This window comes from Protopterus annectens, chromosome 1.part0 (assembly GCF_019279795.1).
Source record: "Protopterus annectens isolate FY-2018-M chromosome 1.part0, PAN1.0, whole genome shotgun sequence".
Taxonomy (NCBI): Eukaryota; Metazoa; Chordata; order Ceratodontiformes; family Protopteridae; genus Protopterus; species Protopterus annectens.
Genome location: NC_056725.1, coordinates 1,101,761,592 through 1,101,833,680, shown reverse-complemented (window position 1 = coordinate 1,101,833,680; position 72,089 = coordinate 1,101,761,592).

Here is a 72,089-nt window from a genome sequence, read left to right as displayed (position 1 = left end):
CACATACGCGTGTGTGATTGTCAGGGTTTTCATGTGCTGGTCCGGGTTTACGCTCAGCCGACTGGTGACTAGCACTGCCCTGGTGCTGTTCAAAGATCAGACCTAGCACATGGACAGAGTTAGTCCAAAGTTTCACATTCTACCTGTGTTTACAGACGCAGGTGTTTGGGCACCTCTGACCACATTATTGGGTCTGCGCTACATAATTTAGGGCAGGGAGTGGTTCCACTACATAATGCAGGTTGGGGGGGGGGTGGTTTCCCTTCCCATTTGACTATTTCATTCATTTATACATACAATGAATATTATTCTGGACATCTGTTATGAAATCACTACAGGTATGCAATAGTCTAGTCAACAGCTGGGACGGCTGGTTGGTGTACTTCTGTGTACGGACCTCTCTGATACTCGGGGACTCATGTCTACAGGGACAAGGCTATGACAACTCAGGGACAATCACGGACACTTCTACCATATTAGTACTATTAACTTGGAGCATGTTGACAGATTCGTAATACTACTAATTGTCTGCAGTTAAATGTGTCTAGTACTCTTCATTGTTGTGAGTAGTCATTCTCATTCAACACCTTTCCCCCAAAGGGCACTGGCTTTGTGAGTTTTTAAGGGTCTGGCCAGTTATTGTGTGAATGCTCTGACCATTGGTATCATAACATATGGGACATAATTATATCCTATAATCCCAGGACATTTTCCATTTGAAATGTCTTTTGTCAGGACACAACTGTCCAACAATGGACTATCCCTCGCAAAGCGAGACAGATGACAACCCTACTGTGGACACCAGATTGTTTGGGCCAACACATAGCCATGGTCACTGCAGGTTTAGAACAGTCATTTGTTTCCTAGCTGTGCCTTGTTTGCTGTGGCATAGACTGGATTCGGGCCTGCTGGATCTAGCTTTGTTTGTGTAACTTGAGCACTAATCCGGACATTCTCTAAAGTATTCAATTGTATTTATTACTGCTTGCTTGTAACTTGATTAAAGTGTAGCTATCATTCTACGTCTTTTGGATTAAGCACTTGGGCTTCAGACCAGTTGTTTTACATTAGGAAGGTTTGTGGCAAGCACTGTGGTGGCAGGACAGGTAGCTTTCATCCTTCTAAGTTGGAAACTGCTGATTGAGAGCCCAGTGTCCAAGGGTATTAGTTCTGGTTTAGGCACTTGGGCTTCAGGCCAGTTATTTTACATTAAGAAGGTTCGTGGTCTGCACTCTTGTGGGAGAAGAGGCTGGACTCTGCCCTTCTGAGCTGGGAATTTCTGGTTAAAGGTTTATAGTGCCTGAATATTTGAACTGTATCTTACTGAAATTGGTACACCTTGTTTGCTCTAGCATAGACTAGATCCAGGCCTGCTGAATCTATGTTTATATGCTTGTTGTTTGTTTGCTTGTTATTTCCCTGGAAGCTAATTCCACCTAATCTGGCTTCTCAGCACTTCTGTGGATCACTAGTGATATCTGCATTGCTTTCTGTACTAGTTCCTTGTTTCACTTGAAAGAAAGTTACTGTTTGTCGTTTTTGCATTTAGTTACTTGTAACACATTGCACTCAAGTTACCTGGCACTTGCTCACTAAAGCAATTATATAAGTCAGCACTAAAAAATAAAAGCACTACACCCTCACTCCCCACTGGCCCTTGTTTTCAATTATTAAGGAATTCCCAATATTATTCTAGCATGTCCAAAGGTCAGTTGTCAATCTCCTCTCCGGTCCAGCTGGTGAATCTGGGAATCTTGAGGCAATGTTATAACTGCCTCATGTACACAGACAACCCTCTCCTCCTCCCACATAACACAAATACTTGAGAGATGCAGCTATTTAGCCAAACTGGAGGCTGAGCTCTCTCAACTCAGGACTGGCAAGACCAGACAGGAGGAGAAGGCAACTACACACACCACAAAACCAGCCTCACATAATGCTACCACACCACTGAATCAAACACATAAACACACAAAGACATACTCGGAGGCTCTGAGTAAAAATTTACCTAAACAGCAGAGGCCTCCAAAGCAGACACCCAAACAACTGCTACCTCAAGACACCCCACAAGCAACACATGAACAACAAAAGCAGTGTGCAAAGCAGTCACAGCCCTCAAGGCCAAATACAACACCAAACATACTTGTCATAGGTGACTCCATAGTCAGACACACTGACGTCCCACTCACCAGGCTGAACAAGGAGAGGGTCACAGTAAGCTGCCTATCGGGTGCTAGAATCCGCCACATAACACAAGCACTCTGGTCACTCCACGGCAAGTACAAATATGACACAGTCATTGTCCATGCTGGTGTGAACAACCTGAGACGTACCTCCCTGGACTACATGAAAAGAGACATAGAGGAGCTCTCTGATTATGTAGCCCAGGCAGGTATGACCCTGACCCTGAGCAGTATCCTTCCTTCACCAAGAATGATGCCACAATATAGAGACAAGATGATCAGCTTTAACAATTGGCTTAATGTCTGGTGTCATTCAAAGGGGATCCAGTGTCTGTCTGCCTGGGATGACATGCTTGACAAGCCACACTGCTTTGCAAGGGATGACTTGCACCTGTCACCCCTGGGATTCCGGATATTGGCTAAGGCTCTTGCCACCCCCATAGTGCCTTTTTAGGCAAGGCTCAAATTCTAAACCTACCACCCTAGAAAACAAAAATGGGAAGAAACTGAGGGTAATGCTGCTCAATGCCAGAAGTCTAAATCTCAAAATGCACGCACTCGAGGCCCTTCTCAGTATGGAGAACATCGATGTCTGTGCTGTAACTGAAACCTGGTTCAAGGCTCCTGAGAGCACCCCGGCACTATTAGGTTTTACCTCATATCATGCGTTCCGGCCCCAAAACCCGGACCACACCACAAAAGGAGGGTGTATCCATATTCATAAAGGATACCCACACCTCCAGGTTGCTGGCAACGCATTAAGCTTCGGAAACCATCCAGGTGCAACTAACCATAGGCAAAACTGCTCTACAAATTGTAGCAGGCTACAGGCCACCCTCTCAAACTCAGGAACCCCACACAGCCTTCCTGAAGACACTGGAGGGTATAAATGTATCTCCAAACACCATCATATTGGGTGACTTCAACTACCCGAATATAGACTGGGAACATTACTCAAGCCCTAACTTTCTAGCCCAATGGTTCCTGGAGTTCATAAATTCAAATGCCATGGAACAGCTAGTCACTGTTCCCATGAGAGGAGAAAATATACTAGATCTCATTATCACAAACATGGGGACAAAATGCTCCACACGAAGTATATCCCTCATTGGTGAGATCTGATCATAAACTAATCTCACTGGAAATCCACATCCGCCCCACCCCAAACAAAAGACCACAGTGAAGAACTTCTCTAAAGCAAACTTCACACTACTCAAGACTGGTGTGGTATCCTTCAAGGCCCCTGAGCCAGTGGAAACCACAACCCAAGCTGCGAAAGCCCTTACAAATGCCTTCTATGAACACCTCCAGGACTGCATGGATCAGGCAATCCCAAATAAAACCAAGACTCTTTCCACAAAGGGCAAACGTCCAGTCTGGTGGACCCCAGCCATTAACCAACTTTACAGTAAGAGGAGAAAGCTATTACATGATAGAACAAAATCCATAAAAGGGAAGTCACCCTGATCATTATTAGTAAAAAAATACGAGCACTCATAAAATCAACAAAGGCCAATTTTGAGAGAAAAATTGCCATGGATTCAAAGGACAATCATAAGGCCTTTTTCAGCTATGTTAGGAACCTGGGTGGAAACTCCCAGATATGCTCAGAATTAGTCCAAAATGATACAAAAATCACTGAACCCACAGACATTGCCAACATACTGGCAGACAGGTTCAGTGCAAACTTCATCCCCCTCTCCCCCCCTGAAGGAGAGATAACTATCCCAGCAGAGTGTAGCCTCCCAGACATCTCAAATGCGCAGGTGAAAGCTGCTCTCTCTAAAGCTAAAAACACAGCATCAATGGGACCGGATGGTGTCCCCGGATGTGTGCTACATGAGCTAAATGAGGAATTAAACCTGCACATAAGGCAGCTGTTTAATCTCAGCCTTACCACAGGATACGTGCCCAAGGAGTGGCGTACGGCAACTGTGGTCCCACTCCACAAAGGCGGTGCCTCTACGGACCCTGGTAATTACCGCCCCATAAGCTTAACAAGTCTAGTCTGAAAAGCTATGGAGAGGATCATAATGGAGCTCATAAACAAAGATATAGGGGACTTGCAGACATTGGACCCGACCCAGTTTGGCTTCGTCAAGGGCAGATCATGCCTTTTGAACTTGGTCGACTTCTTTGAAACCGTCACCAAGGCCATTGATGAGGGAAAGGCAGTCCATACAGCCTACCTTGACCTTGCAAAGGCCTTGACACAATACCCCACTCGGGTATTGTAGAAAAACTTACCAGCTTAAATGTAAACCCATATGTCACAAGATGGGTTGCAAACTGGCTTAAGGACAGAACCCACAGGGTTAGAGTTGCTGGCGCTATGTCAGACTCCAAGCCGGTCACAAGTGGTGTCCCACAGGGCTCGGTCCTTGGCCCCTATTGTTCGGCATCTACTTCTCAGAAGTACAGGCCAACATGGGAGGACTTTGGCTGACAAAGTTTGCAGACGACTGCAAACTGGGCGCCATAGTGGAAAGTGCATCGGACACGGATATCCTTCAGAAGGGACTCACGGAAACAGATAGCTGGTGCCAGAGCCATGGCCTGAAGTTAAACGCCAAAAAATGTATAGTCATACCCTTCGGGAAAAACAAGGTAACCCCAAGATACCATATAGGTGGCAATCCACTAAGCACAGAAGAGGTTATCAGGGACCTGGGGACACAGGTTGACAGTGGCCTTTTTTTGACACTCACATTGCTAAAGTGGTTAGAAAGACCTTCTACATTGCCCACCTGATCAAGAAGGGATTCACATCCAGATCTAGTGAGGTCATTGTTCCCCTGTACTCTTCACTTATCAGACCAATGATTGAGTACAATGCCCCATTCGGGATGTATCTCACCCAACATCTGCAGTAATTGGAGAGACCCCAAAAGTTCCTCACCAAAAGGATAAAGGGACTCCAAAATCTGTCATATGCTGCCAGATTGAAGAAACTCCAGCTCTATTCAGTTGCATACCGTCTGCTCAGAGGTGACATGTTCCTGACATACAAGGCCATGTCCAACCCGGAATTAATGGACATGCTCCACCTCAAAAAATCCAAATCCACCAAAACCACTAGAGCAAGTGACTTAAACCTTAGCACGGATATAAATAGGACGTGCTGGAGGGATAGATTTATCACTCAGAGACTCCCTATGCTGTGGAATAAAATCCCGGTCCATGTGAGACAGAGCACCTCACTGGCTCTGTTCAAGAGAAATCTTGACCTGTGGATGGGAGATCGTAGGTTTATCCCGGGAATCATCTCTGTGTCACTGCTGGACAGAGACACAACAAACTAATGGGCACAGTATTTTTTCATATAAGGGGTGGCGTAAGCCACAAAAATTTGGGCTAGGCTTATAAATGCCTTAGGGCAGATAGCCTAGTATAAACCTATGAACCTATGTAAGCTTTATACCTTTGGCACTTTTGTTGTTTGCCTGTTTCTTGTATGACTTACATTTATTCTATCCTGATGTGACCGCTTTAGGCAACTGTTACATGCAGTATGGTGCATAGTTATTCCCTACGGTCACAAGACATTTGGCATTGTACCATTGTTGGTCAGATCACACCTACATACACATTAATTGTCCCTCACACAGTGGATCAGGGGTATCCTGTTTACGTCAGTGCCTTCATCACCCTTATACCATGTGCCACTATGCGAATGTGTGCAATATATTCTCCCGCTTATTCGTGTCAGGACACGTGCGTCACGGGCAGGTGTTTGATCCTGGGTGCTAGGTTATGCATGACCACTTAGGGCTGGACAGTGTCATGCACTTCTAATGCACATTCCAACTTGTGTTCAGATATCTATTGGACTGGACTTCGTGTCTTCCATTCTAATGTTTACACAGGTTATGTATCGCATGAGGGATATCCAAAAATTGGACTGATCCACAACAAGAGAAATAACAAATATCTTTTTGGCGATATGAAAATGTGCTGGGGGTTTTACATGCAAGGGATACATAGTGTGCAATCCTGCAACTGCCTATGGTGACACTACTTACTACATATGCGTAGATGTCACTATGTGTAGCTGTGGCTGCACCAAAGCAGTAGGCCAAGTATGGCTGGATTTGGTGGACTTTCATGTACGGGACCGGGTTATGTGATGTGGAAGGGATACTGGGTAGTCCATTATGCATCCAGGTGTGTTGCATTTGTTATGGCCAGTTCCATCAGGACCAATCTGTGGGTATGTGCCAGTGACATGTCTATCGATTTGTATCGCACATTTCAATATTCATATATTTGTGGGATTGTGTTCTACAGTATGGCCTGTCTGCTTGTATTGCAGCTGTTTATACATGTGTTTGTGTTTCTTTCAGCTTCACCCGCTGCTCCCTCATACACCTCCGGTTCACCTATTCTGCATACGACACAGTATCACCTTGGAGGATTGTACCATTACCCTTCCCCCCCACACACACACAGATTCCTCACACCCCATACATCACTGCTTTGGTTGTTGGCCCATGACACAGCCAGAGTAACACATTTAATACCCTACATATGTAAGGTACCTGTATGGTTGTGTGGACTACCCTGCCATGTTTGCTTTCCACATGCTATACTTCACGCACATAGGTACACGCCCATACTTAACTTTCATTACATGGTTGGTATACCCGGGTACTGCCCGTTCAACTGTGACACATCCTGACAAGTTCGGCTTGTACCACTGATTTCCAGATTTTGGCAGCCTGTTCTACTCATTGGTAGGATGCCACCTTTTCCTATGTCCAGGATGGGCTATATTCCATACACATATCCGACTGTACTGGACAACACATCCCCACAGTCAACAGTACGGATAATGCTGTTCCTTTCAGCCTACATGTTTCTTTATTGTTGTAGCTGTTTATATGCCCCTTCTGTTTTGTTTACATGCTTATTCTATTTCCTATCACATTTGGTATGTGAAATACGGACATACCTTTTGTATGTGACTATTACCTGCCTTGTGGGATATGATTCGGACATATGGTCGCTAGATATCTACATTTATCGTGTATTTTGTTATGGACACATCTGCCCAGCTGTGTACCCTCCCTCACATTATGGGTCAGCTGTTGACTCTCACCATTGGGCTGGATGCACCTACTGGCGGCTCGCTAACATATGATGCATTACACTTCCACTTGGTATAGCTATCTACACTACGTTGGACTACGGCGACACACGGTCTTCCATGTCATTTGTTCGTGGGATAGGAACCCGTTATTCCCTACCACGCATTTGTGTTTGCTTCTTCACTTTATGTTTGCAGGAACTTTCTTGCATGCTTTGCATATGTTTCAGTATCCACGGACACTGACAGATGTGATTACTATCTTACAACTTGTTATATGCAAGCATTTTAGGTTGCACATTGACAGATGCCATTTCCATGCCTCCGTGCGGCACTTCGACACGCTCTATGCACTCACGCCCCTTTCCTGTGCACGTGGCTGTGGTGGCAGCACGCCTTCATTAATATACATTTGGCGCTACTTCACACTGCACTGTCGGCGCAAGCCTACTGCCATCCTTTCGCTGAGCTTCATGAGTCCCGGGGTATATCTTTCCTAAACTCTTGGATATCAGAGGTTCTAAATCTTAAAGAAGGTTTTTCCTTTGGAATAGTAAGGGCCCATCGTGCTCTGGGAATAGAACTTCAGCAACAACTTCATCAACATCCATCATACCACCAAGATCAATTATAGTAAAATTCTTATCTTTTATGGACAAAGAACTGGTGTTAAAAACAGCTTGGAGGAAAAGTCCTATAAAATATAACCAGAACACAATAAAATTTGACTAAAGTGCTGGAACAGAGAAAAAAGATATGGCCTTTAATAAAAACTCTAAAACAGAATAATATTAAAGCTCAAATAGCCTTTCCTGCAAAAATTAAAATAATGCACTTAAGTGAGATGAGAACCTTCAACACTCTGGAAGAAGCCGTGCATTTCATTCAAAACAATAACATTATAACCATTTCTGAAGATATGGAATGGGCATCCCCATCCCTGAAGAGAACCACTGACAAAAATGACTGGACTGATGTAAAAAAAAAAAAAGAAACAGAAAACTGAATCCAAAGTACCAACTTCTATGAAATCTCTCAAAGTGTCATCTGCAACCTAACTATTAAAAGCATCTAAATGGTCTCACTATGTATTAATACCTTTAATCTCATGTATTTATTCACAACACACACACATATATATATATATATATATATATATATATATATATATATATATATATAAATAAGAAAAGGTATGTTTCCTATAACTATTTATACATGTCTTATCATCCTATTAAGTTTAACTTCTTCTCTGTTTTAATAAATAAATGTTAAAACATTCCTACTACTTAATATAGCTATTTATTTAATCTAGTGATATCAAAGTTAAATTGTCATGTTTTATAACTATGTTTTTCAGCCTACTAGTGTCATGTCTATTATTGTTATTTTCAGTCTGAGTCTCATACAGTAGCACTTATAGGCTTTTTAGACTATATTAATGAAATGTTCTTCGTACCTATGAAATGTTCCCATTTTAAATGGAGAAATGCTATTGAAATCCATCAGTTAAAATTAAAGTAACAAGAAGGTATTTCCTCATTGCTGATGTGAATGAGGATGTTAAGAAAGAGACTCATTTCGAGTTGCATTTATTACATGTAGTAAATTGTCTATAATATAAATCTGGAGTTTACCTTACTTATCATTTAGTAATGGTAGAGTAAATATATATGCTTCATCTGATTGGCTTTGATTGTTCCAAACTGGTGTGTGGTTGTCAGACTAGGTGCATATAAAACAGTTTTTTTTTTCTATTTTTGTTTTTACATTTTAAATATGCTACCTAAATTTCATTCCATGTTAAAATGTTAGATCGATTAGTAACTAACATACTGTGATCGGGAACAATATAGAATTATTTGAATTAAGCGAAAATGAATGTCCTGCCTTTGGATGATGCATTAGAATAATGTATGGAAGAGGTGATCTAATGAACTGCAAATACACACAGACTACACATTAATTTATATTCATTACAGTATTAAAACATCAACTTCCTTCCCTGGCATAAATGACAATTATTGCATACCTATTTATTTTGACTTTTGTTATACTGCCCACAGCCTATTGCATAATATATACATTGCAGTCATTGATAACTAGTTGTGGTCTTTGTAATGGCCTTAAACAATGTGTATGCTTCTGGAGAGTATTGCCGTAATCATCACTGTTGGTATTATGGTGAAAAACATTTTTCTTTTTTTTTTGCTTCTTGCCTCAGATGCACTGACAAAGAAAGGTTGTACACCAGAGTTATGCCCTATTTGAAATCTTGTCTGGTCTGTCATTGTGTGCTTGCTGCAAGGACTGGGACTATTGTTGCAGCTAGAGGAAAAAATTGTTACTGAAAGTAGGGTTTGGGTTTCTTAAATGGCTGCATTACTGAAATAGTTGTTACTTGGAATGGCTTGATGATTGTTCCTATTTCGGGAAGTTGGCTGACAGTGGAGTGATTTTCTGGGCAGGGTTTGTTGAAGTATCTGGCAATCTCTACTTGTCGGGGATAATTGGTGGGATTTCTCTGTGGAATAGAGGCTGGGAACTGTTGTAATTCTGGTGATGTACTGCTTTGCCTTCTGAATTGATAATGAATGGTGCGGTTTTTGTTGGTTGTAGTTGCAGATTATGTGGAACTGATGTACAGTTGTGTTGGGTCAGATTGGAGAAGCACTGTCGGTTGAGTGAATTGGTGGAGTATGAGGTCAGATAGTACGCAGAGAGTGGGGTTAAAGGTGCAATGGACATGATGTGAGCTGACCCTGGTGTCTTTGGGTCAGGGGTGGTATGCTCCTTTCGAGGGAGAGTGTCAGTGTCTTGAGTCATTTTTTTTTTTTTTTCTTTCTCTCTCTCTTCCGTTTTCATGGCAGTTGTTTGAGCAGGAAATAAGTGCTTGTGAAGTTTTATAAAAGTCTATTTAGACTGCAGTTTGCATGAGCTAGGGAAAAAGTTTTCTCCTATCTTTATAATTGCAGAGTAGTTTAATGTTGTCATAATAACGAGTAGATAAAGTTTTGATTGGCTGTTGGTATACTCGTACCTTACAGAAGCATGTTCACAACACACTTTAGGAAACAAGCTAGATTTCCCTTATCTAGTTATACCCCATACAAGAGAATATAAAATTAAAACTGATTGTTGTATGAACCATATTTTAACAAAATCATTATTAAAGTAAACCAAGCAACTAAAATGATATAAGTACCTGATCAGCACATTCATAGAAACTACTATACTTTACACCACTTAGATAATTTAAACATGCATTTTTTGACTGCCTTTCTAAAGCATTTCTATAACTATTAGCTGAAATATAATAAGATTAAGCCTATATTTAGATTATAAGGTAATTATACAGTCTCTTTTAAAATCTGATGAACAGTTCTTGAAAGCATATTATAAGATGTGATATTCTTTTTTAATTTATGTTATTGCTTGCAAGCCTTGTGATTAAGGATTAAAGTGTCTGTGTGTTTAAACAAGTGAACTCATATCCAATATGGAAAGTTATGTTGATACAATGAGCTGAATAAGTTAATAATTAGTATAATTCAACTGCATTTGTTTTCTATGTTTAGATGGTAATGATATAGTAGTTAATTCATATTAAACAATGCCTTCTACAACCAAACATTTTTAAATCACAATAATAGTTGTTTATTAGACTTCTTGATTATTTACAGTATATATGGAGCTGAAAGGAATGGGAAAAGGAAGTTAGAGTGATAGTTCACCAGATGAATTGTTCATTATTTTTACTGAGCCTGACGTATACTTATTGAGTACCTTAGTGATAACATGCTTCACTGAGATAATTGATTATGTACTAATCAATAATACTTTATTTTTTAAGGAGGGGATGATTTTAGGTAAAGTCAATGACACCTTTAAATATTTCCTCAAAATAATTTCATATGGACCTTTCTATATTATCGTTAAACATTAATGGTCTAAATAGTCCAAATAAAAGATCTAACTTACTAAGATATCTAAACTTAATAGATCACAAATACATTTTTTACAGGAAACACATTTCAAGAGCAATGATAATTTCACATGGAACCCAAGTGAGTTCAAGACCTTAGCATGTTCCAATTTTAAAACAAAGAAGGGGGGTAATAATTATATGGAGAAACAATTTATTAAATCCTGAAATAATACATAAATATATAGACAATGAGGGCCTAATAGCTATAGTCATTCTGAAGTTAAGTAACAGGTTGTGGACACTAGTAAACCTATATTGGTTTCTGGGTATTGGGATGGGGACAGTCAAAAAGCATTTAGATCAAATTACAAGCATATTTAAAGGCAATTTAATAATAGGGGGGACTTTAATTGTATTACAGATATGTCTGAAACTACTAATAAAATATCTCCACGTCTAGCAGCTACTGCAAAATTACTAAAACAAATAGACCGAATCCTTAAAATTAAAAGATACCTTTAATGTTATAGATAGTAATTCCTTGGTATTCTCCCATCAAGATTATAGATATAGTACCCAAACCAGAATTGATAAGATATATATTTCCCAGGATCTTCAAACAAAAATTACTTCCTTAACAATAATTCCTTGCCCCCTCTCAGATCATAATTTTCTAGTTCTAAAAGTGCAAATAAATTTTAAATCACTTGCTTTTCTTACTAGAATTCCTTCATATATTACAAAAATTAAAGAATTTAAGCAATGGTTAGTGAATGAACTCAATTTCTTTGTAGATGTAAACTACAACTCGGAAGCAAATATAGTAATGGTATGGGATTCATTAAAATCTTATATCTATGGAAAAAACGATTGCTTGGTATAAAAATAAAATCAAGGAATGGGAATCAGAACTTCAAGAACTACAAAGGAAGCTCACATTATTTAAATCTAAAAAAATCTCCTAATTTATTGGAGAATAAGAAGACAATAGAAAACTTAGATAAAAGATATATTGAAATCTTAAATCACAAAACTAATTTAGCCTTTGAGAGGTTAAAAATAAATTCTTATGCCACCTCTCCAAAACACTTACCTAACTTATCTGTTAAAGTTAAAATGCAATCTAAAGCTAATACTATTGTTAATATACTACATGAAGAAAAAGGTAAGAAAGTCTCGGAAATAGGAGATATATTAGATGCTTTCAAGTGTCATTTCAAAAATTATTTTAAAAATAACAAGAATTTGCCAGAACATCTCCTTTTAGAAAATGTGTTTTCAAATATTAACTCAATCCCTGAAAGTTTACAAAATGAATTACAAAAATCCATTACAAACAAAGAAGTCATAGATACAATCAAAGAAAGTAAAACTAGTAAATCTCCCAGAATGGATGGCTTAATCACATAAATTTACAAACTATTCCCCAAAAATATAACCTCATTACTACATAAAACATTTACTGAAATTCAAACTCATGCATTAATCCCTCCTTCCTGGAGATACTCCTTAATCATACCCATTTTAAAAGAAAAAAAGGATGATAGTCAATGCAGCTCATATAGGCCAATTTCATTATTAAATAATGATTATAAAATATTTATGTCTATATTGGTTAAAAAAATAAAAAATCATATGAATGAAATTATCAACTATGACCAAACTGGGTTTATTTAAAATAGGCATCCACATGATAACATTAAAAGAATATTGACATTAATTGATTATTTAAACAAAGAAAATATAGAAACCTTAATAATTGGACTAGATACTGAAAGCTTTCGATTCCTTGAACTGAGATTATTTAATCAAAATCTTAAAAGCTTATAAATTTCCCATCTCCTTCATTACATTTATTAAAAGGTTTATGAAAACAATTTAACTTATGTTAAATAAGGACCCTTTACCTCAGAAGCTATACAAGTTATGAGAGGTACTAAACAAGGATGCCCTATGTCACCCATTTTATTTGCATTGGCTATAAAACTATTGGCAATCTTAATACAAAACAATCCAAAGATAAAAGGAATAAATATATTTGGTCAATATAACTCCAAGATCATGCTCTTTGCTGACGACATACTTCTTACACTATTGAATTCAAAAGAAACATTAGTTGAATTAGATAATCTGATAAAGAAATTTCATAAGATCTCAGGACTCCGATTTAATAAACAAAAGTCTAAATACTTATTATTAAATAAAAAAAAGGATTTTCAAATAGATAAGAATCATATCATAGGAGAACATGTCTCAACAATAAAATACTTAGGGATAGACTTCTGTGAAAATATTCAAGATATATTGAATATTAATTATAGAAGGATCATAGCTGCAATAGACTCTCTAGTGGGTAAATATAATATGTTATTTATAGTTTTGGAAGATAGATTACAGTTAATTAAAATGATTCTTCTTCCTAAAATTGTGCATGTTGTACAAGCCACTTTGTTAATTCCTGAGAAAACTCCCCTTAAGAAAATAACATCAATTTTGCTAAGATTTCTGTGGTTTCCTAAAAGAAACAAAATTGCATATACCCATCATAACAGACAATGGGACCAGGGAGGAATACATTTCCCAGATACTGAATCTTATATAAGAGCAACTTTACTTAAAACTGTGCTTGAATGGATCAATCCAAATTATATGTCTAATTGGAAAGTGTTACATTCAACTATAATAATAAATTAAAATAATTTACTTAAAAATTCTACTTTTCTAGACAAGGACAATATATTATGGTACTCACTGGCCTTAAATTATCAATACAATATAACTAAACTAACTAGGACAAATTTAATAAATCATTTATTTGACTATTTTAGGAAATGTATAAACATGAATATGGATTTAAAGTTTTGGTTTGCGACATTAATTCCCTTCAGCATTACTAAAAACTTTCCAGATATAATTCATAGAGATATTTTCCTCTCCTGGGAACTGAAAAATCTAATCTGTTGGTTACACTGTCTAAAAAATCAGCAAGTATGGGATTTACCATATATGATGTCAACTTACAAAGTGAATTCTCATGAATCGTTAATGCTTCAGAATATATTGACGTACTCCAAGGATCTATGTAGGATAATAAATAATTCTTCTTTTTCAAATACACCAAATTTTATATCCAGACTGTTTGAAATTTTATATAATAAGAAGAAATTGGAAAATGGTACTTCATATTTATATAATCTAATAAAAAATTGCAAAACACAACTTAAACCAGCATATTGGCAATATATTACTAAAAAGATATATGATTCAGTTAACCTCAGAAAATAAATCTAATTTACTTATCTCAGTAAAATTAACTTCTTGTTCTCATTATTGGAGAATATTTACCTGGAAATTCCTTCATAGATCTTTTTTAACCCCTGATAAAGTTTCAAAAATCAATCCTTCTAATGATGGGTTATGCTGGAGATGTCAACAGTATAATAAAGCTGATTGGTCTCACATTTTTTATGATTGTATAAAAATTAAACCCTTTTGGGAAAGTGTTAACAATTTCCTGCAGGCGATTTATACAGATAATTTTGGCATGACCAAGGCTTTGTTATTACTGAATATAACTGATAATGCTTATTCTTCAAATACGACTGACCTTCATTTACTTTGGACTATACTAGCTATAGCTAGAAAATGCATAACAAAGAGATGGAATTCTACCACAGCTCCTAGCAAAGAAGATTTCATGTCTATTGAAGAGGACAGCCTTAATGGAAATAAAAATCAAAGAATTAAGACTGTTTCCAAGACCATTAACTAAAAACCATTGGAAAAAAGTTCTAACTTTGATTGATACTTTGCAAATGGATCTAACCTACTCTTGAAGCAAGTACTATTTAACTTTAATTAAACTATATCTGTGTAATTTATCATGCAAGTTTTAAAATGTCAGGCTAAATGTAAATTTGTATATAGTTAATAATTATCTAACTTGATTGTAAACTGTGATAAGTTTTCATTTATTGTTTATTGCAAATTTAAAATAAAAATCATCTGAGTAAAAAAAAATAACACTGGAGTCTATGACAAGGTGCAAATATATCACCATTGTCTATAGGGAAAACACTGAATTAGCAGGAGTTGAATACATTGTAAGGAGTTCTGCATTAGATGATGATGTTGAAGCTTTTATAAAAAAAACAACTGTATAACTGGTTAAAGCTGCTGTTTCCATGGTAGGAATGACTTTCAGACATAGCTGTCAACCTTTTAGTGCAAGAAATTTGGGCTAAACCTAATACAGTGGCCCCATAATAGGGACAGATTTTAAATAATGCTGTTATAAACTTAGAAAATTGCTAGAATTACAGGACTTGTGTTGGCATGCATTTTCTGATGGGTATGAAGTTTGAAACTCAACTAGATGTCATTAATTAGTGACTTCAATCCTCAACAATTTGCAAGAAAACCATACATTTTATGAGGAATACACCAAAAATATAAGGCAAACATCTGGACATTCTGTGAAAATCTGGACGGTTGAATGGTATGCTTTCAGAGCATGCAGACCAACCACTACAACTGCCAGACCTATATCTGCAATAGGTTGAATGCTACCACTAGCTTTAATTTCTTGCAAACTGTTAGTTTCCAAATGAATTGTCTTTGATAGAAGAAATTTGGTTGAGGGAAATGAAGCAACTTTAGTTTCAAACAGGAAAAAGTCAGTGACAAATTCCTCCAAATTATTGGAAAATTGTGCTTCCCTCAACATAAAATACTACTAGAAGATAAGAAGATGATTTTTTTTTCTTTCATGCCTTGGCCAAATTTCCATGGTTAGTATAAAGACATGGCCAAATTTCCCTGGTTTGTATAAATTCCACCTCAGTTGATCCACGATTAAGCAAAATCAATGAGATATGTTCACTATGTAAATGCAAATAAATAAATAAATGAAAGCAAAATCTGTCATAAACTTTCTTTGATATTTAAATGTTATAAAAGTAGAGGAGCAAATGAGTTAACAATAAAATAGTCTATATGTGGCAGGGCTGATTTTACTGTGTATGACTTTAACAGAACAAGTGGTGTGTGTTTGTGTGTGTGTGTGTGTGTGTGTGTGTGTGTGTGTGTGTGTGTGTGTGTGTGTGTGTGTGTGTGTGTGTGTGTGTGTCTGTTTCATGTATATACCATAAGCTCAATGGAATTTACTTAATCAAAAACTAAATGATCCACTCTCATATTCCCATGTTTTATCATTGGAAGATAACAAAAAAGTACTGTAAATGCTGGGATAAATATGACCTTGATTATAATGGAGACACTTCAGTTACTTTTTTTTTAGCATGATGACTGACTGAATACTGTTATGAAGATTATTATGATGTTTTGTCCAGTTTTCTAGATATAAAATGTTGCTGCTATCATACCTTTAAATGAAAAAGTTGTGTGTGTGTGTGTGTGTGTGTGTGTGTGTGTGTGTGTGTGTGTGTGTGTGTGTGTGTGTGTGCATGCACACATGCGCATTTGTGTATTAGTTTGTGTGTGTATCCATGAGAGGGAGAGAGACAGAAAGAAAACAGAGAGACAGACAGTAGCAACATAACCATTTTTTTAAATTACACCTTTTTTGCATTTTTGTTTTCTTGCTGGGAGTGCAAAATAAAATATTCCAAGGTGTAGTTTACTGTCCAAGTGAACAACAGACCATCTTATTAAATAAAGTGAGATGAACGTATATAAACCAGGGATCTGAGTTTAAGGAAGTTGGATTGCATGTATGAAAGTTATAGTTGGTAGAAGTTTGTCTATTCAGAACTGCTTTGAATTACAAGATTTAAAAACTTTTCTGGGACCAGAAAGAATTTTCTTCTGGGCTGTATGAGGAGGGTATTTCAGCTGCAAGTGTTTTAGCCAGTCAAAATGTTTTACTAGTAGAGCAACTACAGTCAATTCATGACCCAAGAAAACTAAGGAGGAAACCAGACATGCTGACCTCAATCAAGAAAAGTTCAGGGAACCAAAGGAGAAAGAGAAAGGGATTGCTCATTTATATAACCATTCTGGCAAGTATTGGTTAAAGACATTAGAATGGTTATTCATGTTGTTCTTCCTGAGCTGCAGGATGTTAAATACAGACACAAATCACTCATTAGTCTAACAAAATGTAGTTCTGAATGTGCAAAATTGTAGTTAAAATTGTAGCTTTAATGTTTCAGTACTGGAAACAGATTCCTGTTAACTGGGGCGAAAATTTCACAGGATGTGCTTCAAATTAAAATCCGGAATAACTCCCAAGTAGGTATGAAGAGGTGGAATGTGGGTTCCCTGCACATAAATAGACATCTGATTGCACTGAATTGGTCATTAATGTGGTAATACTAAGCCAAGTACATACAAAAAATCTGATTATTATTTGTGGCAATAATGAATGGTTCAAGGTGGCGGAACCAAAGCTAGTATTTGTTTATAAAAGGGTTAGAATTTTAAAAGACCCAACAAGGTGTGCAAGAAGAACTCACCTATCATTTCTAACAAGCCTAAGGGCACCTATTTATGTAAAAACTGCAGTGTTTATAACAAACAAATGGCCACTAGAGTGTTGGGATCAGAAGGATTTAGATGTGGGAAAACAGAGTTGGCCGTAACTTCCTAGAGAAGTAGTATGTCTTTTAGATGGGCAAGATTATGAGAGCACTAAGATCTTACATATATGGACATGTAATGTTTATAAAATGGAAGTCCAAGGCTAATGCTTTATATAGGCATCATAAACATACCTCTTAGCTGTCCATATTTTTGCAGAACATCCATAATTTTGCCACATATTTCTACCTTGTTTCTCATGAAATGTCTTTTTTTTGTAAATTACTAAGACTTAGTCAGTCAGTATTACCAGACATGAACGTTTCATGCTTCATATTGTTCAAAAATGTATGTTGATACAAAACCTGTTGTTCTACTTACTTTTTAAATGAATTAGAGTAATATTTAGACATTGTCCTTGATTTGCCTTCCCCCTTATTGTTTGCTTTATCCAGAATTCTTGAGCAAAGAAGTTAAACAGTATGATGAAAAAGTCTGTGTTAATTTCCAAAAGTTTGAATTTCTTGCATTATAATGAGTCTGTAGTGATGGTAGAGATGGGGACCAGGACTATTATTTAGAGTAACAAGAAGGGAGATGGCAGCTTACTTTTGATTGTTTGAAATACCCCAAACTTGATGATTTTGCTAATTTTAAATGTGTTTTAAATACAAAATTACGGACGTATTAAAACTGGTTACGTCATTATTTTGCCAGCTATGTGTAGTGTCTGCTCAGTGTGCACTGGTGGCATTTTGTCATTATCATTTCATCAGTATCCTTGTTTGACTGGACCACCAATGGCATGAAAGTGAAAGCAGTAACTTTTGTATTTAATACATTCAGAATTGTGTTCAGTGGGCAACTGCATTATTTTATAACTGATTTAGTTTTATTCATTTATCCTTTTCCCTTATTTGACTGGACAATCATTGGCATATTTACTTTAAGTCATTCAGAGGTTTTTGGTGTACTGATGAAACCAAAATTATTAATCTTTTGGATTTAATAAATTTGGAAGTATGGTTCAGCTCCAGTGTGGTTCTATTTATTTCGTTTTTTACCAATGGTCATTTCTACTATTTTTAAGGTGCAATTTATTAAGAATGACTAGAGTCTGTTTCCTCAAAATTGTTTTTATTCTGGTCACACAGTTGTATTTAGTACTGATTTTCTAAAATATGGGCATTAAATGGTAAAGACATTTACAAAGCAAGCTCTTTCTGCACTACTGTACAGAATACATGATTATCTGTATTAGGTGACCTTAAGGAATGGCAAATGATAAAATAACAGATTGTCAATAGAGATAGACATGCATAGTAAGGAAGGCTAGCCTGAAGATACATATTTAGATATCAGACATATGATACTGAGGGTCTATATTACATTATCGAAGTTTCAGAACTTTGAATCTGATATGGTTGACACCATATAATCGAAGTCTTGAAACATCAAAAATTTAACAAAACACAACAACCTACAAAAACAAACCATTTAAACATTCTAAGCAGGGGGGCAAGCCCCCTGCTTCCCCCACACCCTCCTCTACTTAAATATACCAACTCCAAGATTGCACTACAGTGCAAAACAGGGAAATCTTCCCTTTCCGCACTGTATGGAGATCTCCATTAAAAGATTTGAAGTTTCAAGACTTTCGATCATATGGTGTCGACCATATCAGATTCAACGTTTTGAAACTCCGATCTTCTGATATAGACCCTATACTGATACCTAGGGCTCAGTTTGCACTCTACCTCTTAAATAACAGTGGACATGAGCTGTTATTGAGCATCTCTCCTGTCTTGGTCATGATGGAAGAAATAGGGGTGTGTGATTTTGTTCTGTTTGGTAATGTCTTATTGGAGGCCAAGATACTTGAATTCTTCTGACAAAGTGCACAAATGAGTGCTGAAAGATGACTGCAGCAGGACTTGATTACATGCACAGGTGCTTCCAGTATTGAAGTTATTTGATGTCTTCTACCCAGCGAAGGACAGTCTGTGAAATGGGGCATACATGTAAATGATTAGTTCATACACTGTGCTGATATATGGAATTATTCTACACTATCTGCATTCATAAATGAATGAGCAAACAGCAGTTTTGTGAGTAGATTCTTATTGCCTGAAATTATCACAGGATGTAAAACATGAAAGAATCTCTACACTCATATACAGTGCTGTCATCAGATGGCTCTATCAGTTCTTCAGCTTTTTAGAGGTGAAATACATAAAATAAATGGCAAGCTATATAAGTAATATCTAATGAAGGTAAACATGGAGTAGGCTTTGTTATATTGAAGTCACACCTAGAATTATGGGTCTTGATAGACTTTCCAAAATATAGATATGAGCACATTCCTCCCTGGCTTTTAATAGCATACAAACCAAGTGACCTTAGTTTTAGGAAAGGAGTAGGTAAGTAACATATTTATCTGAGTAAATGCTGACTTATCAAAATGTATAAGCATCAAAGCACTGGTGATCACTGCCAGTATTTTAAAAATCAACATGCCAAAAAAAAAAAAAAAAAAAAAAAAAGATCACAAAAGGAAATTGTGATCCAGTAACGAAACCCCTACCCACTAAATTCACACATACATTTTCTGAATTGTGGTAGTGCTACAGAAAGGGTTTCTCTACAATGAGCTGTAGGATTGAAGTAAGGGGCTGGGTTAAGGTAAGTTTAGCATGAATTAGTAAGGATGGACACCACTGCACAAGACAGTCACAAGCCACATACAGAATGACACATGCACAACACTCAATCTATCCCCTTACCTAGCATTTACTCTGACTATAACCTACAATCACTCACATCCTGATCCCTCATACCAAAACATTTGGTATATCTGAAAGGTTTGCTATTAAAATTCCCAAACCCACACTTGCCTTGCATACATGGATTCAATTGTCCATCTTTCAAAATCTGCAGTATTCAGTGATGAAAACTCTTGATGAAATTCTCACTCCATTCACTTTATCAATGAACTGCAATTTCAAGAGAATGAATGACAGTTTTTACCCATATCACAGATGACTTGAGGACTCGTAAAAAAAGTAAACTATATAATAACATTAATTGGACTTGCAGTTATGCAACAAGCAAGGAAGTGTCTAAGCTTTACTGTGTATGAGTTACTTCACTATGGACTAACAAATACTTTTTTGCCTAAAGTAGCATTCAAAAGCCACAGGTAAAAACAGAAGCCAGACATTGTATGTCTTGATAATTTCTATAACTGACCATCTAATAGGCATTATATGATTTACAGTTTTAATATAAAACAAAATTGACAGAAAAGAGGTATTTTTATAGGCATGCAACAGTTGACTGAATTTACTTCTACATTCTAATTTTATTTTAGTTTTACTCAATTTATCCTTAAAATTTATTCTAGAAATTTCCCTTAAAATAAGCTATACATTGAACTAGCACAATATGGGTGGATTTGGTAGGCCAGGTGGTCCTTATCTATCAATAGAGATTAGATTTTTTGTTACTTATCAAATCCTTGATGGCAAATATTTCCACTTATTCTGGGTGGCAAGGAAATACACCATCAAGCTGGCCACTTAGTAGATTAATAATTTACCAATTTTAATACTGACTGCTAAGTTCAGTGTGCACAGCTGCTTGATTTCATTTAACACCAAGCAACAAATCCTGAGTGACATTTAAATGATGGACTGATGTAGTTCTGTTACATGGCAGCCCTACATACTGTGCAGAACAAGATGTTAGCACCACAGGAATTCTATTGTAAAACCTATTTGCAGCAGACATCTGTTTAATTTTATCCCAGTGAGATGTGAATGCCAGAGTGCTTACCATGTACATCAGACATACAGGAGTTTATTGTCAGTTTCTGGCTGGCTACACTGATTGTATTCTACATATCATTATATGTTCCTCACATGCATAAAGTTGTGATCAGATATATGATTTTTATCTTAGCTATGGGTAAAAATGTGGTAAAATATACCATTTATGTGTGACCTAATAGTTATGACTTTACATAAAATGTTGTTATTTATTTCATGTCATAAGAAATTATTGCAATTTTTTATCTTTTTCTTTGGCCTGCTGCTAATAGCACCAAGGAACTGAAAAATGACCTACAACTTGCCCTTTTCTTTGTGATGCAATATTTAGTGTCAACAGTATGAAATTCTACAAGTCCTGGGTTCAGGTCCATTACAGAAATAAGCTTTTGTCTTCTCTATAGACAAAAAAGTAGGATGATTTATTCCAAACCAATGGCAAAAAGTCAAACCACAAACTAGTTTCACTTCATAGCGTCATCAGTGTGTAAAAAAAAAAAAAAATATATATATATATATATATATATATATATATATATATATATATATACAGAGAGAGAGAGAGATTTATGTAAAAAGACATAAAACACAAAAGGCTGATGTGAAAAATCGTTGAGCAAAAAAGACTGAAAAAAAATCACCTAACACTGACAACGCAAATAAAAACAATGTGTTTGTAGGGGAGCACACCCCCATGTACCTATATGTGGGAGGCTGCACCCAAAACACCTCCCTTTTAATTGGATATTCCAACTTCAAGACTGTACAAAATGAGGAATGGTCAAATTCCCCAACAACAGTATAATAATGGTTTTGCACCACTGTCAATAGCTTTCCTGTGACATCCTTTTTCCTTTATTAAATTTTCACTTCCACATGTGATAGGCATGACGGCTGTTTGCACTCATCCCAATTATGGTGTGTGTGTGTGTGTGTGTGTGTGTGTGTGTGTGTGTGTGTGTGTGTGTGTGTGTGTGTGTGTGTAAACCATTTTTAAATTAATTTATTTAAACTTTACCCAGGCTTAAAGACTTTTTGTACTGTATTACTTATATTACTCCTCAGATAATAGTGCCTTCTTCCCCTTGCCCTTTGATGCTTTGTTTTCTACTCTTGTCCTCTCAGCCTTGTCTTTTTTGCTTGATTGCCTTGAAGAGTTTCTACATTTGTGTATGTATAAAGCTTATTTGGTACTTACGTATTATTGCAAGCAGATTTTTGCGATTGTGAAATTGGCACTCTGATTGAGACAACTGCATCTCATTGTTAACACGGGTGTTCAGAGTGCCCACTACTGTTGGAGTACGGTGGTTAAGCATCAGGAGCAGGAACAAGCAACAAATTCCTCTTCCCATTTTCTGTATAGTACAGATGCATGAATGAAAGAACATGGCTGCTGTCATATGAAGGAATGTAAAGTTATGACACAGAAGGTGTTATTTCAAAGGCTTTTAGTTTCCATTCTGTGTTAATCACCCATTAAAGGAAGCCTTGCAATGAGAAAGCATGTTTAACTGATGCTTTTGAATTGTGAAAGAGGCAGGTTCCGAGGCTGACAGGTTAGTTGAGCAGTCATGGTCATTCCTTCTTTTACTGCTCTGTTAATGTTGACAACTTCTTCCCCGGTTGTGTTCATAGACGCATCTTCACAGGAGGAAAGAAGTATGCTTTTCACATAACCTAAAGGTAGCACACACTTGTGGGACACAAACACACTTTTTAATGCCTGTGACAACATTTTTGTATTTGCCAGGAGAAACTGGCATGCAGCACCGGGGTCTTGAAAGACAGTAAAGGTTGCAGTAATAGCACAGATGCATCTGTGCAAGGGACCGCAATACTATGTTTTTTTAAATAAATGTAAAGGCAGCACATATTTCTGGGACATGCACACACTAAATGATGCACTTTGACTACATTTGCTGACCCAATAGACGACCGTGAAGCAGCCACTATTCAGCTGACAAATCTGGTTGTGATAATACTTAAGTAGCGGTTGTTCTTATGCCCCCATTTTGGTATCCCTGTTGTCATGCTGTCTGTCTTTTGTTAGCTCTTTCATCTTTATTCCTACTTCTCTTACATACAATGTCCCTGCTCTTGCCTATAAAGCCCTATCCCATGATAGGAAAAAGATAGTAAGTTATGGTATCCCTCTGAATACAAGCCAGTGTGTAAAATGTGGTCAGATATCTTGATACTTATTAGATGCCCTTTAAATGGAAACCAGAAAGTTCGTGACAGAAACAGAACATGGGACTAATAACTGCCAGCTGCAATGGAAAATACTGGATTCCACTAAGTGCAGACTCAGAAAAGCAGTAACACTGCATGGACAGCCAGCATTATCTATTCTCAGTGACCACCTTAGCATTTTTTTCCCTTTACACTTGTGCGGTCCTGATTGATTGATTGATTGATTGATTGATTGATTGATTGATTGATTGATTGACAGATTGATTTTAGAGCACATAGATACTGACAAACATACAGACAGATAGAACAAATAGGATTTTCCCATATTCTCTGGCATTATTTTTATTTATAGGAATAGGTTGACAGACTACACATCAGAGACTCCAGACAGAAAGAGAGAGATAGATAGACAGATAGATAGATAGATAGATAGATAGATAGATAGATAGATAGATAGATATTTCCATTTGTAAGAGACTACTGCTGTCTCCTTTTACCTTCCTGCACTTGAAATATGTTAAAAGATAAAGAGTGGTGGCCTAAGGGGAGCATCAGCCCTACCCTTATGAATGGAATTTATAGAAAAAAACAGCCCAATTATACAGCTTCTTTAAAAATTAACCACACACTGTTGCCAAGAAAGCTGTAGTTCTCCAGCCTTTCAAACCTATCAGAATGAGATGCCAGTTGTTGGTTCAGCATTCTGAGAGCTGCTCAGATAAACAAGTGGATTCCAATGTTTTTTATTGCCATCTTACTGTCAAACGGATACCTCATCAAGAAGAAACTGTTTCAGGCATTCTACAATAATAGTTATAGCTTGGATTTTCCCACTTTGGAAGTGAGACATTTTTTTCTTTAATCAAGTATCTTCTCTGCCAGCTCCATTTTTGAAAGTCTGCCCAGAATTTAGATTTAGGTGAATGTGCAATTCTATGTCACTGGGTCATGCACTCATCTGTCATTTCCAGTTTCTGCTGAATTCCTTCACCACATTAGCCATGTCCTCTGCTTTATTTTATTTATTTTGAAGCACCTTTATTAAATTTTCACCTAAAGACACAAGCACACATACATCACCAGGAATGAATTATAAAACAACTAATATGTGTGTAATAACATGTTTATCAACAAGGTGGCAGTGTTTTCTGGGGGACACTTAAGTTATATGCTTGACGTAATTTCCTGTTCCCTTTTGCAGTGTGTTTCATGACATTGAAAAATAAACATACCTCAGTTTAGACAGAAATCAGACTATAAGCATCTATTTGCTGTGCCCAGAAGAAGTTTTTCTAACAGGTTTTGTGCCCAGACACCCAGACACCCTGGCAAACAGATACAACCAGCTACAGCAAATAAGTGCAAGATACAGTAACAGATAAAGTAGGGAGAAAAACGGTAAAGATGGCTACCAAAACTTCTTCAGCAAAACTTTCAATAGTGAATCTGACAAACCAAAAAATATAGAGACTTCTCTAAATGACATTTAAGGGAGACTCAAAGAGGAAGAATTCCAAAAAGAATGTCTGCTTAAACAGAACACATGGCTGCTTAACAAAATAGATGACTTAGAAAACAGGGAAAGGGGAAACAACATAAGGATATTTGGTCTGCCTGAAAACACTGAAGAAGAAGACATTATTTCATTCTTAACAACCCGAATTCCTGAATTTTTAGACTTGAAAGAGGTACTTTCATTTGGGATTGAAAAGGCACATAGAACACTGAGGAAACCTGCTTCTAACTCAACAAACCACCTAGATCCATAGTTATAAAATTTCTTTCATTTCTGAACAAGGAACTAATATTAAAATCTGCTTGGAGAAAATCACTATTAAAATACAATTAAAGCCTGATAATCTTTGACAATGATTATTCTTCCAGAATAATAGAGCAAAGGAAAAAAGTCTGGTCAATAATAAAACCGTCGAAACAAAACAACATTAAAGCACACCTGGACTTTCCAGCCAAGATAAAAATACTCTTTTCCAATGAGATGAGAACCTTTAATGACTTAGAAGAAGCTACTATATTCATCAGTAAGAACAAGATAGTGTCTATCACAGAAGAAATGAAATGGATGGCTCCTACTCTTAAAAGAAAAAAAGAAACAAAAAACTGATTCCAAGATAGCTGTCCCAAAAAATAACTCTTACAACTACATCTCTCAAAGTATCAACTGATATGGTATATCACTTGTCATCTGTTTTTATTTTAAAAAAAGGAGGGTTTCTTAAACAACTGAGAAACAATAATGATTTTTTCAGAATGTTCAAAGAGTCCAATAAGTCTTCACAAACAAAGGTAGGTCAAGATGAGTTACTATTTACAGTATATATAAGCCAAACAAAGCAACATATAATACAAACATATAAGTTTATGCCCCCTACTTGAACTCAATGAATACTTATCTTGTTCATTTTTCATTGATGTTACTTATAATAGTTTAAGTAATTAATGAACTAATTCAACAAGGTACCATTCATCAGAGTTCAGACTCGAATGTAACAAATTAACATAATATACAATAGCAGTAACAGTAGTGTTTTAAAAAATGCTGTCATGGAGATTAATGCCTTCTTCAGTTTAAGTATGATTTAGAAATGTCATGTATATCCTGGTCAAATAATAGTAACAAGCTCTTAGTAAAAATGTTATCATTATTCTGTCTAAATATAGTTAGTAACAGTAATGGCAGGTATCACAGCTGTGAGTGCTGTTTGATCAGTCCTGATATGGTGTGCGTGGATGCAGCCGTGTCTGGCAGCTAGTACAAATGTCATTATTATTCTGTCTAAACATAATTAATATCAGTTATGGCAGGTATCATAGCTTTGAGTGCTGTTTGATTAAGCCTGACATGGTGTATGTGGATGCAGCTGTGTCTGGCAACTGTTATATGTTGCCATTTTCATCTCCAGGAAGCTGTGGGTTGTGGCTTGTGATTGGGGTTTACTGATGCTTGTGTATTAGGAAGAGAGATTTGGTGTTTTAGCCTGGATCCAGGGGAAGGGGGTGGATAGAACTGTGATTTGAGATGTTTTGGCAGAGAATGGTTTGTTTGTGCATCTGCTGAGTGAGAGGTAGGAGGGCTGGAGGAGTGCGTTGTCTCATGTTGTGGCAGCTTGTTGGGAGGTTTTTTTTTTTTTTTTTTGGTCTGTTTGCTGTCTGATCTTTTCATGGCTGCTGCCTCACTGAAAGGGACAATTTCATAACATGGGTTTGTGTATAATAACACTACTGTCTTAACTTGTCATAAATGACATATACTACATTGAACATCAAGGGGAAGAATGATGATTTTCTTATATAAGTAAATATGCATAACAAGTCATGTAATTCCTTTAACTTGAATTGTAGTTTTTGTAACCCATCTTGACCATGTATAATACTTAAGCGGTTACCAAGGTAACTAATGTTTATACATGACATCAAACTGGCAAAGATGTTCAAGAAAAACAATAGAAGCCTGAACTTAAAATGTCACAGAACAACCACAATTTGAACAAATAGTATTACATTGACAATAATCACATAGTTTAACCTTTGCTGATTATACAAAATAGAATGTTACCATTTAAATCTAAAAACTTTCAGTATATGCCATAAAATGACAATTTATGAATATTGAAAGGGAACTTGTAATCATTAATAATAATAAGTGAATTAGTTGTTTTTAACCTATAATTTGCCACCTTTTATAATAAGAAATGACAGATATGAAAATCCTTATGTGTAGGAAATGGGGGAAGAGGGATGCACTGATAATTAAAATGCACTAACTTTCATCAATGTTTACATAAAACAAACTTGATGCTTTAAGTTAGCAACAAACAAAGTGATTACTTAAATGCTGGTAAACAATGAAATGCAACTTCTGATATATCCAGTAAAATACATTGTATTATAAACATTAGGTATATATATTATTACCATCTATTTATATTAAGTAATAAGTTTTGAAATACTTCATCAGTAAGGGTGAATATGTTAAATAACTGTGTGCTATAATCTTTTACTGAGGTTTTATACTTTATTATGATTGAATTGCTTGTCATCTATCGTTAATGTAAATATTAATTGCTTATATAATAAGTAAATATTTATATTGTATTAGAATTCTGTCTAATCTACAATAGTACTATATCTGTTGAAAATAATATAAATATTGCTTATTCCTATTACAAATATTCTCCATATGATAATTCAATTTATAGAGCTCAGATGTTCTGGATTGTCAAGGTATGAGTGATAATCTGATGGACTTAGGTTTATCCATCAGATTAGGAATGATTTTCATTCCATGGCTAGTACGGATCTTAGTTTTGTTAACATTTATTAATTTAAATTTGTTATTTCACAAAAACATTTTTAGTATGCCTGACCAAAACATTACTTTATTGGTAAACACTCAAAGTATAAAACTGATAATTTACTTTAAAAGCTCAAACATATACTTTATAGTTATCAGAGGAAAATGTTTAATAGTCACAATAAAACAAAAAATGCATAGTTTAAATAAGAGGATTTAACTTTATTATCTTTAAATACCAATGGCTTAAACAATCCTAGCAAGAGATCAAATCTACTGAAATATTTAAAACTGAACAAAGCACAAATTGTCTTAATTCAAGAAACTCATTTCAAAACAAATGACAATTACAAATGGAATCCTAAGGAATATATGATATTGGAGCAATCTACTTATAAGACAAAGACAAAAGGGGTAACAATTTTATGGAAAACAAATGTGATTAACCCAAAAATAATTTATAAGTATGAAGATAAAGAAGGCCTTATGGCATTAGTAATAGTTAAATATAATAACAGAATATGGACCCTAGCCAATCGATATTGGTTCCCAGGCATTGGATCAGGAACTGTTAAAAAACACTTGGATTTCTTTTTCAATAATTATAAAGGCAACTTAATATTAGGAGGAGATTTTAACTGTATATTTGATATTTCTGAAACTACAAATAAAAGACCACTGCATACATCTGCTGTATCAAAAGCTTTAAACAAGTGGGTAGAATCATTTCATCTTGTAGATACTTTCAAATTTAAAGAAGCAAAATCTTTGTTGTTTTCCCATCAAGATCACAAATTTTGTACCTGAACTAGAATAGATAAAATATTTGCTGCCCATGACTTACACTCTAAAATCATTACTTTCTCAATCACTCCCTGCCCCTTTTCAGACCACAATTAATTGATACTAAAACTTCAAAATGGGTACAAACCATTAATCTTTAATTCCAGAATTCCAGCATATATAACTAAAATTAAAGTGTTCAAACCCTTGTTATTATCTGAATTACAGTTCTTCTTAAATATTAATTACACTACAGAGAGATAAATAAAATAATGAAATGGGACTCATTAAAAGCTTACATATATGGTAAAACTCTAACTCGATATAAAAAAAATCAGAGAATGGGATTCTGAATTATTAGATCTACAATCCAAACTTTTGTCAGTAAAAGCTGAAAAAAAAATCAAAATCATTTGGAGATGAAAAAAAAAGTAGAAGTATTAAACAATAAATACAATGAAATTCTAACACATGCAACTAGTTTAGCTTTAGAAAACTAAAAATTAATATCTTGGCTACTTCTCCCAAATATCTGCATAATTTATCCAGAAGAATCAAACTACAATCAAAAGCTAATAACATTAAAAGTATCTTGCATGAAAAGAAAGGGAAAATGTCTTGTTTATAGGTAGCATTCTTAATGCCTATAGAAAGCACTGTATGGGACATTTCTAAAAAGAAAATATACATATTGATCATTTAAATCTACATGAAAATGGTTCCAATATAAAAAAAAAAACAGAAAAATTCCAACTAGATCTGCAAGCACCCATATCCTACAAAGAAATTATAGATACAACAAAAGCGGGTAAAAATAATAAAGCTCCAGGTATAGATGGCATAATTATGGAAATATATAAACTTTTTCCTTCAAAGATACTATCCCTCTTCCATAAAACTCTATTAGAAATTTAGTCACAAGCTTTAATACCACCCTCTTGGAGATATTCTTTAATCACATCAAACCTAAAGTAAAACAAATTCCCCAAACCTCTGTACCTCATATAGACCTATATCATTATTAAATAATGACTATAAGATATGTATGACAATATTAACTAACAGAATGAAAATACAACTATCCAAACAATAAATAATGATATAACTGGATTTATATATCATAGACACACACACACACGACAAAATTAAAAGGAAAGTTTCTCTTATAGATTATATTAATAAAGAAAATAAAGAAACACTTATAATTGGCTTAGATATAGAGAAAGCCTTTGATTCCCTAAATTGGGACTATTTATTTAAAATTCTGGCGTTATTGGAATTTCCTCCTTCCTTTGTTCATCTGCTAAAGAATATATATACAAATAATTTAACGTATGTTAAGCTAGGTCCTTTCACCACTGAATCTATACATATAACAAAGGGTGCTAAACAAGGATGTCCCATGTCACCGATTCTATTTGCTTTGGCTATTGAAATATTGGCAGATTCAAGACATAACAATACAAAAATCAAAGGAGTAGATGTTTATGAACAAATCAATTCTAAAGTAATGCTTTTTGCTGATGGCATATTATTAACATTATCCAATACAAGAATTGACAAATTTTACAGGACTTCAGGATTCCATTTCAATAAATCAAAATCAACATTTTTATTTTTAAATAAAAATAATAATTGCAGATGAAGGGGAATCACATTATAGGGAAACAAGAATCTACCTTAAAATATCTAGGAATTGAGTTATGCAAGAATAATAATGAATTAGTCACAATAAACTACAATAATATTACCAATACAATTAAAATCTCTGTGGAAAAGTCGAACAAAATAATATTAACATCTGAATATAGACATCAGTTAATAAAAATAGTTTTACTACCCAAGATTCTATATATAGCTTTGGCAATACAACTGTTACCAGAAAGGAATATACTCAAATAAATAAACTCATGCCTAATAAAATTTTTATGGTTTTCCAAAAGAAACAGAATAGCTTTAATACATCATATCAGACCATGAAAACAGGGAGGATTAAACTTTCCTGATATAGAAACATATATAAAAAGCATCAATATCTAAAACAATCTCAGACTGGATAAGTCCAAATTATTCTGCAAATTGGAAATAATTACTAACTGTAATATCAATAAATTAATTTGATTTACAAAAAAAATTCAAATAACAGATAAAAACAAGTTGCCATGGCACATATGTATTAGTATGCAATGTAACATAACTAAGCCCACTAAAACTCATGTGATTAGTTATTACATTGACTCATTTTGGAAAAGTATTAATGCAAATATAGATTTAAAAATCTGGTTTGATCTTTTAACACCATTCATAGTTACAAAGAGCTATCCACATAAAATATACAGAGAAATAATTAATTCCTGGGAACAAAAAGGATTTGTATGTTGGTTTCAATGCATCAAAGAACTAAAAGTTCTGGATATGCAAACAACAGAAACAACATACAAAATTCCACAACAAGATTGGCTAACTATCCATATCATTCTAACATATTCTCAAGATTTATGCAGAATAATTAGTAATTCTTCATTTAAATAAATACCTAAACTTACAAAATACATATATGAAATCATATATAATGATTATGACATGGGAAATAGTATTTAGAAATTTTACAAGATATTGATAAATTATAAAACAACATCCAAATCCTCATATTGGAATTATATAACAAAAGGACACTCATTACAGCTAACTGAAAAAAATAAATCAAATATTTTATTATCAATAAAACATACATCCTTTTCACAATACTGGAAAGTTTTTAATTGGAAATGCTTGCACAGAGTATTCTTAACTCCAGATAGAGTTACTAAAATTATTTCTTCTACAAAGGGAATATGTTGGAGGTGTGAGCAAATACACAATGCAAATTGGAATCATATTTTTTGACTGTGTTAAAATTAAGCCATTTCGGAATGGTATTAAAAACTTTTTACTAGCTTTATTAAATGAATCATTTAACTTATCTAAAGCTCTAGTATTATTAAATGTGTACAAAGGTCTTCATTTGAATGAGTCAAATATTATCTAGTTTGGACAATACTTGCAATCTCAAGGAAGTGTATAATAAGAAGATGGAATACAAACACAATACTGACTTTGGAAGACTTCTACAGCCTACTGAAAACCACAGCATTGTTGGAAATAAAAATTAAAGAATTAAGGATTCATCCTAAGCCATTTATTAACAATCCATTGAAAAAAGTCTTATCATTAATTGACACATTACAATAACTGAACAGATACACTCTGATAACTGGATTGTTATACCTATAAAGTAATTGTATATATTGAGCTGTTATAGTGTCAGGCTGATGTAAATAGTGTACATAGTTATTTAAGATGTTATATACAAATACTATGGAATTTATTCAACTATATTTGAAAAATAAAAAAAAATGAAAAAAAATATTCAGAAGCAAAACCTATGTGCACATTCCAAAGAAAAAATGTAAAAATGGGATCCATGTGTAAAGGAAGGTGTACTTGTGGGTTCCAGTGAGTCTCAAAAAAAATACAGAATTCTACATCAAGACACAAGCAAGGTAACAGTCAGCAGAAGTGTGATTGTCGATGAATGTTCTGTGCTTTCAAAGTTTCAGGAACTGACACAAACTGTTCAGGCTCAGGAAAAATCCACATTCGAGTTACATGAAAAACAAGAACAGTTACATAGAAATAGAAATTATTGCAGAAAATTCAAACTGATGAAGAAGATGCTGAACCACAAATGAATTCAGTCAGGAAATTAACATGAAGCAATAGAGGTATTCCAACTAAACTTTTGTCTTATATGGCTTGCACAGCAGTTCAAACTGCAAAAATCTCTGTAGGGTCTTAAACAAGTGGCTGGAGCATGGAACTCAAAAGTAAACAAAGGTCTGCTAGATGAAGAATTCATGCAAAGCAAAGCCAATCCATGCCTATACTCTAAACATATAGATGCATATAGATGCTGAATGATGTATCTGTTAGTCTATGTGGATGACTTGATTATTGCTTACAAAGGGAGTGACAAAATTGCAAAGTTAATAACAGTACTCAATCAGCACTTTGAGACAAAAGATCTTGGTAAGATGACATACTACCTGGGAATTAACATACAACATGAGGAGGACAGCAGTTTTGACAATTGATTAAATTCTTCAACAGTTAAACATGGCTCAGACTAAAGGAGAAAACCCGCCTATGGACATAGTTTATTCAAAGTTGGAAGGAGAGAGAGATCTGCCATCTAATGAGCAGTACAGGCAATCAGTGGGAACACTTCTGTACATTGCAACCACTACATATCCAGACATCACAGCAGTCATGTCACTTCAATGCAGATATGTGTAAACCATGTCAAAGACACCGTAATTCAATAAGAAAAGTTAGGAGGTATCTCAAAGACATGAAAGGCTTGAGTTTAAAGTTGTCAACAATTGGTGACTCAAACCTCACAGGATATATGGACTCTGATTGGGTGGGTGACCACAACACTTACAAATCTACAAGTGGTTACTTGTTCAAATTAGGAAATAGTCCTATTTCCTAGTCTAGCAATAAACATATCTCAGTGGTGTTGTCTTCTACAGAGGCAGAATATATATCTTCTTCCTATGCAATACAGAGGCAAAATATATATCTGCTTCTTATGCCAGTTATGAAACCATTTGGTTGCAGCAGTTACTTGAAGATCTTGGAGAACCAGTTTCCTAACCTACAGTTTTATATGTGGACAATCAGGGATGCATTAAGCTTGCAATCAGTGAGAAGATCAGTGCAAGAACCAAGCATATTGGTGTTAGACACCATTACATTCATGACATGGCTGAATAAAAAGTGATTGTGCTTTCATATTTTGAAACTGAAAAAAATGATTGCTGGTGCTATGACAAAGCCACTCACAGTAAACAAGTTTGTAGACTTTAGATCACAAATGGGCTTGACTTAAGTAGCAGTTGTTGAGTGGGAGTGTTAGACATACATATATATATATATATATATATATATATATATATATATATATATATATATATATAGATAGATAGATATATAGCAACAACTACTATGTGTGTAATAATATGTTTTGCCACAAGATGGCAGTGTTTTCTGGTGGAGACTTATGGTATTATGCTTGATGTAATTTCCTGTTTTCCGTTTGCAGTGTGTTTCATGGGGAGCGCTACAAAATCCTGAAAGCCCAAAATCCTGAACCAAAATCTTGAAAGTTCAAAATACTGAAAACTCAAAATACTGAAACTCATAATACTGAAAACACACAGGGTACCAACACTTACAATATTCCAGCACAAGTACATACAGAAACATATTACCCTTCAACTAAAAGCAGGTGGCAAGCCCCCCTGCACCCCCCACACCTCCTGTTACTTAAATATATCAACTCTGAGATTGCACTTCACTACATTTAGAGAAGAGTAATAAGGTTTGTCTTTTATTTGTTTCTGTATGTACATGCGCTGGAATATTAAGTGTTGGTATCCTGTGTGTTTTCAGTATTATGAGTTTCAGTATTTTGAGTTTTCAGTATTTTGAACTTTCAAGATTTTGGTCTCAGGATTTTGGGTTTCCAGATTTTGCGCTTTCAGGATTTTGTAGTGCTCCCGTTTCATGACATTGAAAAAATAAATGTACCTTGGTTTAGACTGCAATCAGGCTGTAAGCATCTATTTGCTGTGCTCAGAAGTTTTTCTGACATATACATTACATATGATATCTTTCTCTATTATAACAACTGTCATCCAACATTACATAAATTGTTCAATTTCTGTCTTCCCTTAAACCTCACTCCTCCTCCTTAACATTATTCTGCATGTATTGCTCCCACAGATTCCTCATTTCTATATAATTTGTTCCTTCCATTTTCTACAGATCTCTCTTACAGATCACTTATCTCTTTTGCAATATTTAAATACAGTTACTTTTCATTTTGATTTCTGTTTTCTATAAATTGCTTTTTTGGCAGCCAATACAATTACAATTAATAAGGCTTTACTAGATCAACGCAATTCAGATCCTCTGTCCCAGCTCAAAAGAATCGTTACTATAGTGCCAGGTTCATAGGTTCATAGGTAGGTACTAGGCTATTGGACCTGGGGCCTATACAAGCCCAGCCAAAAAGGTACCATGACTTTTGCCACCCAAGAAAATGATTTTCCTGGGCCACTGTCGAGCAGAGCCACAGAGGTGATACTTGGGCATAGCCAGCCTTAGGCATAGGCCAACTAGGCGGCTGCCTAGGGCGCCGCTCTAGCAGGGGCACTTTTTCACTATTTATTTGGTGTAAGTAGACCAGGATGGGGGCACCGGGTAGTGTAGTGGGGGAGGCACCATGAAGCCCTTTTGCCTAGGGCACCAGCTGGCCTAAGGCTGCTCCTGTTTAACCCGGGGTGAATTTCCTATTTCCCATCCAATCATCAAGATTTTTCTTGAAGAGTGCTAATGAGGAGCCTTGTTTGATATAGATAGGTAGTTTATTCCAGAGTATGGGAAGTCTCTGGGACAGGAATCTATCCCTCCGGCATGTTCTGTTTATTGTGGTGACAAAGGTTTAGGTCCCTAGAGCGTGTAGCTCAGAGGAATTGAGATTTCTTTAAGTGGAGCATGTCCAACAGCTCTGGTTTTGGCATAGCTTTGTATGTTAGGCAGAGATCACCTCTGAGTAGGTGATATGCAACGGAGTAAGGTTGGAGTTTTTTGAGGCAGTCTGCGTAGGGCATCTGTTTGAGGCCAGTAATCCTCTTTGTGAGGTATTTCTGTGGCCTTTCCAGTTGTAGATGTCTTGTGAGGTACATGCCAAAAGGGGCATTGTACTCTATAATGGGTCTAATGAGTGATGAGTAGAGGGGAACAATGACCTCTTTTTTTCTGGATGTGAAACCTTTGTGATGAGGTGTGCCATGTAGAAGGATTTCCTGACTACTGTGGCGATGTGATTATCAAAGGAGAGACTACTGTCCACCTGTGTCCCAAGGTCTCTTATCACACTTTTGATGTTAAGTATACTACAGCCTATGTTGTAGTTCATGGGTACAGAGTTTTTACCAAAGGGGATGACAATGCACTTTTTGGCATTGAGCTTGAGGCCATGGCTTTGACACCAGGTATCTGTCTCAGTGAGGCCCTTTTGTAGGATGTCCACATCGTCAGGAGTTTTGGTTATGGCTCCTAGTTTGCAGTCATCTGTGAACTTTGTTAGCCAAAAACCTTCTGTGTTAGCCTGTACTTCAAAGAAGTAGATGCCAAACAGGAGAGGACCCAGGACTGAACCCTGTGGTACTCCACTTGTCATTGGTCTGAAGTCGGATTTGGAGTCTGCTACTTTCACAGTACAGGTTCTGTCAGTGAGCCAGTTGGCAACCCATCTTGGAACATAGGGATTTATACCTAGTTTAGTGAGTTTATCTATAATTCCAGAGTGGGGGATGGTGTCAAAAGCCTTGGCAAGATCTTGATAGGCTGTGTGAACCACCTTATCCTTGTCAACGGCTTTGGCGAGTGCTTCAAAGAAGTCTATCAGGTTTAGGAGACATGATCTGCCTTTTACAAACCCGAACTGGGTGGGGTCCAGAGTTTTGAGATTACCAATGTCTTTGTTTATAAGTTCCATGATAATATGTTCCATGGCCTTGCAGACCAGGCTCATCAGGTTAATGGGGCAGTAGTTCCCGGGGTCCGTGGTAGCTCCCCCCTTGTGGAGTGGGATAACCATCACTGTGTGCCATTCAGCAGGCACAAAGCCTGAGGTGAGGCTATGATTGAACATGGTACAGGTGGGGTGCCAGTTCGTTCTGTAGTTCATGTAGAACACAGCCTGGGATGTTGTCTGGCCCCATGGATGCTGTGTTCTTTGCTTTGGAGAGTGTGGTTTTTACCTGTGTAGCTGTGATTACAGGAACTTTGCATTCTTCCTGTATTATAGAGATGGGCTCTTTAGGGGGTGAGAGGGGGGTAAAGTTAGCACTGAACCTATCTGCCAGGATGTTGGCAATATCAGTTGGGTCTGTTTATTTAGTGCCATTGTGCTGTAACTCAGAACAGATCTGAGTGTTGCCATTGAGATTCTTGACATAGCTATAGAATGCTTTGTGGTTGTCTTTAGAATCAGTGACAATTTTGTTTTCGTAACTAGCTTTGGAGGATTTTATCAGGGATCGCAGCTTCTTACTGAGGCTGGCCAGGGAGCTCCTCCACTCATGGGAGTTTACTCTCTTTTGCAAAAGGTTCTTCCTTCTGTTGTACAGTTTGTTTATGGCAGTGGACCACCAGATTGGCTTCCTTTTTTTTGGAGGATAGCGTCTTGGTTCTGTTTGGGATTCATGCACTCATATAAGTGCTTATAAAGTGCAATTGTGTAGGATTCAGTAGTCGTACCTGTATTGTCCATCTGCATGGGTGTCATGAAGTTCACCACTTCTGTCTTAAGAAGCATGAATTTGGCTTTGGAGAAATTTTTTACCATGGTTTCCTTAGTGGGGGGTGAGGGCAGGATATGGGTATCTAGGGTAATTAGCTTATGGTCGGATCAGACCAATGAGGCATTGACTTCATGTGTGGAACACCGGTCACTCATGTTGGTAATGACTAAATCTAGGATATTGTTGCCCCTGGTGAGGGTGTGGATAAGATGATCCAGGCCATTGGAGTTTATGAATTCCAGAAAGCGTTGAGCAAAGGAGTTGGTACATGAGAAGTTTTCCCAGTTAATGGTGGGGTAGTTGAAATCGCCCTTTATTAGGGTGTTTTGTTGAACCATAATATTTTCCAGTACATCAAGAAAAGAGAAGTGGGAATCCTGGGGCATGGTGGGTGACCTGTAGCAAGTTGCAATTTGGATTGCAGTTTTTCCCAGAGTTAGTTGCACTTGGATAACCTTGGCTTCATTATGCTGAGCAACTAGCCTGTAGGTGTGGATATCCTTAATGAATATGGACACACCTCTGCCTTTGGTGTTCTGGTCCAGGTTACATGGCCGAAAAGTGTGGTATGAGTTATAGCCTGGTAGTGCAGGGGTGCTCGCTAGATCCTTGAACCAGGTCTCAGTCACTGCACAGATATCGATGTTCTCCATTTTAAGGAGTGCCTTGAGTGAGTGCATTTTGAGATTTAGACTTCTAGCATTGAGTAGCATCACCCTCAGTTTTTGCTTGCCTGTTCCTGTTATGGTGGTGAATTTGTCATTTGAACCTTGCCTAGAAAAGGCACTATAGGGGAGTCAAGAACCTTAGCCAGTATCCAGAATCCCAGGGGTGACAGGTGCAGGCCATCTCTGGCAAAGCATCATGGTCTGTCGACCATGTCATCCCATGCAGACAGATACTGGATCCCTTTACAATGGCACTAGAAGCTTAGCCAATTGTTCAAGTCAATCATTTTGCCCTTGTACTGCGACATTATTCTGGGTGATGGCAGAATGCTAGTCAGGGCTAGGGTCATACCTGTCTGGGCTACAAGATCAGAGAGCTCTTCCATGTCTCTTTTCATGTAGTCCAGGGAGGTATTTCTCAGGTTGTTCACACCAACATGGACAATGCCAGAGTCATATTTGTACTTGTTGTGGAGTGACCTGAGTGTGTGGGTTATGTGGCAGATCCTGGCACCCAACAGGCAGCTGACAGTAACCTTCTCCTTGTTTAGCCTGGTGAGTGGGACATCAGTGTGCCTGACTATAGAGTCACCTATGACTAGTGTGTTGGGTACATTGTTTTGCCTTATTGGCTGTGGTTGAGTGGCACACTGAGTCTGCAGGCTGTGTGTCATTTCGGTTGTGTTGGGGGATGGAGGCTGCTTGTGTTTCTGCTTTGGAGGTCCCTGTTGCTTAGACTGATTATTACTGAGAGCCTCCATGAATGCTTTTGTGTTACTATGTATGGATTTTGATGGTTAGATTTAGTGAGACTATGTGATGAGTGTGGTGTGGTGCAAGTGTTTACCTTTTCCTCTTGACTGTCAAGTTCAATCTTAATTGGAGAGAGCTTTACCTCCAGTTTGGCTAGGTAAGTGCATCTCTCACAGGTTGTAGTGTTGGGTGGTAGGAGTAGAGGGCTGTCTGTGTACATGAGGCAATTTCTACATAGCCCCAAGATGCCCAGATTCATCAGATAGACAGGAGAGAACACTGGGAGCTGACCCTTGGACATGCCTGAGTAAAAAAACTATTTTCCTCTAGATAAGTGAGGAAAGTGAGTACAAGAGCTGTTTTTCTCTAAGCAAGTGAGGAAAGTAAGTACCAAAACTGTTTTCCTCTAGGTAATGAGGAAGGTTGAGTGCTGTAGTAATTAGTAGGTTATTTAGTGCTTACAAGTTCTGAACAAGTGCTGATCACGAATAAGCAAATTCAAGTGCTAAAACACAGCCTTTTGTTTCCCCAATATTTCCAGTGGAGTATTATCTTTCTCTGGTATCAATTGTAAAACTAAAACAATAACTTAAAATAAAATATAAAAAAGCAAGTTTAATCAGTAACCACTTTCATCTTTACAGGGAGCATACCTCTCAACTTTATAGATTTTTGCAGAATGTCCAGATTTTTGCTTCATGTTTTTGGTCTGTTTCCTATAAAGTTATGGTTTTCTGGCAAATCACTGGCAAGCCAATGAAGATTGAAGTTAGAAAATAATGAGAGACATTTGAGTTTTAGACTCCATACATTTCAGAAAATTTATGTTGTTGCAAAACCTGTTACTCTATCAACTTTCTAAATTTGTAAGAACAATTTTTAAAAATTGTCCCTATTTTTTTGTTGCTCTAAGAGGTTGAGAGGTATGACAGGGAGACTTCATAAGACTGATAAACCACACTAAAATGCAAGATTAAATTATATCATATCATATCATATGATTAATCATGATATACTTTAAAAAAATTCCTTGTGATGTAATTCTGGAAAACTGTAGACATCAAGTTTGAGTTGGTAGCAATACTTTCAACATTCTAACTCATCTTCTGCATCAGAACTGTAGTTGTCCACTGATCCAAGTCATAAAACACACCAGATTGACTTTGCGACCTTTTATTATATAATAGTCAAGGACAACCAATAGTGATGCCATAAATAATTCATATGCAACATATCAACAAATACCAGCAAACCATCATCACAAGATGGGTGGTGTACACCTCCCTGTACATCTTCCTGTTCCAGCTGAAACTTCAGAGAAAACTGGGTGCATATTCCTAGCTACTTCAGATCTGATGGCAAACCCATTTAACTCATACTTACAAGCCACATACCCCTTGTTGTGGCCACTGCTCAAATCTGGGTCCAACTTGAAGAGAACTTGTAAAATCTAGAGTAGTAGCCAAACTCAAAATACCAACAAAAAAATAAATAAGGACCGAACTCAAGTAGTATAAATCAATAAAAAATGTTTTAATAAATAACACAATGTTTCGTAAACACTTTCATCTCACACAGAGACATCATAAGATTGATTAATACTACTTGAGTTCAGTCCTTTTTTATTTTTTTTTGTTGTTGTTGATATTCCAACTTGAAGAGAGCTGATGCTACTGAACAAGAACAGGGGGAAACACAAGGTGGGTGAAGAATAAGACCACTGTCTGACCCTGCATAGAGGGCTGAGAGGAAAGGTTGACATGCCTGCTGATGGATTCTGCATGCAGGAACAGTGGCACTCCCTTGAATAGAGAGTGTGCACAAGCATCCACCCCCCTCCCCGTGATGACTCATGACTCATGGACAATGAACCATTAGAGCTGTATGCCATCATTGTCCACTGAGCCACATCATAATATATACCAGATTGACTCTGCAACCTTTTATTATATAACAGTCTAGAACAACCAGTTGTGATGCCATAAATAATTCATATGCAATATATCAACAAGTAACATCAAACCATCATCTCACTCAAGTTGGTGTACACCCACCTGTTTCAGCTGCCACTTCAGAGAAAACCAAGCGCGTATTTCTAGCTACCTTGGACCTGGTGGCAAACACATTTAACTCATACTTAAAAGCCACATACCCCTTGATGTGGCCACCAGTCAAATCTGAGTCCATCTTGAGGAGAGCTGAGCCTGCTGAATGAAAATGGGAAGTATGCATGGGAGGGGTGAAGCCGTAAGGCCACCCCCAACTTGGCATGCCATGCCATTCCCCCCAAACCAACAGCCTCACAAATAAATTCAAGTTATGAAAGAAAACAAGTTAAACTTTGAAAACTTTTGAATAGAAACAACTATATCTAAATTAAACAAATCAAAACCCATGTTATTTAAATGAACATTGTACAAATCTTAGAAATCAAGCTCCAGTCTGTCAATATCACTGTGCTCAATCACTTGGAAAACAATTTGGCTAGCAGCCCACTTGACTCTGTGGTTGATGAAATGCTTGGCTCTCTCAATGGCACTAGGCCTTCTAGCATCTTTCCAGTGCAGTCTAGGGATGATGGCAGACCAGAAGAAAACTAACTTCAGATATAGCTGCCACAATTGTTCATATCAGATAAGTTTCTAGCCAACAGTATCTTCTTAGGAGCTTGATCCAGATAATTTCCCCTAAGGTGAATTATCACAATACTGGGCAGGGCTTCTACCATGATAATCTTATGCCAGACTTCCCAAAATTGAAACCAGCTAATACCAGGAAAACCAAAACAATGAACTGTCCACCAGTTACCATCAAATTAACTTTAATGACCAGATGGGCAGGCCAAGGCTTGGATGGATGCTATCTGAATAAAAGAATGGCCCAAGAGTCAAATCACCTCCTCCCCTGGAACAGAAATAAAAATTAATGCCCAATGTATGACAAAAAAGACATTAGAGACCCACCTTCCCATTCTTTGAATGAACTGCACAGACTGCCCTTCCATGGCCAAGTCTGAAGTATGACCTATCCAAAAGGAATGGGAGATGTAAACTTTTGGACAAATTCCTTTCACTGACAAGGTCTGCCTAAGAAATGCATTAATCTCTGATAGGTTAAATGGATGCCCAAGGCCTGCATGAAGTCAAGCCTGACCTTTTCTCTAAGGGGTAATATTAAATAGCAAACTGATCCAATGCACGGGGCAAGTGACTAGCCCACTGGTCTTGTCCAGGTGCACCTGCTGTCCTTTACCAACTTAATCAGTCTTTGTTTTTTTAACAAAATCATGACAAACTCCCTGCAGATTACAAGATCCTCCCAAGAAAGGTAAAGGAGAAGTTCATTGAAAAGGAAAGCACACACATCCAAAGAGGTGAGCAATGCAGCTATAGAGACAAACAAGTAAAATTCACCAATTGTCCTGTAAAGACCTTGAATAAGAATGGGAAGTAGTTGTCTCTCAATAGGTTTGCTGGAATCCTGGGAAGGTCCCCACATGTTCTCTAGTCCTTTAAGCATCTTCCCCATAACCCAATCTCATAACCCAATCTGAAGGCCCAAAAATCACTCCAACCATCCCAAAGCTGCAAGATGTACTCTAAAGGTTTTAGGTGACTTCCCCACAGTGGACACTAAAAGTGCAGCAACAACTGTACTCCCCATGGTCTGGGACCAGGGATTAAAGACTTGAATGGAGGGATGACAAATAAGCTTTCCTAGTGTTGCTGGCCCAGGAATTTGCCAAAGCGTATAATGCTAGTCTGCTCCAATTAGCCAGACTCCCACAGATAGTGGCGTATCCTTTGAATCTGAATGCTTGACCAAGCTGTGAAATCTAGCAAACTGAAACTGGGAAATAATGTGAACTATAGGATTAAGATGACCAGGGACAGGAACACATGAAAATGACAAATTAATCTGTAGACTCAGCAGCACTAAAAGCCTGATGACTGAGTGGACCCACCTGGACCTGGAAGAGTGTTTTTGAGAGCATGAATCACTGCAATATTATCTAAGTGAAAAACGATCCTCTTGTCATGTAACCTATCCTTCTATACTAACACTGCCACCCGAATAGGAAAACATTTCTAAAAACGTAATGTCCCTCCTCCACCTTTCATCAAACCAGCTACCCCTGAAATAACCCCCCATACTGGACCCCCAACAATATCAATAAAAAGCTCAAGGTTGGTGGCAGTGGTCCAAGGGGACATTCAAAAAGAAACTCCATTAAATTGGCTCAAGAATATAAACCATAACCAAAGGTCATCCTTAACCTATCAGGTTAGCCAGACCAGGTGGTGCTTGGGCCTGTTACCTTTCAATAAGTCAGATACATACCATAGGAATGTTCTGCTTGGAGAAACTGCCTTCAGTCAGCAAAACATGTAACTGCATCATGTCTCCTACCTGAACTTTGCTGGAATCTAAGAATCTGCAAAGTAACTGATGGACTTGTCGAAGTTTGGGAGGAGGCAGCTTGAAGGCGTTATCAGTTGTGTCAACTTCTAAACCCAAAAAATCAGGAGTCAACTGGGTCCTTCTGACTTGTATCAAACAAGGGTATCCCCAACTCTGTGCAAAGCTGCTTGAAAATAGACATCCTTTCCAAAGAACCATCCTAACCCTCCCCCACTGTCAAGAAATCATCTAGGTAGTTTACTGCTGACTGGCAGTGGGCCTTTTTTGCCAGCATCAATGTAAAGCTGAACTAAATTGTTTGAATGTTGTACAAGCCACAGCACACTCCATTGACACTGCAGTGTCAAAAAATATCTACCCATTGATCTGAAAGCCTACAAAATGTCAATCTTCTTCTATCATGGGAAGAAGATGGAAAGCAGATTGGATATAGGTTCATAGGTAGGTACTAGACTATCTGCCCGAAGGCATTTATAAGCCTAGCCAGAATGTGTTGGCTTTTTCCTCCCCCTTAGATTAGTTCCCTGTGCCTCTGTCAAGCAGAGCCACTGAAGTGATCCCCAAGGTAAACTTTCTGTTTCCCATCTACTCATCAAGGTTTTTTTGAAGAGCGTTAGCGAGGAGCTCTGCCTAATGTAGATTGGGATCTTGTTCCAAAGCATGGGAAGTCTCTGGGACAGGAATCTATCCCTCCAGCACATTCTATTTATTGTTGTGGTGACGTTTAGATCTCTAGAGCGTGTGGCTCGTGGGGATAAGGTTTTCTTTAGGTGGAGCATGTCCATCAATTCTGGGTTGGACATGGCCTTGTATGTCAGACAGAGATCACCTCTGAGTAGGCGGTATGCAACCAAGTACAGCTGTAATTTCTTCAGTCGAGCTGCATAGGGCATCTGTTTGAGGCCAGTGATCCTCTTGGTGAGATACTTCTGTGGTCTTTCCAGCTGTTGCAGGTGTCTTGTAAGGTACATCCCAAATGGGGCATTGTACTCTATGATGGGTCTAATGAGTGATGAGTAGAGGGGCACAATGACCTCTTTTGATCTGGATGCGAACCCTTTTGTGATTAGGTGGGCCACATAGAAGGATTTTTTACCCACTTTGGCAATGTGATTATCAAAGGTGAGATTACTATTTACTAGGGTCCCCAGATCCCTTATTACATCTTCCGTATTTAGGGGACTACCACCTATGTGGTAGTTTGTGAGTACTTTGTTTTTTCCAAAGGGGATGACTATGCACTTTTTGGCATTTAGCTTGAGTCCATGATTTTGACACCAGGTATCCATCTCAGTGAGACCGTTTTTGAGGATGTCTGTGTCAGCCGGAGAGTCAATTATAACCCCTAGTTTGCAGTCATCTCCTGTGCTTGCCTGTACCTCTGAGAAGTATATGTCGAACAGGAGGGGTCCTAGGACTGAGCCCTGGGGAATGCCACTTGTAACCGGCTTAGAAAAGAAAGGTGCAGGTATCCTTAGGTCAACAGCCCAATAAGAAGTCTCTCTCAAGTTCTTTTAATGCATATTTATTAGATAAAAAATAAGTAGCGTTTTCGCCGCCTTACTAAAGCAGCTTCCTCAGAAAGAATAAATTTCAATTAAAAAACACGCTTTTTATACCAACAGGAAGTGACAAAACAGCATGACATCTTGATATTAAAAGAACAAAATACAATACTTTTCAGTATAAAATCAACAACTTTTAGGAAGTACAAATTGGATATTATCCAAATGTTTATAATGTGTTTCATCAGTAAAACCCTGTAAGTGTGTACTGGTAGGAACTTGATGTAAGACGCTTTAAAGTGTCAATGATACTGATGATAATGAATCTGCGTTAAAAGAACTTGAGAGAGACTTCTTATTGGGCTGTTGACCTAAGGATACCTGCACCTTTCTTTTTTATAGTGTTTTATCCTTCTTTTGTACTGTAACCGGTTTAGAGTCGGACCTAGCTCCTGCAACTCTCACCATCTGGGTTCTGCCCATGAGCCAGTTGACAACCCATCTTGTGACATAGGGATTTATGTTCAGGCTGGTGAGCTTGTCTATAATACCAAAATGGGTAATGGTGTTGAAGGCCTTTGCGAGGTCTAGGTAGGCTGTGTGTACCACCTTTCCCTTGTCTATAGCCTTGGTAACTGTCTCAAGGAAGTCCACCAGGTTTAGGAGGTATGATCTACCCTTAACAAAGCCAAACTGGGTAGGGCCCAGTGTTTGGAGGTTCCCAATGTCTCTGTTAATGAGTTCCATGATGATGTGCTCCATAGCCTTGCAGACCAAGCTAGTCAGGCTTATAGGGAGATAGTTCCAAGGGTCTGTTGTGGCTCCATCTTTGTGGAGCAGAATAACTGTTGCTGTGTGCCACTCTATGGGTACGTAGCCTGTGGAGAGACTAAGTTTGAACAGTGTGTTTAGGTGAGGGGTTAGTTCATCTTTGAGCTCGTGCAGGATGCAGCCTGGGACACCGTCCTCTCCCATTGATGCTGTGTTTTTGGCTTTGGAGAGGGCTGTTTTAACCTGAGTGTCTGTGATTTAAGGGACTCTACATTCTTCTGGTATGGTTATGGGCCCTTTTGGGGGTGAGAGGGGGAGAAGTTTGCACTGAACCTGTCTGCCAGGATGTTGGTGATATCGGTTGGTTCAGTGTATTTTGTACCATTCTGCACTAACTCTGAGCAGATCTGAGCATTGCCACTTAGATTCATGACATAGCTAAAGAATGCCTTGTGGTTATCTTTGGAGTCCTTGGCATTTTTTCTTTCGAAGCTAGCCTTGGATGATTTTATGAGGGATCATAGTTTCTTGCTGATACTGATCAGGGATGTCTTCCCTTCTTGGGATTTTACTCTTTTCTGTACTAGTTTTCTCCTATTGTATAGTTTGTTTATGGCAGGAGTCCACCAGGCTGTTTTCCTTTTTTTGGAGGAGTGAGTCTTGGTTTTGCTTGGGATGGCATGATCCATGCATTCTAGTAGGTGCCCATAGAATGCATTAGTAAAGGATTTTGCAGCTTGGACAGCATTATCCTTCAGCATGGGGGCTTTGAAACTTTCCACCTCAGTCTTAAGTAACGTGAAGTTTGCTTTTGAAAAGTTTTTCACTGTGGTTTTCTTGTCTGGGGGTGGGGGCAGAATGTAGATATCCAAAGTGATTTGTTTATGGTCAGATCTAACCAGCGAGGTGTTGACCTCTGGTGTGGAACACCGGTCGCCCATGTTGGCGATGACCAGGTCCAATATGTTGTCAACTCTGGTGGGAGTGTTGACCAGTTGAACCAGGGCATTTGAGTTTATAAATTCTAGGAAATGTTGGGCAAGGGAGTTAGTACTTGAGTAGTTCTCCCAGTTAATGTGTGGGTAATTGAAATCACAAAATATTAGGGTGTTTGGTAGGACCTTTATGTTTTCCCAGTGTTTCCAGAAATGCGGAATGCGGTCCTGGGACATGGTGGGTGATCTGTAGCAAGCTACAATTTGAATTGTAGTTTTGCCCATTGTTAGTTGCACGTGGATGATCTCTGAAGCATCGTGCTGTGCCACTAACCTGGAGGTGTGGGTATCCTTGATGAATATGGATACGCCCCTGCCTTTTGTATTTTGGTTTGGGTTCTGTGGCCAAAATGTATGGTATGAGTTGTAGCCTGGTAGTGCTGGGGTGCTCTCTGGAGCCTTAAACTAGGTTTCTGCTACTGCACATATATCGATTTTCTCCATACTGCGGAGTGTCTCGAGTGCGTGCATTTTGAGGTTCAAACTTCTGGCATTGAGTAGCATTACCCTCAGTTTTTCGTTACTTGTGCATTTACGGTGGTGGGTTTGTCTTTTGAGCCTTGCCTAAAAAAGGCACTATGGGGTATCCATCTTATACAGCCAGGGATCAGTGTAGCCCATGAGGACGTCTGTCGCCTGACCCAAAGAAGAGTTTAATGTCAATAAAATCATTGACTGAACCCCTTTGCTGTGTGAGACAAGTGATGAATCAACCTGAACTCACCATCCTGTTTCTTGGAAATGAGGTCAATAGGGGAAATTTTAAATACAAACCATGGAGAGGATGGAAAGGGGCCAATTATCCTGTTCTTTCTCTATTAGCCTAGCAGCAATGTGTTCATGTCCTTTGATGGATGACACATTGTTAATTAACTTAGAATCTAATGGGACAGTGGAGTGGATTGTAAATCCTTTGGAAAAGCCTTTAATAAGGGCGGCTGCTGCCCTTTGAACCATACAATCTGACAGTAAACAGGATAGCCTATCTAAACAAATGGGGAATAAGCCCAGTGTGGCACATTATGGTCCCCTACCAAATCCCCCCTGTGCCCACAAACATGTGCCTTGGCTTGAAAGGAAATGTTGTACCCCTTACCAATGTCTCCATCTGTTCGAGATGTAGAAAAAGTCAACCTGTCCCTATGTAACAAACCCCAACTCCTGGAAGCAAGATTACACTTCCCACATCCTGAACACAAATGGTTATATCTGCAAGCAGGCAGACACATTTGCCTTGAGTGAATGCCCACCAAAACCTTGTATCTTTTGTATTAACAGCCCCTCCCTCAATACCCATAGGCACCTCCTTTGTCCATCATGACACTGAGCCATATGTTGGGGTGCCTTGACTCCCACTTGAGGGAACTATCAAAGGCTTTCAGCTTCCTGAAGTGCAGATCCTAATTCAACCACCTTAAACTCCCTTTCACATGGTGGGCTTCCCTTATGGCTACAAAATAAGCTAATAAAGGCACTGCATGGGTGGTATCTCACACAATGGTTATGCCCATAAATACCACAAAACCCAGACACCAAGCATTCCAGTTCTTGATCAGTGTCCTGCCTGATGCCTTCTTCCTGATGGCTGCTAAGGCTGCCATCAATTCCTTGATGGATGTGTTATGAACATCCAGTATGCCGTTTATTCCCTCATTATCCACTAGATCAAAGATATCTACAAACTCCCCTTTTAGAATCTTATCTTTGACCATAGTAGGAACATGTGCTGTGGTATGAGATCCAGATGATTTGGAATATGTAAAGCCGAGGGTAACCATAGGGAACAAGAATTGTGGGATATACTCATCCATATAGGGTGGTGTGAGAGTAAAAAAACAGGTTAAAATGGATTTCAGTGGATTTTTTCTAAAAATGTAAAATAAATGTTCTGCATTTCAGTGTCTAGAGTGCACTCAGCTAACTAACTTGGCAAAAACATATAGATTGGCATTCATTGTTAATAAGAATCAGAAGTAAAATATTTTTCTCTTATAAACTATGTAGCTTGTGAAATTTATTATCTACAAGCAGGTCAAGATGAACTCTTGTATGCAGCTATGTCTCGTCAATATGATATGCAAGATAGGCTAAGGACGAAAGGAGTTATTCTTCAGGAACAGACTGTTTAAGATATGGAAAACAAACTGTCAGCAGATCAGCTTGAAAGGAAAGACTTATTATTCTAGCAAATTCTCAAAACTGCTGATGCAGGCAGAAAAGACACTATAAAGATTAGGACTTTTTTCTTTTGTAGGAGAGACTTTGATTATTATAAGCTGAAGTACGTTTTGATGTATATGCCTTTCATTGTTAAGCTAGATGTAAACCTTGTGTGCATTAAATGAATGTCGTAACAGCAGAACTCTCTCAGTGTCTTCATTGAGTAAAGTTACAGCCTACCTGAATAGTGTAGTATAACTTTAACAGGTGGGACCTCATCAAACCCCATATGCAAGTTGGATAAAGATTACTGCATCTCCTAGTCAATATCAGTATCTGCTCGCACTCCCGGACACAAAGCTGTGGAGGCAGCAAAGTTTCTCTCTAAGGATAAATCAAACAGCCTGGCTCTCCCCTCTTCTGATAAAGAATTTAAAAAATCATCTAAGCAATTATCAGCAGATTGACCCCTACCACTAATATTAAGTAGACACAACAGTGATGTTACGCTGTGCTTCTGTAGTCAGATGAGCAGGAAGGGGTGACCTTTTGGTCAGAAGCATCTCTGACTGTTTTTTTCTGAGACTTCTTAGATGGAGCTGGTCCTTCAGCAGCGCCCTCCTCCAAAATCAGCAAAGGTCTTGTCCTGGAATTCAGGCTCTGCTCAGCCATCCCCACCATTTCTAAATTAATAAGAAAGCCTTGCATTTTCTGTGAGAGATTCAACTGCCTCATTTTATTGGACTGTACCATGACTGAACCTGAAAGATAGAAAGAATTAGCACAGGGAAGAATACACAAAATAAGTGGGGGAATATGACAAACTAAGAACCATATGAAGTTTCACTTAATATTAAAAGATTGGATGTACGGATACTAACTAAAATTAGCTGAGCTGCTGTGGGAGTTCCACAATGCCATGACATATGCTACACAAATGACTCAGCCAAAACCAAGGATGTGCATAACCTAAGAATCAAATGCTGAGGTAAGCAATATATACTACCGGTTATCCAGAATGCCATGCCCAAAACTTAATAATGTTTGACACTACTATTACCACTTCATTATAAAATCATTTTGTAGCCAAGATACTATCAAACAAACATTTATATAATACCATTTAACTTATGCACAACATCCACTAAAGCATAAAAACAAAATTTAACTGATTTCCCTGTAGTTAGCTTCCAAACTTTTCCCCCATAATGAATCAACTTACCAGAAAATGAGATGCAGCTACTGATTCAAATAAGTACCGCTTTTCATTGATACAGCAAGCCAAAATGCTAAAATAAGACCTGCTAGGATACAAGACCCTCACTACTCAGGCTCTGACACCCAATGTGCCCTAAATAATTAAAGCATGCTCCAAACTGCCTATGATAGTGCACAAATTTGCTGAAATAGAGACACAAACCACATGCAGCAAAATCTATAGATTAACACTCATAAACTATGCCCTAACATAATGTTTTAACTATGCCACCCCTGTTTTAATACTACAGTATGCTGTTACCAGGTATTTCTTTATGTAACAATAAATTCTTTATATGAGCAGAATGTAGGAATTTGCCCCAACGTGCCATCAACAGTATTATCAGCATATGCCCTTATTATAAAATTTACCCTGTACCTGAAATTTCTTAATTAATTGTATATGTATATATATGTATATATATATATATATATATATATATATATATATATATATATATATATCAAATTTACTTCTAAAGGATTGAAATTTTGAAAGTTCGAAAACGAAATAAAAAACAATTTTTTTTTTACATTTTTGCAAGGGAGCAAGCCCCCCTGCACCCCCTGCTAAATAAATATGCCAAACTCTGAGACCTCACTACACTGAGGAAAACGTTAACTATCCCATCCCACTCTGTACGGTGATCTCCATTCAAAATGTTCAAAGTTGCAAAACTTTGATCGTATGGTCTCAGCTGTTTGGAAACTTCAAGCTTCTGAAGGGGATCCAACATATATATATATTTATGTGAGCACTCACCCTTCAGATGTGCAGTGAAGCAGCTTAACTAGAAAACACTCCCTACCCAATAATGGCTAGTGTGCCAATACTGTATGTGTTTTTTTTTCTTTTTTACATATATTATGTATTCTGCATAAATGTAATTAATATTTTTTTAAATAACTGTGCTGAACTGGATATTACATAATACATCCCTCTCTTTGATATATATATATATATATATATATATATATATATATATATATATATAGGTTCATAGGTGCATAGGTTGGTACTAGGCTATCGGCCCTAGGGCCTATACAAGCCTAGCCATAACAATGCCTTGGCTATTTCTTCACACAGTATTTACTTCTCTGGACCCCTGTCTAGCAGGGTGACTGATGTGATCCCCAGGGTGAATTTCCTATCTCCCATCCAATCATCAAGGTTACTTTTGAAGAGATTGCCTCTGAGTAAATGATATATGACAGATTATAGGTGGGGTTTTTTTAGACGGTCAGCATAGGGCATCTGCTTTAGCCCTGTGACTCTTTTATTGAGGTATTTCTGCAGCCTTTCCAGTTGTTGCAGATGTCTTGAACAGTACATACCAAACGTGGCATTGTATTCTATAATGGTTCTAATGAGGGATGAGTACAGTGGGACAATGACCTCCTTTTTTTCTGGATGAAAAGCCCTTAGAGATGAGGTATGCCACATAGAAGTATTTCCTGACTGTTGTGGTGATGTGGTTATTGAAAGTGAGACCACTGTTCAATTGTGTCCCGAAGTCTGTTATCACACTTTCGGTGTTTAGTGTACTGCCACCTATCTGTTAATTCATGGGTACATGTTTTTTCCCAAAGGGGATAACTATACATTTCTTGGCATTGAGCTTGAGCCCATGGCTCTGGCACCAAGCATCTGTTTCTGTAAGGCCATTTTGTGGAATATTCACATCAATTGGGGATTCAGTAATGGCTCCCAGTTTGCAGTCATCTGCGAACTTTCTTAGACAGAGTCCCTTGGTGTTGGCCTGTACTTCAGAGACATAGATGTCAAACAAGACCAGTCCCAGTACTGAATTCTGAGGTACTCCACTTGTCACTTGTGTGGAGCTGGATTTGAAGTCGGCTACTTTTACAGTGTGGGTTCTGTCAGTAAACCAGTTGGCAACCCATCGAATGATGTAGGGATTAATGCCCAGCTTGGTAAGTTTATCTATGATTCCAGAGTGGGGGGTGGTGTCAAAGGCCTTGGTGAGGTCCAGATAGGCTGTGTGGACCATCTTACCCTTGTCCACGGCTCTGGAGACTGATTTGAAGAAGTCAATCAGGTTCAGGAGACAAGATCGGCCCTTCACGATCCCAAACTGCATGGGGTCCAGTGTTTGAAGGTTGCTAATATCTTTGTTTATAAGTTCCATGATAATACGTTCCATGGTCTTGCAGATCAGGCTCGTCAGACTGATGAGGTGGTAGTTCCCAGGATCCAAGGTGGATCCTCCCCTTGTGGAATGGGATAACTGTAACTGTGCACCACTCAGTGAGCACGAAGCCTGAGGTGAGGCTATGGTTAAACATGACACTTAGGTGAGGTGCCAGTTCATTTTGTAGTTCAAGTAGTATACAGCCTGAGATGTCATCTGTTCCCATGGATGTTGTATTCTTAGCTTTGGAGAGTGTGTTTTTTAACCTGTGTGGCCGTTATTACTGGAATTTGGCAATTTTTTGGTATTGAGATGGGCTCTTTACAGGGTGAGAGGGGGGGTGAAGTTTGATCTGAATTGATCTGCCAGGATATTGGCAATATCCTTGGGATCAGTATATTTAATGCCATTCTGTTGTAGCTCAGAGCAGATCTGAGCATTGCCATTTAGATTCTTGACATAGCTGTAGAATGCCTTGTGGTTGTATATATATGTGTATATAAATATATATATATATATATATATATATATATATATATATATATATATATATATATATATGTATGTATATATATATATATATATATATATATATATATATATATATATATATATATATATAGGGTCTACATCTGTTATTCAAAAACACACTTTTTCAAACAACAGAAAGCCAAGACCCACGTCAGCAAACAAAAGTGCACTTTCATGTAAATCAGGTAACCAAAGCACGGTACTGTGGGGATAAGGAAATATACCCTTTTCCCCACTGTAGTGTGATTTTGGAATTAGTATATAAAGCAGGGTTGTGGGGGGCACAGCGTGGATTTCCCCCTGCAAAAATGTGTTTCACTTTGCCAGACATACCTCCACTACTTATATATACTAACTCGGAGATTGCACTACAATGGGGAAAGGAGTATATTTCCTTATCCCCACTTTTCCATGCTTCGGTTAACTGATTTGACTGATTTTATATTTTTATATTTTTACATCATTACTATTTAGTTTTATATCTATAATCAATCATCATTTGTACATAACATTTGCTTAGTTATCATTATACATATATATATATATAATATGTTGTATCATGGAATTACTGTATGGATCCTGCTGAACAAGAATAACTGTCTATGCCTTATATATAATGTTTATCTATTTAGATTGAGATGATTTCTTTTAAACAGGTTTTGCTTTATTAGAGCACTGGGTGCTCTATTTAAGAACATTATGTTATGGAAATGGGAGTTAGAAGGGACCTCAATATCAACATTATCTTAGTTTTATATAGTGCATGTGCTTTGCACTTCATCTCTATATCCCTGCCATGCATCGCTATGTTGGCGGTTCTCGAAGAAGTAGTTTGAGCCTTTTGAGAGAAGATTTTGCATTTTGGCAGTGTTTATGTTGATGTTTTTGCTTCTAGTCTTTATTGAGGTTGCTATTTTACACAAACACTTTTGCCTGAATAAGTCTTCATTTATCTATTTATCTATGTATTCAGTTATTTGCTTGTTTCTTTATGTGGCTTATTTAGTCATTAGTTTTATGGGTTAGTGTGCAATATGTTCAGACATTAATACTTTTAATACGCTTACAGATGTCTCAAATGTATATATGCTCCTAGTTCTTTATGAAATGTTATTTAGGCTTTTTTAGGCTTTTTGTATTAAGTAAAATTCCTGAGTGAATGATGATTTTATTGACTTATTGCCTGATTATTTTATTGCCTAATTATTTTATTGCCTGATTGCTTAATTGCTTGATTGCCCATTGCAAGAAAAATTTTTTTTATATATATAGCACCTGTTGTGCTTATTTTTTATGGATCTGAAGAAGCGTGCTTTATGTACGCGAAAGCGCTCATCCTTGCTTAATAAATTCTTAAACTTATCGTGGTGGCCTGCTTCCAGTGTTTTTTGCATTTGGATCTGTTTTTCGTTTTTTGGAGTGGACCTTCAGGAATCAGCTTTACTGTGTTTTTCATCATTAACTGATTTGAGCAAAAGTGCACTTTTTCTTAAGTGCACTTTCACTGAAGTGGGTCTCGGCTTTTTAGTATGTGAAAAAGTGTGTTTTTGAACAACAGAAATAGATCTACACACACACACACACACACACACATATATATATATATATATATATATATATATATATATATATATATATATATAGATAAGATTATAGGTATGCAATCTATTTATTTTTATGTATTTCTCTTTTTTTATTTTTATAATGTAAAATACCCCCAGCTGCCCTGTGAGACTCACAGTATGTTCCTCTTGTCAATTTAATTATTCCTATATTTTTTTCTTTTTTAAAAAAAAAAGTATATATGTATATACAGCTGCTAAGTCCCCACCATAACTTATGTCTTCCCACCTGTGTGATCACTGCCCAGCTGGCTCCATCTTCACACTTCAACATTCCTGCTGATAGATTCTGCAGGCAGGAACAGTAGCACTTCCTTAAATAGGGAGTGTGCACAAGCACCCACCCTGTGATGATGACTTATGACTCGCTGAGAACGAGTACTTACCGAGGTAAGTCATTGTTAAAATTTTGACAGCATCAATAGCTATGAAAATATTTTTTTTTGTTTTCCTTACATGCAGTAGAATGCCAGATTGTGCATTCCTACTGTCTTTTGTTTCTATAAGCATATAAATAGTCATATATACCAGAATTCAACTATCTGTAGTCATTCTGCAATTCTGCATATATATATATATATATATATATATATATATAATATATATATATATATATATATATATATATATATATATATATATATATATATATATATGTATATATATATATAAATAAGTAAGGCTGTAGAGTATGTGACTAGGAATATACTTAGTATGAGATATAGGGAATTATGTGTTCTTGAGATATATTTTAGTGGTCATTTGTTGCAGATGATTTTATTATTTATTGTCAGAAAAAGAGAACAGAGTCTTCAAATGGCTGGCACCACCCAGCAGTGATTTTTTTTCAGGGACTAGGATTCATTCTTTTTTTTTCCTGTGCTATTCCATCCATCAGCTGACCATGATGTGCACAGCTCTCCCAATGTCTGCTTTCCTTGTCAACCTTCTCAGATTAGAGGTTTGGCAACAAGCACTGATGGATTGGGTTAATAATTTAGCAGATTATCCTAATGTTTGCATCTCTGCAGTAGCAATAAGTTACCAAATCTGTGTCAATATCACAAGCCAGAGCTTGTACTTTCTTGTCCTCTTGTATCAGCGGCACATGGGATATATTCAAATGATCCTTATGAACATCAGGTGTTCTTATTTTCAGTGACTTTCTTACTCATTGTTTTAGTTTGTTGTTTGGGATATTTTTGCAGTGACCCTAATGATAATGGACATTAGCTGGGTATAACAGCCCTGTGTTTTTAATGCTTAGTCAAACACTCTACTTGTGCTGTGCTGATGAGGTCATAGCAAGGCCAAAATATGCATATCCACAGCTAGTAGAGTTTGGCTCTATTGGCCTGAAATTGTCCTTTAAAATGATGAAACATGTCATGGGCATTCAGAACTGCCAAGTAGCTGAAACACCTGATGTTCATAAGGATCATTTGCATATATCCCATATATCCCTCTTATACAAGCAGCTTGAGAGGTCACTAAGTGGAAGTTCTAGCTTTGCTGCAGTTTTCGTTTTGTTTTTACTGATTAGTTTTTCAGAGACTTTCTTACTCATTGCTTTAGTTTGCTGTTGGGGGATATTTTTGCAGTGACCCTAATGATAATGGACATCAGCTGGGTATAACAGCTCTGTGTTTCTGATACTTAGTCACTCTGCTTGTGATGTGGAGGTTATAGCAAGGCTGATATACACATATCTGCAGCTAGTAGGTTTTTGCTTTATTGGCCTGAAATTGTCCATTAAAATGATGAAACAAATTCTGGGTGTTCAGACTTGCTAATTAGTTGAAGCACCTGATGTTCAGAAGGATCATTTGCATATATCCCATGTGCCTCTGATACATGAGGTTTTGGTAGGTCACTCAGTGGAGGTTCTAGCTTTGCTGGAGTTTTCATTTTGTTTTATTGATTGGGTTTTCAGTGACTTTCTTAATCATTGTTTTAGTTTGCTGTTTGGAATATTTTTGCAGTGAACCTAATGATAATGGACATCAGCTGGGTATAACAGCCCTATGTTTCTAATGGTTAGTCAAATAGTCTGTATGTGCTGTGGAGGTCATAATAAGTCTGAAATATGCATATCCACAGCTAGTAGCATTTGACTTTATTGGCCTGAAATTGTCCATTAAACCGACAAAACAAGTCATGGGCATTCAGAATTGCCAGTTAGCTAAAGCACCTGATGTTCATAAGGATCTTTTGCATATATCCCATGTGCCTCTGATACAACAGGTTTGGGAGGTCATGCAGTGGAAGTTCTAGCTTTGCTGGAGACCAAAATGACTGCAGATCAATCCAAGTGTAAAACGAGCGGTAAAATGCAGATGCTTTATTCAGGATTTTCAGGATTAAGTGCTATCACCTACAAATACCAAATTTAAAATAGCTGAAAAATATTTACAAAGCATAGACACACAGAATTAAGCTAGATAAAGCTAGTTTGATGCTTTGCATATTCAGCCACCCAACAGAATTTTTTTTTCACAGAGCAGTATCTGTAATGATTTTAGAGACAAAAGGTGCTGTTATTTAAGAGGGTGGTGTTATAAATTAAAAAAAAAACTGTTAACCAAGAATGTGTCACAACTTATCAAGTTGCTGATTATAGTTAGGAAGAATTGATTGAAATGAATAAAACAAAGTATCAGATTTGTATATCTACTCCTAAGTATATGGGATATGTTTATGGGATGTGTTTTGACTTCTGAAGGCTTCAAAATAGAGTCTAAATTCAAAGGCATAGCAGATGTCCATAAGTCAATGGTGGATCACCTCTTAAGGGATTTCTTTATAAGATACAATCCCCCGGATTCATGAAGCTCGGTGCAAGGCCGGCGTAAGGCTTGCACTGGCCGTGCAGCGTATAACTGGCATAGCAGTGCCACATGCATAGTAATGAGTGTGCGCCACAACCACGTGCATAGGGCATGTGCGCGAGTCCAGGGAGCCCAAGTAGGATGCGCCCGTAGGCGTGGCCAAGCCGGCAGGCGATGAGCAACCTAAATTGCTGACTGTCACAGGCCGCCTGCAATAGTAACCGCACCAACCAGTGTCCGTGGATAATGAAACGTATGCAGAGTATGCAACATAGTACCCGTCCACACAAAATGGAGAACCAAACATAAATCCACGAAGTACAAAATGTTCCCGTCCACGGAACAAAGGATACTCAGAATACCGTGTCCGTCACACAATGCACTGTCAGCACGCATACCCAGTGGAGGTGTACTGCATCATGTCAGTGCACCGCAACTACACACGACTAGCCCCATGGGCATGGTCAACAGCAGTCCCACAGTGGTAGTGAGAGTACACAGCTGGGCAGTCATGGCCATATAACAACCAGAAAGAAACCACATATCCCAAACACAGACAAACATGTGTATAGTAAAATGTGCTAGACACAGCAACGTAACTGTCACATACACATAGGATGGCGTATGCCGAATCAGAATATCCAGAAGCAGAACCCATGCATGCAAATGTAATACACATCAACCCCATCATAGCACGTAACCCGCACCCATGTCCGACTGTCCACCCAATCCAGCTAGCAGCCTTGCACAGCTGCACACCTACACACAGCGGGTATACCCCAGATGTAGTAGGAAGTATTGTCCTAGGCAGTGACACGCGTGCAAATATGTACCCCACATGTCAACATCCCATCCCAGGTACTGATATCCAAATGGCTGCATGTGAATATGTCTGCAGAATGTGTACATCCCGCATGTGGTTACGGACCTGTCGAAACCCCATAGGTGTTCACACACCACGGTGTCCATAACTGTACACATCTGGACAAAGCAGTATGTGCAGCCACTGTACCGATGAATAGCTATGCAGACATGTCAAACATAATACACAGGGTGGAACAGCCATCCACCAAGCAGGTCACCCCAGCAGGGTTGCCACATGCACAGAATGTCAAGGTGGGACACGACTCGTAGATATGTGTTGTTCCATATGGCAAAACACCCACGGCCAATGCAAAGGATGGAATAACACGTATATGCCCGGATGAATGGTTATGTCATAGCATGGGAATAGCTTAAGCTAACCAACATAATAGTCATGCATACCAGATACAAAATGCCTGTAACACGCAAGTAGTAATGCAGGAAGACATACACGACTGTGTCAATATCACAGGACATATGGCATGTGTTAAGTGTCGATGCAGGACACAAATGTCCATAATGGGGCCCCCTGCAAAGAGGAACATGTGCCAACCCCACCCCCCACTGACGTATCGGCTGTATAAATACAACCCAAACACACACCAACACCACCATCCAACCCATGATAGCAACGAAGGCCGGACAAAGACCAACACGATGCGTGCGCAAATAGGGACACATGTAACCGGTGCTCCGACAACCTTCCACAGGCCACCGAATAATAGTATGTACATACGCATGTAATGCTGCGAAGGATGTGTGGTAGTCCCCAGTATCACAGAGGTAGGTACACAGATACACTGTAACCAACCGTCACATATGTGCACTGTACACAGCATACCTGCAGGTAATACATAGTTCAGTCATGTGCCACATAAATATCCACGTATGAATGAGGACAGGGGATAGACAAGTATGAATGGGAAAAATGCAGAACATGGCATATGTATGATAACCGGCACCACCCGCAGCATTGTATGCCAATAGCAGAAGCTATCGTTGGTTGTCCAAACACTTGTGTCTGTACATACGGAATCAATATCATAGCAATAACCCACGCCTGGGTGTGGGTAATGCTGGATATACCCACGGTAGATGTAGTGCGGTCCCGAGGGCGATGCGCGAGGGACCAAACAAAGGCAACCGTGGGTAAATACAGCAGTACCCACACCCAGACGTGGGTTATTGCCATTATGCCATATCATCTAGGAAAATAAACTATTAATTCCCAGACATAATGGCACAGCATAATGCCTGTCTGCTGCCCGTCCGCAGATGTCCGGCATCCGCGGCAGTGCTGACGTATTGCGCGAGATGTCCGTTGCTAATGTCGAAACTGTCTCACTATGTAAAACACAGTCAACATAGAAAATCAATACAAAACAGCAACGGAGAGCTCGGTGTCCCCGTTGCTGTGTTGTACAACCTGTCCTGCTATGTTAAATGTGTGTAGCAGAGCGAGACTGCCCCACAGTAAGCAACGGACATCTCCATGGCTCAGTTAAAGCTGTCACGCTATGTTAAACCTATGTAACATAGCGGGACAGGTTATAAATACTGAGGTATACTAATGGAAATAGGTCCGGGTGACCGGACCGTGTGCCGTTACTATAACCCGATCTACAACGGGCACGCTGGCCAATCAGCGTGCACGGTTAGGAATAATGGGGGGGTTATGGTATAATAGACATGGACAAACCGTGCCCATGTGCCTCGTCTGACATTCATACACGGTCAGGGCAGTTCTGTACACTAGGCGGACAAGACCAAACCCAGAGCACCACAGGAACACCCTGACAATCAAAGACCTGTATGCATTGGGGCTATAAGCCCCTGTGATCTGAATATCCCTGCGGTCACGCCATATGCATCCTGGGTCAAGAGCTGTAGGGAATAGGGAATGTGTAACATGTAGTACCGCACCTTTCCCAGCAGGAGAATGGATGCCTGTGCCGTAAGTGAGTGTGGGGGGGGAATATGTTAATGTAGCTATGTACCATGGGTATGCATATAAATGAGACAGAACAGCAAACGTGTAGTGGTCACAGCAACCGGCCAACGTGAATGCAGTCCCGTTTGAATTACGACTATAGAACATATAAATGTGAACGTGTACGTAATGCGTCTGTGCCGCAAAGACAGTTACATGTGTAAAGGTGAAAGTGTGTTCCGCACACGTCCGTTAACCGGATCAGAGATATGTTACTGGAACAGTCACAACTAATACAGGCCACGTAAGCACACAGACTCAGTAAATATATGTAACCTAGAATACGGATATGCATGTGCGCCTGCGCGTAACCCACAATTAGGAAATGCAAGTGCGCCAGTGCGTGTGTGATCCGCTCACAGCAGGGTAAGTTAATGCTGTGTCCTCCACGTTATTTATACATGTCTCAAAACTGTCAGCCTCTGAAAGTATGGAACCGGACAATGCCATGCAAAGTACTGGTACAAATAGTGAGAAACACATGATATGTGATAAGACAAACATAGAATGTGGATAGAATAACGGGTGTGTTAGTAGCAGGGATTGACGAAGGGTATGCATCTGTAACCCGACCTACTTGTCAGAAGGTGCCACCGTACGTTTATGTACGTTTTATGTTGGTTTACATTTGTTGACCGGGCTAGGCTAGCTGGATATATGTCCAGAGTCAGTAGAGGCCCGGGGAGAAATGCTCCACACACAATAATAGGACAACATACCAAAGTAGTCATATATGTAAACAAAAATGAACAACAATAGAAAGTGTCCAAAAAGGACTGGTTACATAAAGATTCCAGAAGACAAAGAAAAATATAGTCAGTGGAAGCACGTCATAATTATAGAATCAAGTCTCTATAGAATCAGGTAAGTCTCACATGAAATGCCAGCAAATTGCCAGATAGACACAGGTCAATGTAACACACACCTAAGATAAAGGGCCAAACATCCATACACTCTGCCAGAACCTGTACAGTGGAAAGGTATGGTATGGTTATAGATGTGTGTACACAGGTAATCTACAGACAGTAACAAAGCAAGGTATGAAACGAGGTGTACACATGTATATATGTACACACAACAGACCTACGTCCCCTATATATGACACATGGATATAAATATGCCAAGTAATAGATAATATGGGTAGTCAAACAGACATCCATGAGCGGGAACATACAGCAGCAGTCAAAACCACTGGCCAGAAGGTGACAGTCCAGCAAGTTCTACACTTTACACATGCACACTGGTGTCCATTGTAGGACTCCAAAAATTGCTCCATTCGCAACCCCTGCTGCGATTGACGCAAAAGAAGTGACAGCCACAACTATGGAACAGCTATACATGCACTAAAAGCGTGTTCAAGGTTGATGACACGTGCCCATGAAATGCAGGACATATGGCCAGATATCCCCAGAGTGGTGAGTCCATAGAAGTGCGTCCACATCCCAGTACCGCACACATTAACCATGTGTAATGTGTACCGTCGAGGGTTGCAGGCATGGGAACCTGGGTATGCAGAAATGGGCCTAGGTGTTGTTTGGCAGAGAATCCGTAGGCCCGTCCCGTGGGAGGGATGTGGGTATAGCACATGCCTTAATCCCCACTAATGGTGCAAAGCATCCACCGGATAATGCGGAAAGCAGGTGTGAAATATGTACAGCCCTATATCAGTGTCCTGTAGGCGATTCCCATGGATGGACATGCGTACGACCAAGATGGCACCCATAACTGGAAATCTGTCGGAATAACACAGCTGCAGTAAGGCATAGCACAGGAAATACAGATAGGGACTACATTAGAAATACCCCATACAAAGTCAGACCATTGTGCGAATACTGGCGTACATAGCTCTCAACCTTCCATCATCAAAATGAGGAACACTCGCCTTCATAATGTGGAACAAATGGGCAAAATGTGGAACACATACTAATGGCTTACTAACAACTTCAACTAGGAAGGTCATAGGATGGTTAAAATATGCTGTTTCACTTATAAAGAAGATCCTTTAATGAATTAATATGATTAATGTCAATTGACCATGGATTTCACCTAAAACATTCCTAACACTGAATGTGTAACAGACCCTTTCAATGTGGAACTTCGAGGAATTTCGAGGAGCATGACCCTTTTAAGACCCCAAATGAGGTACGTCCCCCATAACGAGGTACACTGGAGAGGTATGCTGGCGTAGCCATGAATACGGATGTTATGAGTGTCACTAATCATGCAATGGAAATAACGCTCCCTATCACCCACCACACAGTCCGGAATGCCTAGGCAGCAATCAGCTAGGAAAGCACAGCACTATGGGAAACGTAACAAGGGCAATGGCCGAACGTCAGGGCGTGTACACATAATGACAACAGGTCAGGGTATGAAGGGGCTACCTGTCCAGAATACATGTACTGAACCAGTGATACTAGGCGGACAGGTGGGAAGAAAGACAGCAGGACAAATGTGCAAACATGTATATGTCCTACCCTGGTAATTGTGAATGACAACGTATGCCCCACGAAGGTCAATGTGGAAGGTAATCAGACACAAAGGTGAAGTGTCCCCCAGGGTGCCATGAAGTGTCAACATAACAATTACCAGGACCCCATAGTCATACGTGAGCCCCGCCACTGACGGGAAGCGCAAATACGACGCACACATATGGTACAGGAAAGAACAAGTAGCGTGGATAAGCAGATGTAGACCTGTGTGAGGAATACAACTGTCTGCGTGGGTGCGCCATGCAAATACAAAGTAATGTCATGTGGTCTGTCATGCTGCCACACACTGTGTGTGTATTGTAGGCGGACAGTAGGTATGTTGTATTAGACACATACCCTGCAACTGCACAGATGTACGCAGACTGTGTAGAAGTCTGCCTCATATGTTCGCTGTGTTCCATGTAACAGTAACAGTGCGGCGCCCTCATGATAACTGATGACAGGAAACAACGACAAACATGCGAGGAGGACACCAAATCAGACAGAAATGCCATATGCATGCATAACATATCACTGTGCCCACTATCAATGTTTCTAAGAGCAACATGACATGACTGGCCCCGAGTGTCCCACTATTACATAAGGCCGTGTCCAGATATACGCTCCCTGAGGTGGAGTGTTATGAACAGACACAGATACATGTGTGTGGAAACACTAGTATCCACTGCAAGACGATGAAATGTGCTGCTGTAGGAGGGGTAGTACTGTCCGCAGGTATGTGCTGAAATGCACATGAAACAGCTGTCTACAAGGATTACCCATAGTGGTGACACCTGCACAGACGATTATAGTGGGACATACACACGACCATGCACACAGCTCAGATAGACATACACACACCATAAACAGGCAATGATACACAAGGTCTATGGCGTGTACGAGTACAGTGACAGTACAGCAAGGATAGCTGTCTGCCAAGATATACAGCAGATGTCCCTAGGGCGTGCAACACCTCCCGGAACACGGACGTTGCATGGACAATGTTTGGATATGCATTGTACCACATTTCTATGTGTCAGCCGTGCAAATATGCGATACATGGGACAGACAGCTGTCCATGCAAGAGCAGCGCTATGGGCATAACATAGGTATGTATATATACATTGAGAGAGATACAGACAGACACATGTGGCAAGGCCGGTAGTGGAACCTACACATCACTACCCTATCACACCACAGCAGGACGCCCGTGGAGAACACACAATGGAGGTCGCTAACCACAGCAGGCACACAGGCAGTCCAGTAGCTGCGTCTCAACATCCGCAAACACAGAGATGTCAGCAGGATATATGTGTGCTGCGGAGCGTCTAAAACCATAACCTATGAACCCATGTGGCTGGGAGCATAGACACACACACACACACACACACACACACACACACACACACACACAGCTGGCAGGCATGGGAATTGACCTTACCCCTACCTACCCAACCGCATGACAGTATGACACAGGTACGGAATGTGCCACTCGGAGCACTGAACACAGCACTGTCAGAGGCATACGTCTAGGTGGGTGACATCATCCGCAAAGGAATAGACGCTGATAGCAAATGTATGTGTTGTGAAGCATCTAAAAGCATCACTATCTCCAGAGGCAGCTGGAAACACACACACCACACACACACACGGGGAAGGGCCGGGAGTTGAACCTATGCCTACCTACATGAACACACTACAGCATGATGCATTTACAGAACGCGCTACCGAGATTACTGAGCACAGCACTGTCAGAGGCATACTTCTGGGCGGGTGACATAATCCGTAAAGGAATAGACGCTGATAGCCAAGGTATGTGTTGTGAAGCGTCTAAAAGCATTACTATCTCCAGAGGCAGCTGGAAACACACACACACACACACACATGGGGAAGGGCTGGGAGTTGAACCTATGCCTACCTACATGAACACACTACAGCATGATGCATTTACAGAACGCGCTACCGAGATTACTGAGCACAGCACTGTCAGAGGCATACTTCTGGGTGGGTGACATCATCCGTAAAGGAATAGACGCTGATAGCCAAGGTATGTGTTGTGAAGCGTCTAAAAGCATTACTATCTCCAGAGGCAGCTGGAAACACACACACACACCACACACACACACGGAGAAGGGCTGGGAGTTAAACCTACACCTACCTACATGAACACACTACAGCATGATGCATTTATAGAATGCGCTACTGAGATTACTGAGCACAGCACTGTCAGAGGCATACTTCTAGGTGGGTAACATCATCCGTAAAGGAATAGATGCTGATAGCCAAGGTATGTGTTGTGAAGCGTCTAAAAGCATTACTATCTCCAGAGGCAGCTGGAAACACACACACACCACACACACTCACACACACACAGGGAAGGGCCAGGAGTTGAACCTACGCCTACCTACATGAACACACTACAGCATGATGCATTTACAGAAGGCGCTACCGAGATTACTGAGCACAGCACTGTCAGAGGCATACTTCTAGGCGGGTGACATCATCCGTAAAGGAATAGACGCTGATAGCCAAGGTATGTGTTGTGAAGCGTCTAAAAGCATTACTATCGCCAGAGGCAGCTGGAAACACACACACACACACACCACACACACACACGGGGAAGGGCCGGGAGTTGAACCTACGCCTACCTACATGGTCACACTACAGCATGATGCATTTACAGAATGCGCTACCAAGATTACTGAGCACAGCACTGTCAAGAGGCATACTCCTAGGTGGGTGATATCATCTGCAGAGGCAAGGCAGCTGATAGGGAATGAAGACAGAGTGCGCAGTCACATAGCATGTTACTATCCCAAGGTGGGCGTACAGTAACACGGCAGTGCTGCCCTCGGGAATACTAACTAACTACGGAGCACAACATCACGACATGGATACGGGATGCACCACAGACAGTACACCCTATGAGAGAACAACCGGCGTGCATGATGTAGGCAGCCATTGTGGCATAGCAACTACATATAACTCACCTGGAAAGCCACCATGGCTATGCAGGATATTATTGGCCATGGCTACACACCTAGTATCAGACATCGGTGCCGACTGTACTGTGTCTCCACACATGGCGTACTGGGCATGCCCACACACCTAGTGGTCGCAAAGGGGAAACATACATGCACATGGGGTATACTCACAGAAGGGCGCAGTGTGCACAGTACTGTGTGTCCATCTACACAGCTGCTTCCTGGGCATGCTCATACACTTAGCATCTGCAGAGTGCAGACATGCATACACATGGGGTTGAATCATGAAAGGGCAGAGTGTGGAACATCATGTGTGTCCACCAACACAACAGCCACCCGGGCATGCTCACACATGTGGCGGTTGCAAAGGGGGAACATACATGCACACGGGGTATAATCACAGACGGGCGCGGTGTGCACTGTACTGTGTGTCCATCTACACAACTGCTTACTGGGCATGCTCACACACTTAGCATTTGCAGAGTGCAGACATGCATACACATGGGGTTGAATCATGAAAGGGCAGAGTGTGGAACGTCGTATGTGTCCACCTACACAACAGCAAACCGGGCATGCTCACACACATGGCGGTTGCAAAAGGGAAAATACATGCACACGGGGTATAATCACAGATGGGCACGGTGTGCACGGTGTGCACTGTACTGTGTGTCCATCTACACAACTGCTTACTGGGCATGCTCACACACTTAGCATTTGCAGAGTGCAGACATGCATACACATGGGGTTGAATCATGAAAGGGCAGAGTGTGGAACGTCGTGTGTGTCCACCTACACAACAGCAAACCGGGCATGCTGACACACCTAGCGGTTGCAAAGGGGGAACATACATGCACACGGGGTATGATCACAGACGGGTGCAGTGTGCACTGTACTGTGTGTCCATCTACACAACTGTTTACCGGGCATGCTCACACACTTAGCATCTGCAAAGTGCAGACATGCATACACATGGAGTGTGAGCATGAAAGGGCAGAGTGTGGAACTTCGTGTGTGTCCACCTACACAACAGCAAACCAGGCATGCTCACACACTTAGCATGTGCTACGCGCCGTCCGGCATGCAGACGGAGTGTACACACCGCAGGTCACAGTCAGGTAAACCCGTCCACACGCACAGGGTGGTCACACATGCAGTTACTCGTACGCACACAGATGACATCACAGGCGTCACGGGTGCAGGTCAAACATGTACACACTGCAGTGAACACTGTAGCTGCCATGCCAGCACCATGTCATCGGTGCAGCAGTACGCCTCACAGTCCAACAACAGCATGTGACATATGTCCACAGGTCTGTATAGCGGGTTACACCAGTCGTGCAGAGTACACATGTACTAACAATGATCCCACATGTGTGATGTAGTCCGCCCATATCAGTATACATAGACAGGTCGGCTCCACACATACCACGGCCCTGATGCAGCTATGACACATGACTGCTGCTGTACCACAGTGAACCAATGTCCAGATATGTCATACATGTGATTGTCTGGCTGTGTGCATGGACTGCACACAGGACACATACAAAGCCTGTGATGTACCACATGCATAACACTGGCGTACGTGGTGCTACACACACGAATGGAAGGTGGACACATGTCTGTGGTATGCTCCCACTACAGGGTGTAGCGGTGTTGACTGGGACACATACCCTTGTATTGTTCGCCTGTGACAGCTGTGATACCATACCACAGTCCATGTTCTATGTATGTCAACACACATGTCAAAATGTAGCAATGCATACACACATGGCAACAGGGGACACATGTGACACGTGTACTGTGCATCGTGCAGCCATGCATGATCAGTGGCCGATGTCCATAACATAGTTGCAACTCCCTACCACATGCGTACCCATCATGGGGGCCGTTATATGGTGGCATAGTAACAGCACGTATGGCGGTATGTGTGTACATCATGTGTTTAAACACCTGTCCACATGCATGTGTGTAGGTGGTGGCTCACAGGTGTGTCACACACCATCCTACCCTACCATGTGCATACAGTATGCTATGTCGCTGTTACATGACAGTGCTGCCATAATGCATACCCATCGGTCAGGTGTCATTGACTGTATGTCACATGGCTACTGTAACACCTACAACCTCCCAAGTGCATATATCGGCACATCTGCCGGATACAGTGTTGGTACGCATAATGCACTACATACTGCTGCACGCCTGCACATGTCTCATATGGTGGGTGTGGCATTCCCAGCACTGACATGTGTGCAGGAATGTGTGCCCATGTATGCCACATATCGGGGGGACTATGTCCCACGTGCAACACATCCCTGTACACCATAGTAGAGATCTGTACATACCTCAGTGTGGGGTGCATGGATGTGGATGGTGCAGTACATGCAACACGTCGTCTCTCCGTGTATACATGTGTGGTCACCACCATGTGTGTGTCAACATGTTTGTATGTCTGCTGCCTGGTGTGAGGGTGTATGCAGATATACTGTTGTGAACGGACACTAACCACACAGGGTGACCATCCCGTACTGGTGCTGCATTGCACAACCCTGTCGATGCCATAGGTGTGAGCCATACTGGCCACCTGTGCAAGTCCACCCCCTGTGACATGGCGTGTGGGTGCATTGTATTGTGAGGGTGCTGACCACACAGGCAGGTGTCCCCATCTGCACACTATGAGGTGCGTGCCATAGTGGTGTACACCCCGCGATTGCGGCCATATTCCTGTACTGGTACAGCATCCTACTGCTGCACAGCGTGCACCACAGCTGACAGGTGACACCTAAGGTCAGTGGCCAGCACGCTATGTACGACACCTGCACAATGTCACCATACCTGTACTGTGTCCTGCCATGTATGTGATGTCTCTGTCCACTGTAGCCTGTGGCACCGACCACAGGCGTCAGGTGCAGTATATGTGTGGACATGTGTGTCATGTACTGTGTAAATAACGTTAAACTATATCTGGCTCCGTACATTCTGCTCTTCAGGTTTTCCCTTAGAACTTCTCTACTTGCAATCTAAACTGTCTATTCTCTATCACAAAAGCTCAGCACTTGCTCCTAAAGCATTCTTATATGGGTAAAGTACATATATACTAAACAAAGTACTACATTAGCCTAGAATCCCCTTGAGTACCCATTTCCCTATAGGTCCCTTCTGACTCAGTTACACAGCAAACGCATTCACGTTTTCTAGCATGTCGAAGGGTCTATTGCTAGCGTCCTCTCCTGTTCAGCTGGTGAATCTGGGCATCCTGAGGCAATGTTACAATTGCCTCATGTACACAGACAACCCACACCTTCTCCCACAAAACACAAATACATGTGAGAGATGCAACTATATAGCCAAACTGGAGGCTGAGCTCTCTCAACTCAGGACCGGCAAGACCAGACAGGAGGAGAAGGACACCACGCACACCACAAACCCAGTTTCACATAGAACTATCACAACTGCAAAACAAACACATAAACACACAAAGACATACTCGGAGGCACTGTTCAAACATATACCAAACCTACAGAGGCCTCCAAAGCAGACACCCAAGCAACTGCCTCCTCAAGACATAGGACATGCAACACATAGTTCTCAAAGTCAGTGTGCCAAACAGTCACAGCCCTTAAGGCCACACACAATGCCAGACACACTTGTTATAGGTGACGCCATAGTCAGACACATTGACGTCCCACCCACCAGACTGAACAAGGAAATGATCACACTAGGCTACCTTTCGGGCGCTAGAATCCGCCACATAACACAAGTACTCAGGTCACTCCGCAGCATGTACAAGTATGACGCAGTCATTGTCCATGCCGGTGTGAACGACCTGAGACATACCTCCCTGGACTACATGAAAAGAGACATAGAGGGGCTCTCAGATTATGTAGCCCAGGCCGATATGACCCTGACCCTGAGCAGTATCCTACCCTCACCAAGACTGATGCCACAATACAGAGTCAAAATGATCAGCTTTAATAATTGGCATAATTACCGGTGTCAGTCTAAGGGGGGGTCCAATGTCTGTTTGCCTGGGATGACATGCTTGACAAGCCACGCTCCTTCGCAAGGGACGGCTTGCACCTGTCACCCCTGGGCTTCCGGATATTGGCAAAGGCTCCTGCCACCCCCATAGTGCCTTTTTCAGGCAAGGCTCATATGATAAACCTACCGCCCTAGAAAACAAACCTGGAAAGAACTAAGGGTAATACTGCTCAATGCCAGTGGTCTAAACCCCAAGTTGCACGCCCTCAAAGCCCTCCTCAGTATGGAGAACATCGATGTCTGTGCTGTGACTGAAACCTGGTTCAAGGCTCCTGAGAGCACCCCAGCACTATCAGGTTATACCTCATATCACGCGTTCCGGCCCCAAAATCGGACCGAACCACAAAAGGAAGGGGAGTCTCCATATGCATAAAGGATAACCACACCTCCAGGTTGGTGGCAACGCACGTAGCAGCGGAGACCATCCAGGTACAATTAACCATAGATAGAACTGCCCTACAGTTTGTAGCATGCTACAGACCACCTTCTCAAACTCAGGATACCCACACAGCCTTCCTGAAGACACTGGAGAGTATGAATGTCTCTCCAAACACCATCATATTGGGTGGCATCAACTACCCATACATAGACCGGGAACATTACCCAAGACCCAACACCCTAGCCCAAAGGTTCCTGGAGTTTATACACCCAAATGCTATGGAACAACTAGTCACCATACCCACAAGAGGAGGAACTATACTAGACCTGATCATCACACATGGGGACGACATGCTCCACACAGGATGTATATCCCTCATCGGTGGGATCAAACCATAAATTAACCTCACTGGAGATCCACATCCCGCCCCCAACCCCAGCAAAGGAGACCATGGTGAAGAACTTCTCAAAAGCAAACCTCACACTTGTTAAGACTGGAGTGGTACCCTTCAAGGCCTCCGAGCCAGTGGAAAACATGACCCACGCTGCTGAAACCCTTACAAATGCCTTCTACGAGCACCTTCAGGAATGTATGGATCAAGCAATCCCTAATAACATCAGGACCCTTTCCACCAAAGGCAGGCACACGGTCTGGTGGACCCCAGCCATAAACAAACTCTACAACAAGAGGAGAAAGCTACTACATGACAGAGCAAAATCCCTAACAGGGAAGGCATCTCTGATCAATACTAGCAGTAAAATACGATCACTCATACAATCATCCAAGGCCACCTGTGGGAGAGGACTCGCGAAAGACACAAAAGACAACCATAAGGCCTTCTTTAGCTATGGTAGAAACATGGGTGGAAGCTCACAGTTATGCTCTGAATTAGTCCAGAATGGTACAATGATCACTGAACCCACAGACATTGCCAACATACTGTCAGACAGGTTCTGTGCATATTTCTCCCCTCCCTCCCCCCAAGAGGAGAGATATCTATCCCACCAGAGTCTAGCCTCCCAAACATCTCAGATGCCCAGGTGAGAGCTGCTCTCTCTAATGCGGAAAACACAGCATCAATGGGACCAGACGGTGTCCCCGGCTGTGTGCTACACGACCTCATTGAGGACCTAAACCCGCACATAAGGCTGCTGTTTAATCTTAGCCTTACTACAGGATACGTACCCAAAGAATGGCGTACGGCAACTGTGGTCCCACTCCACAAAGGAGGTACTTCTACGGACCCTGGACATTACCGCCCTATAAGCTTGACGAGCCTTGTCTGCAAAGCTATGGAAGGGATCATAATGGAGCTCATAAATGAAGACATTGGGGTCCTACATACACTGGATCATCCCCAAGTCGGCTTTGTCAAGGGCAGATCCTGCCTCTTGAACCTGATCGACCTTTTCGGAAGAGTCACTAAGGCCATTGATGAGGGTAAGGCAGTTCACACAGACTACCTTGACCTAGCAAAAGCGTTCAACACAATACCCCACGCGGGCATCATAGAAATGCTCACCAGCGTAGATGTAGACCCATATGTCACAAGATGGGTTTCAAACCGGATCAAGGAGAGAACCCACAGGGTTAGAGTTCCTGGTGCCATGTCAGACTCTAAGCCGATCACGGGCGATGTCCCACAGGGCTCAGTCCTGGGCCCCCTCTTGTTCGGCATTTATTTTTCTGATGTGCAGGCAAACATAGGGGGATTGTGGCAGACAAGGTATGCAGATGACTGCAAACTGGGCACCATAAGCGACACCCCATCAGACACAGACATCCACCAGAGGTCTCATAGAAATGGATAACTGGTGGCAGAGCCATGGCCTTAAGCTACATGCCAGGAAAGGTATAGTCATACCCTTTGGAAAAAACAAGGTAATCCCTACTTCCCACATAGGTGGTAATCCATTAAACACGGATGACGCTATCAGGGACCTGGGGACCCAACTTGCCAGTAACCTCTCTTTTGACACTCACATTGCCAATGTGGTTAGGAAGACTTTCTACATTGCCCACCTGATCATGAAGGGATTCACATCCAGATCAGGGGAGGTCATTGTACCCCTGTACTCTTCACTTATCAGACCAATGATTGAGTACAACGCCCCACTCGGAATGTACCTAACCCGACACCTGCAGCAGTTAGAAGGACCCAAACGTTTCCCACCAAAAGGATAAAGGGGCACAAACATATGTCACACGCTGCCCAACTGAAGAAACTCCGGCTCTATACAGTCGCATACCATCTGCTCCGAGGTGATCTGTGCCTGACATACAAGGCCATGTCCAACCCGGAATTAATGGACATGCTCCACCTCATAAGATCCAAATCAACCAGAGCCACGAGAGCAAGAGACACAAACCTCAACACGGATATAAATTGGACGTGCTGGAGGGACAGGTTCATCACCGAGAGACTC